The sequence below is a fragment of the Dipodomys merriami genome, unplaced genomic scaffold (genome assembly GCF_024711535.1).
Source record: "Dipodomys merriami isolate MVZ:Mamm:240054 unplaced genomic scaffold, mDipMer1.0.p SCAF_7, whole genome shotgun sequence".
NCBI lineage: Eukaryota > Metazoa > Chordata > Mammalia > Rodentia > Heteromyidae > Dipodomys > Dipodomys merriami.
The window spans coordinates 51,521,282-51,574,689 of NW_027206290.1; the positions used below are offsets into that span (position 1 = coordinate 51,521,282).

Genomic DNA, 53,408 nt, shown 5'->3' on the forward strand with positions numbered 1-53,408 from the left:
AGTATTTATTAGCATTCTCTAAATTTGAAAGTTCAAGGTCTTTGCCCATTTTTCTATTTGGTTATTTGTATTTGCTGATTTTTCATATGATTTCTCTATTTTTGATATTTTTTCTTACTTTGATTTGGGTATATGTAGTACAAATTTCTTTCTAGATGGTGGTTTTTCTTATTCTATTTATGGCACAGTGGTGAAAAGAAATTCTTAACCATAATGGAATGGATATATTGATTTTTTTTCTCTCTTCTGGTTTATACTTTTGATGTCTTACTTAGGAACTCAAGGTTATAGAGCTATTCAAAGCTAATTTCCTGTGTTCTCTTCCAAACATTTTAAAGTTTGACACTATCTTTTTCTGTCCATAATCCATCTAGCTTTTGTGCATGGCACGTTTGCTAATGGTTAGTTCAGATCTTTTGTACGTATAGTCTGCATGAAGGGCATATGGCTGTCCTTTCCCACATTCCCATATTCCTGGTTCGGATTTTAAAGTCGTATTGGTCATACAATGAGTTTGGGATCATGTAAGTAAGGAGCTCTGCCGTGAACAGAGGCATACAACAATGAAAAAACTTAGAAGGACTTACCAATGGGATGTGAATATAAATAGAAAGGTGCCAGGGTACTATGGAGCGTAGGGAACAAAGCAGTTGTCTGAAGCTAAGAGCAGTTATGCTTGCAGTGCCTGAAGGATGAGAACAAGAACAAGAACAATTTAGTCAGAGAATATCGGCTGGCCACTTTGTCAAGGGCTATATCCTCACTCACCTTCCATCCTTCCTTACCTCATGCAATAGGCACCTTACCTCATTGGTCAAACACAAGTATGAATCATAGGTCACAGGAGCCCCACTGATGGAATTCTTATTGGGTTGTGTCCTTGGGTAGAAGGTAGCATAGGGACAAATATACCAGGGTTTCTCAGAGTCACACATCAGTAGGAATATACATCTCCCTATCTGTATATGGATGTGTATATATGTAAAGATATATTATGAGAGACTGGTTCACATGATTATAGAGACTGGGAGGTACATAATCTGTCATTTGCAAACCAAAGATCCAGGAAAACACCCATTATAGAATCATAAAAATGTAATATGTGGCACTACACAGGCTGTGAAAGGGACACTTACTAACAGTAAGGAAACTAGAACACTGTGTTCAACCCTCACTGGAATTTATGAATGGGGAAATTCACACTGTTCACCCTTAGGGGCTGCGAAAACACCATAAGTGTTGATCTGAGGATAATAAATACATTTTGGTAAGTAAGTGAATTTGTAAACAGGGAAATTATGAATAGTAAAGACTGGCTGTATTTTCAGTCAGTTATTAAGATGCAGAACAGGTGTGCAAAAATTCAGCTTAATTTGATCTATTATTATTTTATTTTATTTTTTGGTGCAGTCCTAGGGTTTAAAATCAGGGCCTGGGCGCTGTCCTTAAGCTTATGTACTCTAGCTCTCTACTATTTGGGCCACAGCTTTACTTCTGGTTTTTTTGGTGGTTAATTGGACTTTCCTGCCTGGGCTGGCTTCAAACCACAATCCTCAGATTTCAGCCTCCTGAGTAGCTAGCATTACAGGTGTGAGCCACCAGAATAGCCTTTTTTATACATGGACTTTCAGGAGTCATTCCAAATCCAAACTTCAAGTCATTATATAGCACACAACTGTAGTTACAAAGATAGAAACATGTTTCATAAACAAACAAAAATGCAAACTACAAACCTGTTCCCCAAGCACATCTTTGCACTTGGAAGTTTGATGATTAGATAGAGACATGTATATATTAAAAATAAAAGTTTTGTTACACATGTTAAATTATGAGAGAATATCTTATTCCCAAAATGTCTTTGAATTATATTCATTGCATAGTAATTTGTGAAAAGGAATTAAAGGGCATGAAAGAAAGAAATCATCTATTTCTCTCAACAATTATGTTTCAAGCACAAAACCATGACTTTGATAGATCTATCTTAAGCACAGATGAGAAAGGTCTGAGTTTCAACTGAGTCGCTTGTCCACTTGCTGAAATTTAAAGTACTAAGTTAATTAAGACAGTTTCTAGGCCAGGTGTCGGTGGCTCACACCTGTAACCCTAGCTACTCCAGAGACTGAGATCTGAGGGCCACAGTTCAAAGCCAGCCGGGGCAGGAAAGTCCATGAGTCTCTTATCTCCAATTAACCACCAGAAAACCAGAAGTGGCACTGTGGCTCAAGCAGTATAGTACCGGCCTTGAGCTGAAGAGCTGAAGGACAGCACTCAAGCCCAGAGTTCAAGCCCCACGACCAACAACAACAAAAAAAGTTTCTATACATTTTCTAACTGTCTAGTGAAAAAGTTACATTAACTAATGACCCTAATATAAGTAATACATATTTTCTCATATTTAGTAATTTTACTATTTAATATTTTCCCCAAGCAGATAGTCATGTCTAATTCTTTCTTTTCTAACTTTTATCAAAATTTTAAAGAGCATTTTCTTACGAAAATATTAGATTGTTTTTTCCAAAAGCCATATTTGAGAATATTTGTAGCAACTTTAATGTGGTATGAAATGGGACTCCCTCCATAAACTAATGCTGTTTTGAAATGTATATGTATATGTATATGCATATACATATACATATATATATGACATAACTAGGGCTTGGAGGTATGGCTCAGGTGGTAGGAAGCCTGCCAATGAGTATAAAGCATCAGATAGTGAGTTCATCACAGTCTCCAATGGGGGAAACAAACAAACAAACACACAACTAATTATTTCTCTGAAATTTACTGATCAAATGCTCTTGGGTTTCAAAAGGCTGGGGTACAACTCAAATCATACCTTGCAAGTAGACGTCTTGAGTTCAAATTGCAGTATTGCTAAAAGGAAAAGTTCAAATGTACTTGGGTTTAGCAAGTCCATGAGGAAATTGAAAAGAAGCGCTATAAATAGAGCAATTAAATTCTGGTCCTAAAGGTGCACAACTTTATTCACAGGAATGAAGGATATTTGTTTTCATTACTACATTGCTTAATGATTTTGGTGAAGAGATTTCTGGAATGTCTCCATTAGTCCCCACCTTCTAAGGTAGAGCACATTGCTTTAGAAGTGGACTGCTCTATCCAGTGCCTCTGAACCACCCTGACCCTTGAAGGCAGAACTGAGGCTGGAATGTCCTGTAAGAGGGCAGCTGAAATCCTAGGCAGGACCCTCATGGCTTCAGGACCATGTGAGGCAGTTTCTCCTCAGCCTAGAGCCTCTAGTATCACAACCTGTTCAGGGTAACCAGAATGGACCAGAGTGTGGAATCACTTCTAACCTAACGTTAGTGGTGGTTATAAACTGTCTTCAAATCTATTGAGACTCTCCCATCAAGACATGGCACCCTTCCCCATAAATGAATGAGCTTTATCTCTTTGCTTCCATGTGGAAAAGTGATGCTCCATTACTTTTGAGAGCAGGTTATAAAAAAGGTGATCCTATTCGATCTAACATTCTCCTCCCCTTCTAGAAAAACATACAGAAAGCCATACCTTCTTAACACAAGGTCATTTTCTGATTCTGCCTGTCTCTCATGGGGCTTCAGCCCTGCCTTTGTGCCCTTCTCTCTGATAGGAAGGTGAACACTTAACTTTCTAGTGTAGACTCTGATATACTGATTGGTTTGGGTGTCCATGTGTCCTCTGGATTTTCTGTTAGAGAAAGGCCAGCAATCTGTTTGACCCAGGTCTTATTTCAGAGTGAAGGCCATAGCACTCACAATCTACCTTCTAAAAACATGCCTGGAATCATTTCCCTCTTTTCTTAGTAAGTTCTCAGAGCCCCTGAAAGGCAAGTTGATATGATTCAGATCAGTGTCCTCCAAAGGTCCTGGTGTTATGTGCTTGGTCCTCAGGGTTGTACTATTTGGGTAAGTTATACATAACCTTAGGAATTAGGTCCTAGTGGGAGATCTTTAGCTCATTGGAATTACATTCTTAATGGGATTGTGGAATTCACAGCCCATATACCCCCTCTGTCCCCCAACACCATACATGTCTTGGCTCAAGATGAGAACGGTTGTGTTAGTACTATGATATTCCACTCTCAAAAGAGGATCAAAGCCTTAGGGCCATCCAGTCTTATAGTGGAAACTCAAGAATTGGAACCTAAAATAATCCTTTTTTTCTTTATAAGTAAATTGCCCTAAGCATCCCATTATAGTAATACAAGGCTAACTAATTTATATGGTGAATATAATCCAGTGTTATCCATTAGGACTCTATGCAATGACAGGATTGTCCTACATCCGTATACTTCATCATGGTGAAAGGTGAAAGCTTGAGGCAGTGACCACCACGTGTTGCTTGTTTCTGTCTAGCAAAGCAACACATAGTGCTAATCAAAACACCTGGTTGATTGTGTGCCTATATAAGACCTGAAAACCCTTAGCTCGGGGCTCTCCTCCTAGGCTCCACTGTGTCGGAGTGTAGGATGAGGCCCGAGCTGCAGCCCGTTTAAATAAAACAGCTGTAGAGTCTGACTCTTGGTGGTCTTCTTGTGGGGGGTCCTGCGACCTTGGCATAACATATTAGTGGGGGCTCATCCGAGATACCCCCCAAAGACCCCTGAGACCTCAGACTCCAAAGGTAAAACAGCGCTGTCTTTGTTAATTTGTCTTGTCTTGTCGTTTGTCTGTTTTACTTTCATTTTCCCTTGTGAGGATGACTGCTCCAACTCGTAAAGGGTTGTCGAAGCGGACGGCTTGCATGACAACCCTGGAAGAACTGGGAGACATCCAGATCCTCATGTGGGGTGGGGGTCCTTGGAACTCTGCCGTGTGGGGCAGGGGGCCCTTGGAACCCCGCCGTGTGGGGCAGGGGTCCTTGGAACCCTGCCTTTGGGGTGGGGGGTCCTTGGAACTTTGCCCGGGTGAATTGTGGGGCGAGGGTCAGTTCGGTGTTAACTGAAGCCCAACTCACCCACTGTGGGTCTGCTCTTCTGCTGTGGGGCATGGGTGTCCCATTACAGGAGTCAGCGGACCAATTCGGGAGATCTCCACTTCATAAGCTTTTTTTTTAACTGTCAGGCCTGCGTGTGTCTTGTTTGTACTGTTTATTGTTTTTTGGACTGAATGACTGATGGGACTGGAAACCATGGGCACCACTCCATCTAGCCCCCTAGACTTACAAAAAGAAACTGAGAAAGAGGAAAAGAAAAGGTACCCCCTGGTTTTTCAGGGAGATAACTTGGAAGAAGAAATGTTTCCTCCCCCATACTCCTCTTCCCTGGTTCCTTTTGCAGAACCTGAGAATGATCAAGAGGAGGAGGAAGCTATAGAACCCTCAGCACCTGCCCTTAAAGTTTCTGAGGGGCCAGTCACTCGATGCTGCCGTGGGATCAACCTTCCATCTAATGCAGTTGTTTTTCCTTTATGCATCGTAGGTCCTGTGGATGCAAATAGTCAACAGCAATTCCAATACTGGCCATTTTCTACCAGTGATCTATACAATTGGCGCACCCAAAATGCCCCCTTTTCTGAGAAACCCCAGGATTTAATTCCTTTGCTTGAACCTATTCTCTTTACTCATCAGCCCACTTGGGATGACTGCAGTCAGCTTTTACAGGTCCTTTTTACCACCGAAGAGAGAGGCAGCCCTGAAACACATCCCTGGCCCCACAGGAGCGCCCATCACAGATCCTGCCCTGATCACTGCCTATTTTCCTGAGATCCAACCAACATGGGACTACAATATGGTTGAAGGTAGGGAGCGACTCCTCGTCTATCGCCAGGCTCTGTTGGCAGGTCTCAAGCCGGTGGCTCACCGACCTACTAATATGGCCAAAGTTTATGATGTTGGACAGGGAGGAAGTGAAAGACCGGCAGCATATCTTGAGCGGCTCATGGAAGCTTTTAGTCAATATACCCCGTATGATCTTGAGACCCAGGAGTTGGCTCAGATGACTATGTTTGCCTATATAAATCAATCTGCACCAGACATAAAGAGAAAGTTGCAGGCTCTAGACAAACTTGGTGAAAAGTCTATTGGGGATCTAGTAGCTGCGGGGGAAAAGGTTTACAATAAGACAGAGACAGAGGAGCAAAGACAGGAAAGGAAGGACAGAGAACATGAAATTGAGCGTGAAAAGGGAGACCAGGCCAAGGAAAAGAGGCCAGACTTGTTGGACTCGCCACTATCCCACTATCTCAGGCCGAGCATACCTGGTTCACAGACGGCAGCAGTTTCATTCCAGATGGAAAAAGGTGCATGGGTGCAGCAGCCACCACGTACACTGAGATAGTGTGGGCAGAAGCACTCCCCCAGGGAACGTCTGCACAAAGAGCACTAGTGGCACTAACAGAGCCCTACAGATCGGAAAAGGGAAGAGACTACACATTTACACAGACAGTCGGTATGCTTTTGCCACCATGCATGTCCATGGAGCCATTTACCAAGAGAGGGGGCTGCTGACAGCTGAGAGAAAGACTATTAAAAACAAGAAATTTTAAGCCTCATCCGGGCCATATGGGAACCAGCAAATATTGCCATTATGCACTGCCCTGGCCATCAAAAGGGAACTGATTGTATAACCAAAGGAAATAACTTGGCCGATCAGGCATCTAAGGAGGTGGCCCTCCAGTCCCGAGCGGAAGTACTGACTCTGGTAGACCCAGGACCATGAGCTTTGCCTCCTGAGCCTCAGTACTCCCAAGAAGACTTGGAGTAGATAAAGAAAATTCCCATGGCCTATAAACCCCCAGACAGAGAAGGAAACAAAGACTGGTGGAAAACTGGTGAGGGGAAACTTATCTTGCCACAAAGATTGGGCAAGGGGATTCTTAAGAGAATCCATCGGGTTTCTCACATGGGAACCCAAAGAATGCAGGACTTACTCCGACACTCAGAAGTAATTAGGCAAGGAAATCAACTCATTGAGGACATTGTTAAAGATTGTAAAGCTCACTAATGCCCCCAATCAACCGGTTACAAATAGAGCTCAACTCCGTGGAGATAGACCAGGTGTGTATTGGGAAGTAGACTTCACAGAAATAAAAACTGGAAAATTTGGATAGAAATATTTGCTAGTTTTTGTAGACACCTTTTCAGGATGGGTTGAAGCCTACCCAACAAAGCATGAGACCACGAACGCCGTGGCTAAGAAGGTATGGCTTCCCATCCATCATCGGGTCGGACAATGGACTGGCCTTCGTCTCAAAAGTAAGTCAGGGAATAGCCGTGGCACTGGGGACAGATTGGAAATTGCACTGTGCTTATAGACCCCAAAGTTCAGGGCAGGTAGAAAGAATGGATCGGACTCTAAAAGAGACCTTAACTAAATTGGCCTTGGAGACTGGGGCAGACTGGGGCTCCTTCCTTTTGCCTTGTTTAGAATAAGAAATTCACCCTATCAGCTTGGCTTTAATTGTTTGCTGATTTGGATGATACTGAATTTCTGTGAAAGCTTGACTATTTACAGCTGGTGCATAAGAGTATGTGGCCCAAGCTTAGAGCATTATGATTCTGCTTCTATTCCTACCCTCCATTTGTTTAAACCAGGGGACTGGGTGTTTGTTCGAAGACACAAGTTGAGATCTCTGGAACCACGGTGGAAGGGACCTTACGTGGTGCTACTGGCTACACCCACTGCCCTTAAGGTGGATGGCATTGCTGCTTGGATCTGCTGCTCCCACGCCAGACCAGCTGACCTCTTTGCCCTGGATGACTGTGGGGAAACATGGGAAGTCTCCAAGCATCCTACCCAACCACTCCGCATACACCTCAAGAAAAGAAAAATGGACTGATTGTTATTGTATACTCGTTCAAGATCAAGAGCTGTTGGAGTTTAGTTTTGGGCCAGAGCCACAAGATTGTGGCTCAGGACCGTAAGTCATGGGGTGGGGAATGAAAGGTTAAAGCTTGAGGCAGTGACCACTACGTGTTGCTTGTTTCTGTCTAGCAAAGCAACACATAGTGGTAATCAAAACACCTGGTTGATTGTGTGCCTATATAAAACCTGTAAATCCTTAGCTTGGGGCTCTCCTCCTAGGCTCCACTGTGTCGGAGTGTAGGATGAGGCCCGAGCTGCAGCCCATTTAAATAAAACAGCTGTAGAGTCTGACTCTTGGTGGTCTTCTTGTGGGGGGTCCTGCGACCTTGGCATAACAATGGTAGCCACCAGCTCTGTGTAGCTATTGAGCATTTGCAATGTTGTTACTGTGACTAAGAAATAGAGGTTATATTTTATTTAATAGTGTTGCATTTAAATGTAAAGTTGCTATTGGCCATCCTAGAGAGCGTAATGTAAGTAAATGGATCCCTGCATCTTCTCCAGGGCAGCTCCTACCTGAGTTGCTTCCATTTCATCCCTGACCCATATTAAGGGGTCATTCCTCTTATTTTCACTTCTGATCCCTCATCTCTCAATCTAGTCAGTCCTTATTTTGTAAAGTTTGGCTCTCTTCTTTGCTTCCTCCTCTTATCTTGACTCTTATCTTGACAACTGTAATCCTAGCTCCCAGGAAGCTAAGATCTGAGGATTGCTGTTCAAAGCCAGCCCTGGCAGGAAAGTTGAATTAACCACCAGAAAACTGGAAGTGGCACTGTGGCTCAAGTGGTAGAGTGCTCGCCTTGAGCTGAAGAGCTCAGGGACAGAGCCCTATGAATGACAGAAAGAAAAAGAGAGAGAGACAGAGAGAGAGAGAGAGAGAGAGAGAGAGAGAGAGAGAGAGAGAGAGAGAGAGAGAGAGAGAGAGAGAGAGAGAGAGAGAGAATGAAAAGAAAGAAAGAAAGAAAGAAAGAAAGAAAGAAAGAAAGAAAGAAAGAAAGAAAGAAAGAAAGAAAGACTTCTTTTTCTTTTCTTTTTTTAAAGGTCTACTTCCTAGATCCCATTTCAAGGAGATTCTAACACCAAGTTCTAGACTAGTGGCCTAGAGATCTGTATTTCTTGAACATCCTACAGAACTTTTGTATTGCATCAAGTTTGATAGAATTAGAACTTTTAAGTTGGTCCATTCAATCTAATCCCCAGTTTATTTTTCTTTTCAGGGTCTATGTCCAGTTTTTGCAGTTTTTCATCTCTTCTTTCCTGCATTACTGTCACCTTCAATTTCCTCCCTTCTTTCTCCAAACTTCTACAAATACAAATCAGCTTTTTAAAATGATACAAATATATACAATAATTGTTCATCAACAGTGCACAATGCCCTGAGGTTTCCTCTTTCTTGAGTGTCCTACAATGTATGGACTCTTTAATGGAGGCTTTACTAACTTTTCTTTCTAGGAGTTTGGTCCCTTTTGCCTTGTTCTCTAACAACAAGTTTCTTTTTCTTAGGGTTGTTTTGCTGATCAGTGTATTTATTAATAGTTATAAATTGTCATAAGTTCTCATTTGGCAGTGATTGTATTTGCTTCATCACTTCTGTGTTAGCATTGCCAACCACAACTGGTCTAGACATTGTATTAAAAATACAATTCCCTCTGGAAATCATTGGCACAGGACTGCCTCTATCTATGGATAGTTCTCTTAAGAGATTTGAAGTCTTCCTGGCATACAAAAATGTTGCCCTAGAAGATCCACCCTGTGGCCAGTATTATATAAGGGATAAGTCAGGTCAATGACTCACATTCATTTAATAGAATTCAGTCAATAAAAAGGGTGGATTATGTGCGATTGGCACACATGCAATTCACTTCTACTAAAAAGAGGACCAGCAGAAAGTTGCAGCTTGGGGAGATTTAGAAATGACTTTGAATTTATATTGGGGGAGATGATGCACTCTTAAACATCTTGCTCCCAGAGATTAAAAATAGCTCTTCCCACCAGCTGTTGCTCCTTATTTTGGAGAGTGGGGGAGGGCCTCACATGGTGGATGAAACTGCTCTCAGTGGCTGTATTAGATTCTGTTAGAAAAGACTCGTATTTGGTTGAGCATCCCAATCTGTTACATCCCCATCGGTCCATTGCTATGTGTCAGTCGTATGCAACAAAGATTTCTAAGGCTGCATGTTCCAGGTGATCGCTATTGTAAGCCAAGAGTCCTTTACCAACTTCCCATACTTAAAAGCCTTAGTTCACCTTAGCCCAAGACCCCTATAGAGGGCCACGCCCCCTACGCCAGAGTCTGGGGAGTCCGAGCGGAGACCCCTCCCGGCCCTGCCCAGCGGCCTTCTGGGCGTTGTAGTGGGTATCTCTCGTATCCAAATGGCCGTGATAGCCTCCCGGACTACAAATCCCAGCAGGCACCGCGCCCCGCACCTGCGCTTCCACCATCGGGAGGGCCGAGGCACTCAGAGCTTCTGGAACGGGCGGAGGAAGCCGTGGACAGCGGCAGCTGGCAAAATGGACAACGCAGGGAAGGAGCGAGAAGCGGTACAGCTGATGGCGGAGGCTGAGAAACGAGTCAAGGCCTCCCACTCCTTCCTCCGAGGGCTGTTCGGGTGAGCGCCACAGTGTGCGTGCCCAGGGGGTTCTCCGTACTCCCCCCTACCCCCCCAACCGCTGCCCTTGCACGGTCCCCAGAACACCCTCGGGGTCCCCTGAACCCTCCTAGGGGCCCTCAGGTCCCAGGGCCACCCTTGAGTCACCCAGGCTGTGTCTGAGGACCCCGTGTGTTCTCCAGAGACCTTCCTGGGCTCCCAGAGCCCCCATGGGGTCCTCTAGAACAGCCCCCGAGGCCTGCGAGCCCCCCACGTACCCTCCGAGGTCCCCAGTGTCTTCTGCATCCTTAGGGAGTGCTTGGGGTTCCCAGTCCCCACGCGCATTCCAGATCCCTCACCACACCTCTCTGGAGTGCCCCCAGCCACGGAGCCCTCGGCCTCCGTGCGACCTCCAGAAGTCCCCCTAAGCTCCCCTAGAGACTCCCAGAATGGCCCCGGGGCGCTCAGCCACTACCGTCCTCCAGAGACACCCAGGTCTCCCTCATTTCCTGCCCCCCAGCATTGGCTTTGTCAGAATCGTAAGGGTTCCACACCTGAATCTAAACCCTGCTTGTGGGGTCCCCTTGGCCTGGCGAGTAGGATTTGTGCTTTTCGTGGGGATGGAATCCACAGCGTTCCAGGAGACCCGTGTTGCTGGATGAGGGGTGCGGGGTGCTGTCCAGGGATCCAGCCTGGTGCCTGGCTGCCTACGGGGAGTGCTAGGCCACCGCCCCCATTCCCTATCCGGAGAATGGCTCTCTGGCCTTGGCCCAGGGCCCTGGCGACCAGTAGACATTTATTAAATACTCCCTGGATAAAAGGAATTCATTTCCTCAGTATTGTGTTTTTCCTCTGCCAGAGGTGGGTTTATTACCAGTGCCACCAGTTTGATTAAAGATAACGTTTTAAGTCAACATCTTCGGGGAATTTCCTGTCGTCCTTATTGTCTTTTTTTGTTTTTTAATTCGTACCTCTCAAAAAGGAGAGCCTGCACTGACAGCTTGTGCTGGCTGGGCTGTTGATTATGTGAATGATTCAGCTGTTTGTGATGAGAAAGAAAGAAATTTCGATCTTCTTTTTGAAATTGAAGGTCCTCTGTTGTCACCAAGAGCACCACATTCTTCTCAAGAAGGATACTTGGCACATACTAAACCATCGCATTGTTTGACACAATTTTATTTCTGACCAAATTCAGTTTTGTCTTAGTTCAGGAAACACAGCCAGTGAGTGAACTTTTGGTTTTGCGAAGTTCATTCTTTTGGTTACAAATTATAACATTGAAGTATTATGAGATATTTTAATGGTAAACCTTTATAGATACCTCTCCAGGAAAGGCTTATGAATAAGTTTCAAAAGGGTGTGATAGCGTGGGCTGCAAAGATGTATAAAGATAATGTGCCTGTCTTCAAGGACCTCACAGAAGGCATTTATTACAGCTGATTTCTAAACTTCTCATATGACATATGGCTCAAAGATTTGCCTTGTTTCCCATACGAAAGTTACAAGGGCCTTTGTCTAGTATTTAATGCTAATGCCAAACAGAAATTCCTCTGTCTGATTCACAAGACATTTAAAATTCATTCAAATAAATTCTAATGCCATAGCACTTAATGCCAGTAGGAGATCTTAATGTTACATTGCATTTCAAATCAGGATGTACTTCTTGGGAAAATCTTAATTGGCAGAGAGGGAAGTAACAGCTCTGGATACTTCCATTTGGTCAAGAGACATTTGGTTTTTTGAAAAGTAGGTCAAATTTAGGGACAATAATCCTGAAAGGATTCTGAGAAATCTTTACTTTTAAAGAAATATCTTTTGATTATTGCTGCCCTACATCACTGACAGGCCATATATCAGCTTTATTCACACTCCATTTGCACATAAGTCATTGTATCTAGGTCTATCCTGGATATAGGAGCTCAGTTTATTATCTTAGCTTCTAGAACTTTGGGCAAGTTAGTGTTGCTTCCCTGAGTTTGATTCTCCTCTGTTATAGTAGGATGCTAAATAGTGCGTCCAATAATTAGGGAGAGTTTAGTGAACATATATTTGTGAAACATTGAGGATATTGAGGATTATAGATGTTGGAGATGCTGCTTATCAGAAGTTAATTTGCATATTCTTTTTTTTTGGGGGGGGGGGTCTGGTCATGGGGCCTGAACTCAGCCTGGGTGCTGTCCCTCAGCTCTTCAGCTCAAGGCTAGCGCTCTACCACTTGAGCCACAGCACCACTTCCGGCTTTTTTCTTTTTGCTTATGTGGTGCTAAGGAATAAAACCCAGGGCCTCAGGCATGCAAGGCAAGCGCTGTACCACTGAGCCACCTTCCCAGCCCGAATTTGCATATTCTTAAAAAATGTCAGCTCCAATTATTTATCAATAAAGTTTGAGGGGAGAATGAATAAAGTAGCTTTTCTAGGGTTTTGTTGCCAAACACTTGATCATTGGTTTTGTAATGAAATAAATAACCTAAAAGAGTTCGTAATTTATTAAAATGCCATGTAAGCATTATTTATACTTTTGAGGACTACGTTATTTCCCATAATACTTGGCTTCTGGCAAACTTAGAGAATGAAGAATACTTAAGAGTACTGTGAGGTTTAACAATAATATATCATTTGAAGGAAAAAAACAATTTGCTGTTAATTTCAATGAGAAGACCAAGATTTTTTTTATTATTATTATCCATGTTAGATGCTTAGTATCCCTTGTCTTCGGTAGGTAGCATCACATACACCTGCCATCACCTTTCTAGGCTGGAGTACAAGTTACTCTACCCTGATCCTCTTCCAGTTATAATTCTTTAAAGTAGTGTAGTCTATACTCACATTAGACTCCTGAATTAACAACACAGAATTAACAAGATACACGTATACCTCAATATAATTGGAGCTCACATAACTTAAGAGCTGAACAGTTAATGTTTACAAGGGGATAGATGGTACTGTCTTAAGGATATGGTAGCCAATAAGAGGTGTTTGGTATATTGCAGAGGTTTTACATCACAGACATTTGTAATACCCTGACTGCAGATTAAAGCCTGTCATGGGTTTATGTTCTCCTTTTCTCATTGTTGATCTCCCACCCACGCTGGCTTTGTGGCAATACTGTATGCTCACCATTATTTCATAGTTCTTATTTGTTGTTGTTGCTTTCAGTATGATGAAAATATTCACACATATTCACAAGAAAGGGCTAGTCAATATTTCTTCAGATTGTTAGGCACAAGTTAAATGCTTTGTCTGCTTGGTAGAACAGGTGACTGTACTTTCCCACCATACCTTTCTCCCATAGCCCTTTCCCACAAAATAGCTGGAAAGTGATATAAACATTGCAGGAACAGAGGTTCTACTTCTGCTTTGTTTTTCTATGTGATTGCTGGTTAGTTAAATAGTGATGTGTTTCTCTAGCTGTAGATAAAATTAAGTCTTATTATTCTGAAGGATATACAGTCGTCCCTCACTATGTTGCATTTGCTTATCGGGGCTTCACTGTGTCATGGGTCAAAAATATGTAAATAGTTATCCCTCACTTATCAGGGCAATTATGTTCCAGAGAACCCTGTGTTAGGTGAAAATCCACGAAGTAGCAATAAGTTAACCACAATATAGCAAGGGATGACTATATGACACTGCCATTTGGTGGACTTTCACCTACCATGGGGGTCTCTGGAACATAACTCCCGTGATAGGTGAGGGATCACTGCAGTATAGTATAGTATGATATAGCATAGTATAGTAAAAACTACTTCCAAAAGCTGTGTTGTCATTTTGTTCTTTGGCATGAATGAGCTATAGAATTTTGTAGTAATTTCAGGTTTTTAATTTAGATCTTAATAAGGTTTAAAATAGTTTTGAAATTCAAAGACCTCCTTATTGTTAGCTCCATTTGTTGCTAAGATAGCAGAAACCAAGGTTAACAACCCGTACAGTGCCATCTAAGAAAGAGGTGCTTAAGAATGACAGATTATAAAGGAGGTAGAAATCTGGCTGTGGCAGTGTAAATTTAGTGAAGGGACCGATTGCCTATCTTGATATTATCATGAATCTACAACTGACTTGCTTTTTTTTTTTTTGGTCCAGCCGTGGGGCCTGAACTCTGGGCCTGGGCACTGTCCCTCAGTTCTTCAGCTCAAGGCTAGCGCTCTACCACTTGAGCCACAGCACCACTTCCGGCTTTTTTTCTTTTTGCTTATGTGGTGCTGGGGAATCAAACCCAGGACCTTAGGCATGCAAGGCAAGCGCTCTACCACTGAGCCACCTTCCCAGCCCCATGACTTGCTATTTATAAAAGCTGGAAATATTTCTTAAGCACTGTAGGCTATTATCAGAGTTCATTTTGGCTTTATTTCAGTGAAGATGAAAGTGAATAGGCTGGGCACTGTTGGTTCATGCCTGTTAAGACTGGGAAGATTATGGCTGCAGGCCAATCCAGCAGAAAATTAAAAACTTAACATTAGAAGCTGGGCATGGTGGCATATGTGCCATATTATAGGAAGCCTAAAGTAGACAAATTGTGGTACATGCAGGTACCTGTACATTACAGTAAAGATGTGTCTACATTTTGCCTAAATACCAGTAATACGTCTGTAATCCTACTACTTAGGAGGCTGAGATCTCAGGATCATATTTCAAACCTAGCCTGGGCAGAAATTCCAGAAGACTCTTATCTCCAATTAACAACCAAAACCAAAACAAACAAACAAAAAAGCCTCAAAGTAGAGCTGTGGCTTAAGTGATAGAATGCTAGCCTTGAGCAAAAAAAAACCCAAAAACTCAAGGACAGCCCCCAATCCTTATCTCAAGCTACAGAATTAACACCCAAAAAAAGGAGCAAAGGTGTAATAAGTGAAGAGGTATTCATGTTACTTTCTTCTGTGTTTTACTTAAACATTTATTTTAAACAAATGCTACAATAAACAAATATTATGCATGTTTCATGCATAGTACAAAAGTACAGAGAATACAGAGAGTTTTAGTTGGACAGTAAATTCTTCCAGTCATCCCCTACCCCAAAGTAATATATCTTGATTTTTCAGGGAGGAAACTGAGATTTGAACTCAGGACATCATACTTGCTAGGCAGGTAGTCTACCATTGAACTATCCCTTTTCCTCCCCAGGAACCTGTATGTACTATAGTTTGCCACTTTAGGCTTCCTATAAATTGACATGCTTCTAACATTGAGATGAAGTTTTGACTTTTCTGCTGTACTGGCTTGCAGCCATAATCTTCCCAGTCTTCTCAGGTAGCTAGGGTTACCTGTGCCCAGTCCAAAGAAATAGTTTTTAACTGTCTCTTTTTAGTTTTCCTAATAGTTACCATTATAATTCTAAGAAATTCTAGGACACTTCTGATTTCCTAATCATATCTGTGGGTTCTGCTGGAAATGTTGAGGAATTTGCTGGAGTTTATGTGGCCTTTTATGCAAGTAATGATAAATTAATTAAAATCTAACAGCTTAATAAGTCAACCGTGAATAGAGACAGTTATCATGGGAAGAAAGTATCTCAATTCTAATTTTACCATGTATTTTCAATGTGAGTTAGTGTTATATTTTGAAGATCTTATCAATATCTATGGAGATAAACATGATTTTTATCCTTAGAGTTATTAATGTGTTCAGCAGTAAATGGCTTCATATTGAACTATCCTTGCATTCCTGATTATACCTCTGTAGATGATGGTAATGATGATGATGATGATGATGATGATGATGATGATGATGATGATGATGATGATGATGATGATGGTGTAGTGACAATGATTAGAGACAAGCTTGCTATATGGCCCAAGGTGGCCTCAAACTCTGAATCCTTCTGTCTCAGCATCCTCAGCATTAGGATTACAGGAATGCACATATCTCTGTGCTATTTTTTTTTTTTTTTGTCAGTCGTGGGGCTTGAACTCTGGGCCTGGGCGCTGTCCCTCAGCTCTTCAGCTCAAGGCGAGCCCTCTTCCACTTGAGCTACAGCGCCACTTCTGGCTTTTTGTGGTTTATTGGAGATAGGAGTTTCACGGTCTCTCCTGCCCGGGCTGGCTTTGAACCACGATCCTCAGATCTCAGCCTCCTGAGTAGCTAGGATTACAGGCGTGAGCCACCAGCGCCCGGCTCTCTGTGCTATTTTATCTTTTAATAAGCTCTTTAGATTCTGTTCTTATATATTTCACTTAGAATTGTTTTACTTAAAATTCTTTTATGTGTATCACTTTTGTTATTTTTATGCTTTTTATTTTATTGTAAAATTAATGTACTCATTACCTGACTTATGTATAGTCTTTTATCAAGTTTTATTAACCGTGTAACAGGCATCTCTCTTGTTGTTTATTTGGGGGGGTTTTTTGGTGTGTTTTTTTTTTTTTTTTTTTTTTTTTTGTGGGCCATGGGACTTGAATTCAGGGCCTGAGTGTTGTCCCTGAGCTTCTTTTGTGCTCAAGACTACTAATTGAGCCACAGTGCCACTTCTGGCATTTTCTGAGTAGTTTATTGCAGATAAGGATGTCACACACTTTCCTGCCTAGACTGATGCCAAACCTCACTGGTCAGATCTCAGCCTCCTGAGTAGCTAGGATTATAGGTGTGAACCACTCGTGCCTGATAATAAGTATGTCTTAAATGAATATTGGAGTTTTTCCATTTAGATTGTGGTCTTTGAAAGGTTTTTATATTTTTATTTTAGGGGTTTTTTTTAGGATTAGATTTTATTGAGAAGGGATTGGAAATAGGATCTCACTATGAATGTAGCCCTGGCTGGCCTCTTGCTAGCCTTCTGTCTAAGAACTGAAATTACAAGGCATATACCATTCGGAACATATACCATCAAAGAGCTATCCAGGTTCTTTGAAAATTTGTGTTGAATCCTCTTATGGTAAAGTTTTGGAAATTTTTGGTGTGTCTTCCTTTGATAACTTTCTCTTCAGAATTTGGAGTGTTTAAATTTTCTATTTGTACTGAAGCCAGTATTTGGTAAAATTTATCTTCCTAGGAGGTTTTTAATTTCAGCCAAGTTTAAAAAATTTTGTTTGCAGAGTTGCACAAAACAGTCTTTTTTTTTTTTTTTTTTTTTTTGTCGGTTGTGGGGCTTGAACTCTGGGCCTGAGCGCTGTCCCTCAGCTCTTCAGCTCAAGGCAAGCACTCTACCACTTGAGCTACAGCGCCACTTCCGGTTTTCTGGTGGTTTATTGGAGATAGGAGTCTCACGGTCTCTCCTGCCTGGGCTGGCTTTGAACCGCGATCCTCAGATCTCAGCCTCCTGAGTAGCTAGGATTACAGGCGTGAGCCACCAGCGCCCGGCTCACAAAACAGTCTTTTATGGCCCGTACAAAATTGTTTGTTTCTGTAGTTACCTCCTTCATGGTTTGTATCTATACTTTCTCCTTTTCCCTTGATTCTTTTCATTTTCTCTAACAACCAGAATTTGGTTTATTAGTTGTTTTGCTTTCTGTTTTTACTTAATTAATCTCTGCTTTTACTTTTATTGTTTTCTTTTCACTTTCCTTTTGTTTTTCCCTCTGGCTTCTTGGGGGAGGAGTGAGTAGTTTGCTATTTCCATTTTTATTTGTATAAACCAAATATTTAAGATGATAAATTTTAAAGCTGTTTTAACGGCTCACTGTGGCTCTTGACATATAGGCAGGGATTTTATTTTAGCTCATTTTCCTTTTTTGGGGGGAAGAATCATTTGTGGGTTCCTGAGCTCTTTTTTGCTCAAGACTAGCCCTTTACCACTTTGAGCCACAGCAGCACTTCAGGTTTTCTGGTGGCTAATTGGAGATAATAGTCTTATGGGCTTTCCTTGCCCAACCTGGCTTTGAACGTCAATTCTCAGATCTCAGCCTCCTGAGTAGCTAGGATTACAGGCCTGAGTCATCACATCTGGCTTGGGCTTGTTTTCCTTTTGATCCAAGAGTTCAGGAAAATGTTCTGAAACTTCATCAGCTTCATAGGCAAAAATCTCCTTTTTATGTTTTAATTTCTACTTTTCCTTATAATCAGGGAATTTGAGATTTTCTTTGCCCATATATACTTTAGAAGAAAGTGGGTATTTTCTTAACAGGGTTTGGTAGTATTTATAAAATGTAATCACTGATTATATTGTGTCTGTATTTCTTTGTTTATCCACTTGATCTGCTTTGAACAACAAGAGGGGCCCATTAATGTCTCTTTTAACTGTGTTTCTACCTTCTGACATCTCTTGTAGTTTCTGTTTTCAAAAGGTTGCTACTGTGTTTTTGGTACATAGATATTTATACCTAGTATAATTTCATTATGAATTTTATCTTTTGTACTATAAAATATACTTGTTTAACATATTGAGTGCTTAGAGCCCAAATTCTACTTTGTCTGATTCTAGGATAGAAATCCCTTCTTACTTGTTGTTTGTGTGTCTGCTTTAGAACTGTATTATGTAAGGGGATTAAACATTTAGCCAGTGCCTGTACCTGTGTTCCACAGCCCCCTATTGAGCCTGTGGTGGCCACATGGCTAACATTGAGGAAGTACAAGTGGAAGGGACACATGCTCCCATTAGACAAAAGTGTAGTGACCCTCCCCTGCTGTTTCCATGGCTATATTCCCTCTGTAAGAAAATAAGAGGGCCTAGTGCTGGTGACACATACTATAATCCCAGCCTCTGAGGAGTCTGAGATCTCAGGACTGTAGTTTGAAGCCAGCCCAGGCCAAAAACTAATTAATTAATTAATTAAAACGTCTATGAGATGCATTATTTCTGATTAACACGCAAAATGCTGGAAGTGGGCATGTGAAAGTTGTATCAAGTCATACAACTTCAGCCTCAAGCAAAAAGAACCTGAGACCCTCAATTCAAGCCTCAGTAAGAAAGGGAAAGAGAGAAGTGGGGTGGGGGGACCGCAGGAGAAGGAAGAGGGGAGGGAAAGGAAGGGAGACTAGCCATCCCAGAGAGAGTTTCCATTTTAGAAGAGTGAACGATGACAGGTGGAGAAAGAACTAGTCTGCAGTATCAGGTAAAAATTAGCAAGAGAAACTTTTTGGAGATGTTAGGGTTATTTGTGGTGGTGACAAATTAGCATATATTGGTTTATGTATTTGCTATTCTTTAAACTATCTCTTTTTTTTTTTTTGGTCCGGTTGTGGGGCCTGAACTCTGGGCCTGGGCACTGTCCCTCAGCTCTTCAGCTCAAGGCTAGCACTCTACCACTTGAGCCATAGCACCACTTCTGGCTTTTTTCTTTTTGCTTATGTAGTGCTGAGGAATCGAACCCAGGGCCTCATGCATGGAAGGCAAGCGCTCTACCACTGACCCACCTTCCCAGCCCTAAACTATCTCTATTTTAAGCCTTTCAGAATAGATTTATTTTAGTTAATCTCTCATATTGAGTACAAAGTTGAGTTTCGTTTTGTGAAGAGACCTAAAATATTATTAATATGATAGTTTTTTTAACTGTCACACTGCTTTGCTATTTTAATTGTGTATTATGTTTTCTCTGATCAAGTTAATGACTAGGAGATAGTGCTGGTAAATAATGAGGAGATGGATTGGGGGGAAGGAAGAGCCGGGTAGAAGGAGGAGGGGAAGAGGAAGGGGAAGAGGAGAGGAAGGAGGAGGAAAGAAAAAGAAAAAGAAACAGTAAAGGCAGCAGTGGCAGCACTGCCCTGTGTGTGAGATGCACTTAAGCACTAACAATAGTGAGACTTATTTTCCAGTCCATTGATATGGCTTGAAACTTCATAAGAATATTCTGGTGATAGAATTGGATTCCTCCTCTCCCACCCCACCCCCAGTTCTGCATGTACATCTTTACAACACTGTCACTGTCACTGTAACTTTTGGAGATAATGCTACTATAATATCTTGTAATTTTAAGGCACTTTATTTCTGCCCTAGTATTTGTCACCTCTTTCAGCTGTATCTCAGGATGTGTGTGCCATTAATTCCCACATGTCTACTTTGATACCTCCCTCCTCCCACCTACAGTTTAAAATAGTCTGTATTATCATTCTAGTGTGGTGCAATGCTCCAAAGCAGTGATTATTCAGGATGGAGCAAATCAAGATTCAGATTGTTTGAGGATTCGTTGGTTTCTGATGTTTGGATGTGTTGGCATTTTGACCTCAGTGGAATATGGTAGGGTTGGGTGTGCTGTCTTGGACTTCTTCCATCCCTGAGGTTTGATTTTCTTGCTGCAGCATTCTAACCTTCCTGTGGGCAATATAATCTCTTCCTAGTGTTTTCTGGCACATATTGACATCAACAAATGTTTTTTTCTTGGTCAGGAAGAGGGATTTCACCTTGCTGCTAGCAGTGAGACAGTTTGTCCAGCTTGGGCCAAAGAGTGGTAGCAGTTCTTTTACCAGCTGGCCAGTATTTTATTTTATAGTAGAGAAAGCATTTGGCTGTTCAAGGTCTGAATTCCATAATAACCAAAAAATAGGAATTTAGCTCTATCAGCTTAGTGACATGTACTTTATTATATTACTTTATTACATAATATCACAGAATCTGATTTCTGTGTTCAAGAAACTTCTGTCTCTATTGAAAACTCTGGTTAGCAGTCATTTGAATAATTTAAATGTGAATTCTGAATATCCTTAAAACATGACGATTAACTTTTATATACAGGTAAGCATTTGGTATGATTTCTGAAATGTAATTTTTCATGAAGTTTTACAGTTGTGTTCTCTTTATAGCAAAGGAGTTTTTAGAATTTTATAAATGAGAGTACTTGTGGTGTTGTTTCAAGGAGGTGTAGTCTCTTGGTCTAGCTGGGTTTTTTTCAGTGTTTATAAAGATCACTAAAGAAGTCAGGAGTCAGCTGTACCACTCTCCTAGGCTGGGTGACAAGAATAAGCCATTGACCTCCAGATCCCATTTTCTTTTCTGTTAAATAGAGATAGTGCCTTTTATGATTGCTATACTGAAAATGGTATGACATATGGAAATACAGGAATTTTCTTATTCTTAGCTATGTCTATATCTCTGAAAATAATAGGATGAAGTACATTTTAATTAAACTAGCTTTATTTAGCAACCTTTAATAAGAATGATTGCATTGTAATTACAGTTTAAAATTCTTGGTACATTTTAGAAAAACAAGACCCATGAAAGTAGACAACTCTTGTTAGATCCAGGGAGATGTGTCTATAATCAAGAAGCTTCACATGCTAAGAATTTTCCACTGGGGAAGCCTATTTGCAAATTGTGTTGTAAAAATGTAAATTTAAAGAAGAGAAAAGGTGTATGAGAATAAGGCTCTACTTTCTTCAGCTTCCTTTTTTGGTATAGCTTCTTGCCATTCTGTCATTCACTGTAACACATAACCCCCAAAGGTTTGGGTTTTTTTTTGTTTTTGTTTTGTTTTTTGGTCGGTCATGGGGCTTGAACTCTGGGCTTGGGTGCTGTCCCTGTTCTCCTCAGCTAAAGGCAAGTGCTCTACTGCTTGAGCCAGCATCACTTCTGGTTTTCTAGTGGTTTATTGGAGATAAGAGTCTCACGGATTTTCCTGCCCTGGCTTTGAACCAGGATCCTCAGATCTCAGCCTCCTGAGTAGCTAGGATTACAGGCATGAGCCACCAGCGCCCCACTGTTTTGTTTTTTTAATGGGTGGAGGCTACAGCTCTTTAGGGACAGACAGATAATTCATTATATATATACATATATATATATATAATCCATATAAATCACCAAATTATAATTCAGTGATTTTTTTTGTATATCTCGAGCTGTGCAACTATCAGAACAATTTTACAACATCTTCACCCCAGACAGAAACAATGTCCTTTTAGCTATTATTACTCCTCCATGCTCCCTCAATACTCCTTCAGGTCTGGATATATTATTCTCCTTCTTGCTACTATAAGAGAATACCTGAGACCCGAATTTACAAAGAACAAGTTTCTTAGAATTATGGAGGCTGAAAAGTGCAAGATCAAGGCACTGGCACCTGGTATCTGAGTCTTGCTGCTGAGTCTTCACATGACAAGTCTGAAGGGAGAATGTGTATTGTCCAGTGGCAGAGGAAAGAGAGAAAATCCACTCCCACAAGTCCAAATCCCTTTCATTAGGCCCCACCTTCCAACTTTGTTGCATTATAATTAAGTTTCAACATGAGTTTTATGCTTTCTGTGCATGAATCTAGTTATAGTAATTGTCCTGATTGAGGACCTACTCTGCATCAATTAACACAGCAGCAGTTATCTATGGGTGATTTCTTTTGATCCTCATAAAAACCCAAAGTATAGATGATACCCACAATTTACATATACAAATCTGAGAGGAGAAATTAAAGGGCTCTCTGAGGGTCAAACTTTGGGCCCCACTCACACCTGGGCCTAACTTTGTGCCCAGCCTCAACTGTGCATAGCTTTCATTGACATAGAAGTTAACTGTATACCCCTTGCTGCAGCTCAGCTTTATCCAGTTCCTGGAACAGGTATTTGCACTCATTCACATTCATATTGTGTGAAGTCTCCCTGTCTCTGAGTCCTTGAGTCCATGATCTATTCTGAATTCCTCATTATGTGAACTACACATAATGAAGTCTCTCCCAGGTCTCGATTTTCCTCTTTTTTGGGGGGAGGGGGGGGATCCGGTTACGGGGCCTAAACTCTGGGCCTGGGTGCTGGTCCCTCAGCTCTTCAGCTCAAGGCTAACACTCTACCACTTGAGCCACAGCGCCACTTCCTACTGTTTTCTTTTTGCTTATGTGGTGCTGAGGAATCAAACCCAGGGCCTCATGTATGCAAAGCAAGCACTCTACCACTGAGCCACCTTCCCAGCCCCATCTATTTTCCTCTTATTCTATATTTATAATGTTGATAGACATCATAGATAAAATGCCTTTTGTAGACAGACCTTGGCTTAGAAAAGGCAATCTTGCATTAGGGAAGTCTTTAGGAAAGTCTTCAGGAAAGTCTTCAAAACCCAAGGGTTTTGTGTATGAATTGAGTGTTTGAGTGTTGCAACCCACATTTGCTCATTAATCCACTGTAACAGGAACCAATACAATAATGGAGACTGTACCTAGGAACTGAGGTTTGGGAACCAGGGGACAGGTAGCCTTCTGCTGATAACAGATCCCAGGATTCCATTAACCAAGGTTTTTATTGGTCTCAGGCAAGGAAGTAAAGTACAAACTTCAACTTGTGACAGTAGTTTATATACAAGTGGTATGTTCTGGGAAGGGGAGCCAAACAGTAAACAAGAGACAATTTGCATAAACCTAAGTCTACCCTTAGGCTCACACACAGTTTAGTGTGGAATCTGAGTCCCTAGACTGATTGACCTTTCCCGGAAAATTTAGCATTCCAAGAGTGTATTGGGAGAAGGCATTCCAAACTCCCAATCCTTTTGGGGTCTCACAGCTTGGATTTTCAGGTTCTCACAACTGAGCATTTATAGTTGTCCTTCAGTGGAATCAGCTGCCCCCTGTAGAACTTCACTGTCCTTTCCAGGACTACTTGTATTCATTTAGCAATTGGTGCCCTGTTCTGTACTGAGTAAGGGCTGCACTCTAAACACCCACCTATGTTGAGGCAAAGGCTTGCCCTGGCCAGAGCGGACATAATACTGAAGTAGAATAGTATGATACTCTACCAGATGCTCAGAGTGGACATAATACAGAAGAAGAATAGTATGACACTCTACCAGATGCTCAGAGCTGACATAATACAGAAGAAGAATAGTATGACACTCTACCAGATGCTCTGGATTCAGGCTTTGATTTTTGTTTTGTTTTTATTTTATTGTTTTGAGACAGGTTCCTACTATTTAGCTCAGGCTGGCCTTGAATTTATTATCGTTATGGGCTTGAACTCGGGGCCTGGGCTCTGTCCCTGAGTTTTTCTGCTCAAGGTTAGCATTCTACCACTTTGAGCCACAGCTCCACTTCCTGTTTTTTGGTGGTTAACTGGAGATGAGTCTCATGGTCTTTCCTGGGCTGGCTTTGAACCTCAGTTCTCAGATCTCAGCCTCCCAAGTAGTTAGGATTACAGGCATGAGCAACCAGTGTCTGGCTTTTGAATTCACTATCAATCTAAGCTAAGCTTGTATTCCTTACCCATCCTGCCTCTTTCTCTAGAAGCTTGGGGTTGCAGGCATGTATCACCAGGACTAGCCTTCAGGTTTTATTTTTAAGTCTGAACAGAGATAGTGGTAAACTCTTGAAAAACAAGGTAAAGGCATCTTTGTCCTTCAAATTCAACCTCCTTTGAGAAATAAACTTCTAATTACCTGGACTAAAAACTTAATTTTTATATATACATAAAAATAACTGATAAGGAACAGAACTCCCAACTCAGCCAGATGAATATTATAATCCCATTTCTATGGTAGCTATACTATGTGGTTGTAGTTGGTGACTTCAGATTTATATACGTCAGTTTTCTCATCTGGAATATGGAGACAGTAATAGCATTTCCCATTTGTCTGACATATAGCAAGTATTCACTAAATGTTCATTATTTTCCTGAATCAAGCCCCAGTACTACCCCAGTACTACCAAAAACCATTTATTATTATTTTGGTTTTGTTTTTGTTTGTATCAGTGCTGGGGCTTGGATCTCAAGGCCTGGGTGCTGTCCTTAAGATTATTTTGCTCAAGGCTAGTGCTCTACCACTTGAGCCCACAGTTCTACTTCTGGCTATCCTTGGTAGTGTAGTAGTGATAGTAGTCTCAAAGACTTTCCTGCCTAGGCTAGCTTCAAACTGTGATCCTTAGATCTCATTACAGTCATGAGCCACCAGCACCCAGAGGATGAAGAATATGGGTGGTTGTTGTAATAAAATATAACCTCATGTTTTAAATTTTTTTTGTAGAGGAAACACACGAATAGAAGAGGCTTGTGAAATGTACACCAGAGCTGCAAATATGTTCAAGATGGCTAAGAACTGGAGTGGTATGTACAAAGGTTTTACTTGTTTGCTTTTCTGACAGATATGTTAAAGTCAGTTTGTAGGAAGAAATAACATTTGTGTTGCCCTTAAGAATGAGAGTGGTGGCCCTGGTGACAGGTATCTTTCACTTGCAGGATGATAGAAAGGAACTGAGCAAGGGCAGTCCCTAAGGCATTAGACTCACAAGTAATAAGCTAAAATTACTTGGAATTAGGGAGAATAAGCTTTGCTTCTTACTGACGTTGTCAGATAAATACAATGCCACAAGGAATGGAAGTTGTTTTTGTTAGGTTTGCCCTGGAGAACAGCCCCTTCCCTTTCCTCTTCACCTGCCTAAAGCCAGTAATCACCTGACTGTCTATCACCTGACTGTGTGTCAGCAAAGGATCCCAGGCTCTGAGGTCTCTTCCTCATCCGCTGAGGTCATTTCCTGAACTGCCCTGGTCAAGCCATCCTGGGGCAGTGAGAGGTTTCCCAGGCTCTGAGATCACTTCCCCATCTGCTGTGGCCCCACCTCCCACCTTTCCCTATATAATCCAGCTCAACATGAATCCCCTCTTTTTCTTTTTCCTTTCCCTCTGTCTCTATGTCCCTCCATCTTGTTAAGGCCCAAAGTTTGCTCTCTTCCTACCGCCCCCCCCCCTCCCCAATAAACTCTTTTCTGCCTGAGCCATTTGGTGGTTTCCTTTCTGGCGAACCTTACAGTCTTAAAACTCAAACTACTAGGAAAACATAGAAATGCCTGATTTTCTTTAAATATCAGTTGAAAATTGCTAACCCTTCCCTACTTCTGAGATAAGAGCTTGAGAGATCATGAGAGCTGACACCCTGAGGGAATTGTCACATCAGCCCCTGCAGATTATTTTATTATTGATTATTTTATTAATTTTGAGAAAGAATCTCACTATTCAGCTCAGACCAGCCTGGAGCTCAACCATTTTTCTGCCACAACTACCCACAGCTAGGTTTACAGGTGTGCACCACCATGCCTGACTTCATTATTTATTTTCTCAGAAAATGCCTTTTTGACATTGATTTGCAAAAAAAATAATAAATGCCTCTTACCCAAAAAAGAGACTTCATGACCCAGTAAGTAAAAATGGAGACAATCTTAGACCAGAACTAGGGATGTGAATCTAGTTCTGCTCACAGCTTCCAGGTGATGGGGGGTGTCTCCCCTGACTTCTCTGTAAACTGTTTCCTCATTTGCCTTTAAGACAGACACACTTTAAACGTTATTTCAAAGGAGAAAATGCTTTCAACAGGATGAGTCTGAAAGGTCCTTCTCACTCTATACTATGGTGCAGTGGTGATGATCCTAACACCATTACAGCTCTTTATGGTTTTGAAGTTATCTTGTGATTGAGCTAATGGTTCTAATTCTTACCAGCATTCGATCAATTTTCATATAGAAGAACTTTAGCCTGAGAAGTTGGGTGACTTCCAGGGGCCATTGAGTTTAATGTATTCCTTTAAAGACGTTTCCGGGTCTGAAGATATTAAGATGGCACTTGTTGGTAATGACTGGAATGAGTGCTTAGAGTGAAAAGTAAGCCAGCAACTGGTTTGAAAAAGCTGTTGCACAAAATATACAGCTCAAGTGCTCTCCCTGGCCTACGGTAATATTGTACTTAGCAAGAAAAGGGTGGGCTCTGGGATCATAAACACAAAAGCACCAAAAATGAAATCCTAGCAGGAGGATAAGTAGGCAAGTTGTAATGAAGTGATGATGTTTTAAACATGACAAGGTGTGGGAATGAACCAAGGATAAAGCTGCATGAATAACAATGTCTAAAACCAGTACCTGAAAAAGACCCTTCTTAGCACTTTCTCGTTAAAACAAGTGGGGAAAACCATGTATCCTATGTTTCTTTGGGTCTGGCTTACTTTGCTTAATATAATTTTTTCCAACTCTTTCCATTTCCTTACCAAATCTACAAGTAAACACATTGGATAGTAAAAGACAGAAAAATATACTGGGCCATGATAAATTATACAGGACTTTAGACTTTCACACAATGAGACCAAAGGAGGATATTCTTAGGAAAGAATCACAAAGGTTCAATAGCTATGGGCATATGATTGCATAAAATGATGTTTGAAATGAAGAGGTTTTTGTTATTTTGCTTCTTGTTTTTCTTGTTCTTTTCTCCTTTGTCACTGTTTTTGATTTCTGTACCTTTTGTCTTATATGTAAAATTATCTGTTTTGGGGAAGGTTAGGAAGGGAGCAAAGAAATGGTGGGACAAAGGATGAACAAATGCAGCAGTGATACTATGTTGAAAATGAACTATACAACTTGTGGGAGAGAAAAAAAAACAGAGAAATGAGGGAGGGGTGACACTATTCAAAAAGAAATGTACTCATTACCTGACTTATGTAACTGTAACCCCTCTGTACATCACCTTTACAATAACAAATATCCATCTATCTGTCTGTCTGTCTGTCTGTCTGTCTGTCTGTCTGTCTGTCTGTGACCCTTCTAAGCACTTAGGAGTCTAAGCCAGTACCACATCCTTCTGAAGCAGAGTCCCTCAGAGCTACTCTACAGCTAGCATACCGCCAAACTGCCACTTAGAGGTTAGCTGTTGCCTTAAGTACCCAGGTTCCTGCCCATCCCTATCCTGGCATAGTCTTGGTCCCTCCTCAGGACCAGTTGTCCCTCAGATTTTCCAGTGGCCAGCAGGGTTTCTCCAGTTCCAGTTTTGAGTGTCTCTTGGTCCTATCCTGCTGCTATGAAAGCCTAGTAGTTGATGGGAACCAGAAACGCATTGCTCACCATTCTGGAAGCTAAAAACTCTATCATCAAGGTACCAGCAGATTCAGGGCTAGCTTGCTCTCTGCTTCCTCCTCACAGAACCTGAGGCAGAGAGCAAGAATGGAACCTGATAGCCTGGCTCCAGAGTTAGTACTACCTTTTGTGCAGAGTGTGGGAGCAGTTAAAGTTCAGAAACTCAACCTAAGGGAAAGGAGCTAGTGCTCCTCCCTGGGGAAGAAGATGGGAACCACAAAAAGAGCGCAGCTGAAGCTTGAACTAAATTAGATGTTATTTTTTGGGGGGTGGGGGGGATCTGGTCATGGGCCTGAACTCTGGGCCTGGGCGCTGTCCCTCAGCTCTTCAGCTCAAGGCTAGCGCTCTACCACTTGAGCCATAGCGCCACTTCTGGCTTTTTTTTTTCTGCTTATGTGGTTCTGAGGAATGGAACCCAGGGCCTCATGCATGCAAGGCAAGCACTCTACCACTGAGCCACCTTCCCAGCCCCAGATGTTATATGTTTTACAAATACATTTAAAGCAAAAGTTCAGCATAGCAGTGGGTGCCACTTCATGTTCGTGCTAGTGAGGGCTGTGAAAAAAATACTGAGAGAACAGCCTAACAAGGGAAGAGATTATTGATTTCATGATTGCCTGACCCTGTACATGATGGTGGCAGGAACATGTGGAAGAGGAGGTTCATTACCACCTAGCAGTCAGGAAGCAGAGAGAGGGAGAGAGAGAAGGTTTCCCTGATAGAGCCCCCTAGGACCAGCTTCCTCTGGTCAAAAGTTTTACTTTTGAAATTTCCATAACCTTTCAAAATAGCATCACAAGATGTGAACCAGCCCTTTAATACAAGAGTCTTTTGTGAAGATTGAAGGGGGAGTGTTACTAGATATCCAAACCATAACAACAATTAAAAACAAAAACAAAAGACCTAAGCCAGGCCCTGTTGTCTCACACCTGCAATCCTGCAGTCCTACTCAGGAGATTGAGATCTGAGGATTGTGGATTGAAGCTGTGAGGATGATGGTTCCAAGCCAGCCAGGGCAAGAAAAGTCTGTTGAGACTCATCTCCAGTTAGCCACTAAAAACAAATACCAGAGATATGGCTCAAGTGCAAGAGTGCTAGCCTTGGTAAAAAGAATCTCAGAGACAGCTCCCAGACCTTGAGCTCAAATAAAATAAAAATAAGCCTTAAGGTTTAGGAACTTTCTTTTTTTCTTTCTTTCTTTTTTAAGACAGGGTCTTACTATGTAGCTTAGGAAGATCTCTTAATTTGCTTTCCTTTCTCCTGACTCAGCCTACCAAGTATCGGAATTCTAGGTGTATCTCACCATGCTTGGCAGTTCTGTGACATTCTTAATTTTGCTTTTATCCAGTAGAGATCAGCTTCTTCAATGATGACAAATAGGTCCTGTGGATACTCAGATTTGAAAGTGTAAACAAGTATCCTTGGCTTCAGTGTTTTGCTTTCTTTTAATTATTTATAGCTGGAAACAAATTTGGATATTTGTTTTATGAATATGGGATAGAACTGGCATTGAACGGTGGATCAGAAAAGGGTGTCTAGGGCCATTGGCAAGCCCTGTGGGACTGATGGAAAAGCATATGCATTTGGCCATGTTTGCAGGAACCTCCTACTAGACTGCTCTATCTCAGGGAACGGTAAGCTTTTTAGTCAGGGCCAGTCTTCAAGCCAGACCTGTTCTTCAGGAGACTTACTCCTCTGGGTTTAACTGTGGCCTCTTCTTCAGCTGCAGGAAATGCATTTTGTCAAGCTGCCAAGCTCCACATGCAACTTCAGAGCAAACATGACTCTGCTACCAGCTTTGTGGATGCCGGAAATGCCTACAAGAAGGCAGACCCTCAAGGTAGGGCAACACCTCCCTCTCTGTGTAATTGACTAGCCAGTGTTCTCTTCAGAGTTAAGGTCGATCAATGCAGTCCTAGTAAATGAGAGTTTTGTATTTTGGTAAAATAGAGAACTTTAGGAACTTTGGGGCCTTTTAAGAAAATGCTTTATTTGATCTTGGCTGTTTAGTTGTCAACACCATTTTCTTAAGTTCAATTTTCTGTTGAATTGTAGAGAACTTTGTGTAAATTGCCTTTAATTTTATCTAAGACTTCTTATAATTATTGTTTTTTGAGACAAAGTCTTACTTTGTAGCCCAGGCTGATCTTGGGAGTTGTGGTCTTCTTGCCTCTACCTCCCAAGTTGGTATGACTGCCACACCTGGCTCCTGTATTTCAATTTTATGAAATATATTCCTGTACTAACAAGAAAATTCTAGTGTTCCCTTCTCCTAAATACTCATTGAATTTTAAGACCTACTTAGTGGGAAATGGTAACATCTACTTGTTAAAAACATGCCTTAGGCACCTAGCACTCATTTTGATCTTGCTTTGTTTTATTTTGGTGGTATTAGGGTTGGAACTCATGGCCTCACATTTGCTAGGCAGGTGCTGTCTGGCTTGATCTATGTCCCCAGTGTTTTTTGCTTTATTTCTCAGGAAAAGTCTTGCTTCCCCCAACTCCTTACCCAGACTGAGACAGTGCCATCTGCAGTCTCTGCATAGTTGGGGTCACAGGTATATGTTACCATGCCCAGCTTATTGATACAAGATCTCAACAAACTTTTGCCCAGGCTAGCCTTGAACCCGTGATCTTTCTGGTCTCTACTTTCATATAGCTGAGATTACAGGTTTAAGTCATCCTGCCTGTTCTCACTTTTAAAAAGTATTTTTCTAAAGTATTTTAAGGAGAAAAAAATAAAATTAGATGTTTAAAGTGGTAAAATTTGGAACTCTCATTGTTTTCATTAGGTAATTATACTTTGCAATTAAAAGTATTAATATCTTTTTCTCGCATTTATACATGAATACGTTTGAATCTCCTATTTTTCTTTCAATTTTTGTTTGTTTCTAGCTCATTTCGTTTAACACATAAGTCCCAATTTTTATGAATAAGTCATACAGAAATATGGTATTTCGAGGGCTTTTATATAAAGATTAATCACAGTTGTTTTTCTTTTTCCTAAAGTGATAAATGACATAGTCCATGTGAGAAGGAGATGTAGAATGGTATGGTTAGAACATGACACGGGCAGTAAAATCCCTGCCTGCAAGCCTCAGGTAGAGGTGCCAGCATTCAGGAAACAAGCAGGACAGTGGACAGCTTGGACTATACAGCAAGACCTTGTCTTAAAAAAAATCCCTGGTTTCAAAGGCCCTTCATGACTTAATAAAATGTTCCCAAGGTTATTAAAGAACCCCATAAGACTGAATGATTACAATTTCAGAAAACAAGTATGTACACATAGAAATGCATCCAAAACATAGAAAGAAAAACCAATTCCTACACTTAACCGTGTTTCTGTAGAGTTAGAGGCAAATCATGTTTACTCTGGGGTGGTTTTTTTTCCTGTATTTTTAAAGGTGTAACAGTGAATTCATGTAGTTTATATAGTTTAAGGGGAAATTGCTTTTAATTGTTATTGTTGTAGATACCTTTCTAATTCTTAAGTAAAGCTTTGCCTCATTGTGCCTCTTTCAAACCAAAAGCAATTAACTTGGAGCTGTCAGTCATAGGCCAGCAGTATAAATACCTACTTGGTGACAGGAAATTTCTTGGCTTACTGTTTCAGGAAATTAATGTGATTAATTAACATGATCATTTATTAGATATTTTTCTTCCTTTTTTTGGATACATTAGTATACCACAAGTTAGCACCTTTGAACGTGTCTGAGCTGTCTAAACAAGCATCTCTATTGATTGCAGCCACGTAAATGATAGAATCGATTGAACTGGCCTTTCTTGTTAAGCAACACCATCTTCTAAAATTAATATATATTCACATGACATTAATGAGCAATACATTTCTTCATGTATTAGCAGACATGGTGTATCAGTGTTGGTGACAATCCCCATAGTCTTGTTTTCTTTGTAACACAGTCTGCCACCTTGGATGCAGTTTTCACTTTAAGGTTAAGAGCACTGAGCCAATTAATACTCCAGCCACATTTCCTTAAATCAGCCTTTAGCTGCTAGGAACAAAGCCATGCTCATGAACTTGGACTTGTGCATGATTTGTGTTTGCTTTACTAACTGACCTGCCCATCCTCCCACCCAAATTGTACCTCATTACCCTCTAATAACAGCCAAGAAGACAGGCTCACCTGAACCCTCTTTGACTGAATGGATTTTTCATTGTTTTTCTTAAATGCCTACGCTTCAGAGGCTATCAACTGCTTAAATGCAGCCATCGACATTTACACAGACATGGTAAGATGTTGCTTTGCTTGAGTGGCTATGGGGTGGAATCCCTAACATGGCTTAGAGTCATTATGTTTGATTGTTTTTCTGTTTCAAAACTCTGCGTGGCATTCACATAGGTAAAACATATGTCTGACTCTGGATTTTTCCTCCTAGGGAAGGTTTACAATCGCAGCGAAGCACCACATCACTATTGCTGAGATCTATGAGACTGAGCTCGTGGACATCGAGAAGGTAAGTGTGGGACACAGCTCTGCAAGTGGCAAAGAAAGTGGAAGGAAGATGCCAGGGGTCTTCCCTGTCTTCATTGATTGAGTGCTTGCAGTATCATGGGGGTCTCCTGAGACTTCTGGGAGTGGCTGGCTGGGTAGGGGGGGTGCTTTGCTGGAATGAGTGTTTAAGGCAAGATAGCTGTTGAGACTTAACCAAATTCAGCCACTGTTTGTACACTAATTCATATCAGAACATTAGTATGACCAAAGTAATTTTCAGTCATGTAGTGAAGGTCTCTTGAGGCTCTGGGAAGACGGTGAAGCACCTCTGGCGGTGCTGCTTTCCCGTCTGTGTGCCAGCGAAACGCAAGTCTGTCTGCAGCCCAGATTTGCTCCAAACTCCCGGTGAAACCCACCTGCCTGCTCACCTTTCCACTGAGGTCCAACTGTCAAGGCCTTGGGGTAAGAGCTCAAGTGCCATACCCACCTCAGTCTTCCCCTTCACATGGCAGGCTACCGTGTCTTTTCCCCACGCTTCATCCAACAGGTGAGCAGTTTCTGTGGGCTGTCCCGCACACCTCAGTTCCAGCTTCACTACATCACCACAGGAGCCTCCTAACTGGTCTCCTCACTTCCGTCCCCCCTGCCCATGCCAAGCCCTTCTGTAACAGAGAAACCAGCATGAACTTTGTGAATCCTGTGAAGGTGCAGTTTCTCCATTGCTTCCAGCTCTTATTAGCACCACCTTTGCTCACAGGAGCAGAAGGAGCCATGTAATCAGCCTTTATCACCCCACTGGATTGCTCCTCCCGCCCTGTCTATGCTCCTCATGCATCTCTGTACATCAGTTTCCCTTGCTGTCCCTTGTTCCTGCCACCATGGGTTCTTTGCTGCTTTGTACACATGCCAGATGAGCTCCTGCCCCTCCACTAGAGCTGAGGATCAAACTCGGGGCCTTGCCAGGCAAGTGCTCTTCCACTGAGCTTAAATCCCCAACATCCACCCCCGAGGACCTTTGTTTGTTGTTGAGATAGACTCTCACTATGTGATCAAGGCTGCCCTAGAATTTGAAATCCTTCTGCCTCTGCCTCCCGAGTGCTGGGGTTACAGGTGTGTACCACACATCCATCTGACTCTCTGCCCACTCAGCCACCTTACATGTCCATATGGCTAGTTTCACAACCTCCAAGTCCCAGTGGCTGACTTTTCCATGTTTCTCTTCATTGTATCACCTTTCCCCTGAGGCCTATAAGGGCTGTACAGTTAAATTCATAACCCACAGGATTATTTCTCCACCACACATGAATACCTCACTCATTTTTTTCTCTCATCATGCAACATGTGTCACCTTTTATCATATGTTAGTATATACTTGCTCATTGTTCCTTGTATTTGTGTCCCTTGCCCTCTGCTGGATGTGGTGCCTGTGTCAGCAGAGAGCTTTTCCCCCATTTCTCTGATAGGTACTGAATAAGCAGACCACATCCCCATTTCATATTTGAGGCAGCGCTAAGGCTGGAGCCCCATGGTTAACATGGAAGCCCTTTTGACATGCTGACCACCGCCTTTTGTTATTCAACACAAAATGTGCTCCTACTCATCACATACCACTCAATGTTTGTCCCTGTCCCATTGCCATGTCATGCCTTGCTGAGGAAACCGTGACCCGTGCCCTGGCATGTGCCTCTGAGATAACCTGAGATAACCTCTGGGGTTATCTGTGGATCCCGAGTAAAGGTAAAGGAGCCTGGAGCTGAACTCTCAGTTGTTCTCTGGTGTGGGCCTAGTGATGGGATCCAAGAATGCCGAGTTGGTGTGTCTGGGGTCTTTGCTTGGTCAGAGTGCCTGTGATGGGCATGTACCTTTATTGAGGTTGAGTGAGTCTTTCAGAGACAAACACTGCACCAATATCTTCCTGGACTAGTTTTCTAGTTCATGACAATCAGAAGAGCACTTGGGTCCAGACCCCTCAGTGTCGTGTCATTTCTGCCACCAGAGTATAATTATCTGTAACACAATGTTTTTTCCCTTTGATTTGCCAAAGCAGCTTCTAAAATACCCCTCACACAAAAAATAAATAAATAAAATAAAATAAAATACCCCTCATGTGGGCTGGGAAGGTGGCTCAGTGGTAGAGTGCTTGCCTTGCATGCCTGAGGCCTTGGGTTCGATTCCTCAGCACCACGTAAGCAAAAAAAAAGCCGGAAGTGGCACTGTGGCTCAAGTGGTAGAGCACTAGCCTTGAGCTGAAGAGCTGAGGGACAGCGCCCAGACCCAGAGTTCAGGCTCCACAACCGGACCCAAAAAATAAAATACCCCTCATGTTTCTGCCATTCTATGCTTTGCCAGTAGGTGGCACTATTTTCACTCCTGTGGTCTGTTCTGTTAAAGTTTTAGAAAGCATGGACCTGAAGTGGCAGTACATGCCTGTAATACTAGCACTCAAAAAGTAGAGGAAGGAAGATTTGGAGTTCGAGGTCAGCCTGACTATACAGTAAAACCAGCCTCAAAAATTTTTTTCAAGCATATTACTGTATACATATACACTTGGGTTAGCTCATTATGTTTCCTTATTTTGGGCTTCGCATTATTTACAAACATCATTGCCATCTCTTTCCTTCTTCCAAAAAAATGCGAGCAGTGGTATATGAAGCTTATGTTTGAAAAATCACTTTCACCAAGATACCTTGTATCTGGTTTATTGCAAATAGATTGACTCTCTATTAATACTACCCAGAGCTTATTCCCTGATTCAGATTTAAGCTATTGGTCAGTAAAGTGTGACATTTCATGAACTCTATTTCTACTTTTAATTTCATGAGGTAAAATGGTAAACCCAGCCATATGAATCCTCTTTAGATGGTGTTTTTAAATGATCCAGGGGAGCTCTGACTCAATTTTCTTTTCAGCTGTGGAAGAGAATAATTTAAAACTGTTTACTAAAGCTAGGTTAGACATATATGACAGGCTGACGGGCTGGCCATTAGATCCTGTCTCAGAGCATTGGTTCTAAAAGCACTGGTCCCATGGAAGGGGTCTTTGAGGCTATTTCGCCTACATAGTGGACTCTTAAGCATGAAAGCATCAGAAGCAGGTAGAGCATTCGCCTGCTTGTGCATAGAAGATTTCACCTCCTGTTAAGAGTCCATTGGACATTTAACCTCTTCCAGAAGAGGTTTTATAATCATTTACTCTACAGAATGATTTTTTGTTATGTTTTGCTTTTCAAAAATTTTACTCTGTTTGATTACAATGGGAAACTATACTACATACTTCAGAGCAGGGGAACAGTTCAAAGAAGGGGTTGTTTTGTGGTGGGGAGACAGGGCCTTGTGTATGTTAATAAGTACACTCTACCACTGAGGTACATCTTAAGCCCCAAGAAGGGTTTTTTGTTGTTGTTTCTTAAGTAACCGTCAATACATTGAAAAGCATTTTTTCCTAACATTCCAACTTAATCAAAATATTGGCAGTAGGGGGCTTTTCATTTGTGGTGTTGTTCATGTTTATTCACTCAGCACCTACCCTATGCTAGGCATTATAAACTAGGCTCAGGGCTGTAGTCGTGAGCAGCAGTTCTGAAATCTGCCCTTATAGAGCCTGTGTTTCACTAGGAGAAGATGCACATTGTCAGGTAAAAATAATTTTCATATTAATTAGGATAGACTTAAGTGAACCCAATCTTTCCAAAACAGTAAACATGTTTTGTTTTGTTTTGTTTTTTATAAAAGTGTGCAAAGTTGCATGGTGTAGGTACTCCGCACTACAGAAGGCTCTTCTGCCTTCTTCCTGTGACGTCAGAGATGGTGCTGCTCTGGTGGCTATTGCTACTGTCTACGTACTGTCTACAGGCCAACCCTTATTTGCTTCTAGTCCATTCCTTGTGGCAGGAAACAAAGCCCTAAATGATAATCTGACATAGTTTCCAAGCCTTTTATTTACTGTTTTCTTGAGCCTGTTCCTAGCACCTTTAATCTGATCTTTGTATGCTGCTAGCTCTCTCTGGGGCTTATTGAGAAACTTTTGTAATTTAAAGCAGGGGCCTACCAACCTTGTATCTTTGTGCCTGCAAGCTAAGAATAGTTTTTGCATTGTTTTTTTTTTTCAGTTAGAGAAAAAGCATTTTGTGACACATAAAAATAATGTGAGGGCTGGGAAGGTGGTTCAGTGGTAGAGCGCTTGCCTTGCATGCATGAGGCCCTGGGTTCGATTCCTCAGCACCACATAAGCAATAATAATAATAATAATAATGTGAAATTGAAATGTCATTGATCAAGAATAAAGTATTCTTATATGCAGCCATACTCATTTTTGTGTTCATGGCCATACTATCGGGGACTGCACTGCCACAGAGATGATTTGACTCACAAGATCCAAGATACTTATTATCTGACCTGTTGCAGAAGTTTTCCAGATTTCTGGCGTAAATCATTTGCAGACTTACTTACCTCTTCTCATGTGGGATATAGCAGTCACTGTTTTTTCCAATTTTATGAGACCCTTATCTCTAGATGTGGCCTATTGCCTTTCATACCTGCTTGTAAACCAGCTAATTCCTTCCAGCATTCATTCCTCATAAAATGTAGCTGGAAACAGAAATCTACTCATGCAGCTCTTCTCAGCTGCTTTGCATAGTTCCAGCTCCAGCAGCTATGTGTTCTACCTTGTCCTATTGCTTGATTTCACTGAACCTCTGTGGTTTTAAGAGTAGTCAGTGCTGCAGGTCTAGCAGTGCTTCACTCCTTTCTGAAATACAATCTGGTGTAGCTGTTGTGGATTTCTAGTGGCGGGTACACTAGGATTAGGTTACATTCTGACCTTTGAGGTTATTTAGAAGGCAGGCTGAGCTTATTTAGAAATCTGTGATTTCCAATATTACACTAGAGTTGGTTATTGTCATTCTAGCTTATGGGAATTGTCAGAGATCTGAAGAATAGTATAGAGTAAGATGTGTGTGTATCCCCAGCCTGAAAATGGCTGTTTATATTCCATCAAAAAGAACTAGTCACCTGACCACCTTTACCACAGTGGAGGCTAGGAAGATGGTATAACTGGGTGTTTGCTGTAGGGAAGAAAAAAAAAACAGATTTGATTAATAGGGAGCATTCTAGCACTATAGGTTTACAGAGGTATATGCTTTCCTGTATTTACTAAATAAAGTAGGCCAAGTTGTGGAAGATGACTGCTAGAATAGGGTTGAGTTCTAGAAGAAATATATGCACATGGACTGGGAAGGTGGCTCAGTGGTAGAGTGCTTGCCTTGCATGCATGAGGCCCTGGGTTCGATTCCTCAGCACCACATAAGCAGAAAAAGCCAGAAGTGGCTCGAGTGGTAGAGCAGTGGCCTTGAGCTGAAGAGCTGAGGGACATCCAGGCCCAAAGTTCAGGCCCTATGACCGACAAAAAAATAAAGAGCTGGGCACCAGTGACTCACACTGTAATCCTAGCTACTCAGGAGGCTGAGATCTTAGGATCACAGTTCAAAGCCAGCCCAGGTAGGAAACTCCATGAGAATTTTACCTCCAATAAACCTCTAGAAAACCAGAAGTGGCTCTGTGGCTCAAGCGGTAGAGTGCTTGCCTTGAGCTGAAGAGCACAGGGAAAGCGCCCAGGCCCAGAGTTCAAGCCCCACGACCAACCAAAAAAAAAAAAAAAAAAGAAAAAGAAATAAAGAAATAGATGCACAAATGTAATGGCTTATTTTGACAGTACTGACTGAGGATTGAACTCCAAGCCTCATACTCACTAGGCAAGAGCTTTACCGTTTGATCCATGTCTCATCCTTTTGCTTTTGTTTAGTTTGTTTTTCAGATAGGGTCTTGGTCTTTGAGGGCAGCCTTAAAGGCAAACCTCCTTCCTCCATCTCCCAAATAGTTGGAATTATAGGCTTGAACAACCACACTGGGCTATAAACATAGTTTTAAATGCAGCTCTTCCAATGAATTGTTTGTGAATGAAATGTATTTATTTTCAGGCTATTGCACATTATGAACAATCTGCTGATTATTACAAAGGAGAAGAGTCTAACAGGCAAGTGTTCCTGTTTTTAATATTAATAAATGAGTTTTAGTATGGTGATAAAAGACAAGTCATCTGTTTTTGTACCAAATGCAAATATCCTCATGTACCTGGGGTCCATGCACAGTCGTCTCTTATTTTTCATGTGGGTTGTTGCTTACTCTGCTCTGGTCCTTAATTTTAGCTCAGCTAACAAGTGTCTGCTGAAGGTGGCCGCCTACGCCGCACAACTGGAGCAGTACCAGAAAGCCATTGAAATCTACGAGCAGGTGAGGGTACTGCTGTCCCCTCAGCTAGAAACCAGATGGCTCTTTCATGTTCAGTGCTTTATTTACCTTTTTTTAATTGAGAGAATACACACTTCATGTAGTTCATCCTTCTAGTGAGTAAGCTCAGTGGCCGTTATTATATTCATTAAGTCATGTCCACTACCTAATTCTACCACATTTTCATCACTCCCCACAAAAGCCCACTGCTCCATTCCCCTTTCCTTCCAGTCCCTGAAAACCAACCTGTTTTCTGTCTCTGTGGATTTTCCCATTCCTAAACCTTGAATATATGTGAAATCATGCAACATGTGTCCTGTGTGATTGGATTCTTTCATGTGACATTTTCAAGGTTCATAAGCACTGTGAATGTATCAGTACTTTGTTGCTTTTCAAATAATACCCATTGTATATTCATCATCAATTGATGACATTTAGAGCTATAAAGAATACTATTAGGAACATTTGCATTTAGATTTTTATAAGGATGTGTTTTCTGTTCTCATTATTCTATGCTTTGGGATGGAATTGTAACTGCTGGGCCTATGTGGGAAGCCCCATATTGCTGTTTTAAGGAACCATTATACTCCTGTGCTGCATCATTTAGTATTTCTACAAGTCATATACAATCCTCCAGTTTCTGTACATCCTCACCAACACTTGCTTTATTTTTTATATTAATTTTATATTAATTTGATATTAATGAGCATGAAGTGTTGTCATTGCAGTTTTGGTTTGGATTTCTCAATGATTAGTGATGTTGAACATCTTTTCATGTATTTATGGATCAGTTTCTTCTTCTTTAGAGAAATACCCATCCAAGTCCTCTGCCAATCTTTTTTTTTTTTTTGGTTGTGGGGCTTGAACTCTGGGCCTGAGCGCTATCCCTCAGCTCTTCAGCTCAAGGTGAGCGCTCTACCACTTGAGCTACAGCGCCACTTCCAGTTTTCTGGTAGGTTATTGGAAATAAGAGTTTCACGGACTTTCCTGTCCAGGCTGGCTTTGAACCTTGATCCTCAGATCTCAGCCTCCTGAGTAGCTAGGATTACAGGCGTGAGCCACCAGTGCCCGGCATCTGCCAATCTTTTAATTGGTTTTTCTCTTTTTGTTGTAGAACTGTAGACACTTTCTATATATTCTGGATATTAACCCCTATCAGATTTATTATTGGCAAATATTTTCTCTTTACATAGGTTGTCTTTTTCATGCTTTTGGTAATGAGTCCTCTCTTAGTTTCTGATTGAGTTGTTTTTCAGTGTTGAGTTTTAAGAGTGCTTTATCTTTAATATTAGTCCCTTATCAGATAAGTGATTTAGAAATATTTCCTCACATTCTTTGGGTTTCCTTTATACTCTATTATCATGTCCTTTGATTGACAAGCATTTTTAAGTTTCCTGAAGTCCAGTTTGTTTTTATCATCTGTTTTCTTTGCCTTTGGTGTGATATCCAAGAAAACGGCCAAATCAAATGTTATAAAATTCTTGCCCCATGATTTATTCTATGAGCTTTTTAGTGTTAGCTCTTAGGCTTAAGTCTTTATTACATTTTGAATTATTTTATTTATGTGCATATTAGATAAGCATACAGCTTCATTCTCCTGCATGTAGAAACCCAGTTTACCTCACTTTGTTAAATAGACTGTTTTCTGCTGAATGGTCCTGAGCTCCTTACTGAAACCCAACCTATAAGGGCTTGTTTCCAGGTTTTCTACTCCATTGGTCTGATTATCTTTGTACTCTTTGTCATTGTATCTTTATAGAAATGGTGACATCAAGAACTTTCCTACAATTTTTTTCTTTTTTCTCAAGATTGTTTGGGCTAGTCTTTATCTTAACATTTCCACACAGATTTTCGAATCAGCTTGCTAATCTCTCCAAAGAAGTCATCTTGTATTTTAATAGTACTTCTGAATGTATATTTAAAGAGTATACTAAGGATAGGGCAGTAGTCCAAGTAGATTGGTTGCCTGTCTGAAAATAGAAAAATAAAACCTATTGCAATTGTTTTAGAAAGGAGGGGATAAGAGAGAGTGATTAGAAGGAGAAAGTTGATTGAAATACAGTGTAAACATGCTTGGAAATGTCACAATGATATCTGCTCCTGACTGATTACTGTATACTAATTTTTAAAAATGAGTATATTAGGGTTTTCTAGAGAAACAGAGCCAATACGTATGTATGTGTGCATGCATGTGCACAGTGCATAGAGAAAGGAGAGGGAAAGATGATTATAAGGAGTTGACTCTCTTGGTGGAGGCTAATGAGGCCCATTGTCTTGAGTCAGCAAGCTAAGGATCAAGATCAGATGGTGTCAGTTCCAGTCCAAGTCTACGTCTAAGTCCAAAGGCAGGAGAAGACCAGTGTCTCAACTCTAGGCCAGTCAGGCATTGAATATTAATTGTTCTTTTTGTTGTTGCTGTTGGTCATGGGGCTTGAACTCTGAGCCTGGGCACTGTCACTGAGCTCTTCAGCTCAAGGTGAGCATTCTACCACTTGAGCCACAGCACCACTTTTGGTCTTCTGGTGGTTAATTGGAGATAAGAGTCTCCTGGAGGGCTGGGAAATTGGCTCAGTGGTAGAGCGCTCGCCTTGCATGCTTAACGCCCTAGATTCGATTCCTCAGCATCACATAAGCAGAAAAAAAAAAGCCGGAAGTGGCACTGTGGCTCAAGTGGTAGAGTGCTAGCCTTGAGCTGAAGAGCTGAGGGACAGCACCTAGGCCAAGAGTTCAGGCCTCACAACTGGGCCCCCCCCAAAAAAAAAAGGAATCTCATGGAGTTTCCTGCTCAGACTGGCTTTGAGCCGCAATCCTCAGATCTCAGCCTCCTGACTAGCTAGGATTACAGGTGTGAGCCACTGGCACCCAGCTGAATTGTTCTTTACTTACCCTCTGTTTTATGTAGTCAGTAGATTAAGTAGAACCATCTACTTTAGGGAGTATAATCTGTTTTATGCATTCTACTGATTCTGATGTTAATCTTATCTAGAATACATTCAGAATAAATTTTGACTAGTAACTGTCTTACAGATTTGTTCAGGGTTATTTTATGGTTCAGAATATAGTCTTTGTTGGTATGTGTTTTGAGGTACTGCTATTGTAGGGTGGTCTGGTTTGTTGTTGTGGTTGTGGTTGTACAGGTCCTGAGACTTGAAATCAGATCCTGGGCACTGTCCCTGAGCTTTTTTGCTCAAAGCTAGCACTCTACCACTTTAACCCCAGCTCCACTTCCAGCTATTTTGATGGTTAATTGGAATTAAGAATCTCCTGCCTCAACTGACTTCAGACATGATCCTCAGATCTTAGCCTCTTGAGTAGCTAGGATTATAGGCATAAGCCACCAATGCTTTGTGTTGGTCTGTTCTCTTCGGTGTTGCGTAGAGCTGTTGTGTTATAGAATATTGGGTCCTATATTCTTGCTTATTTCCTGTCTAGTCCTCACTATAAGAGCTGTATTTTGAAGTTTCCAGCTGTCATTGTAGCTTGTCCATCTTTTCTTTCATTCTGTCAGTCTTTGCTTCTCATATGTTATAGCACTAGAATGCTGCTCTTAGTCTGTTGACCTTTTTAATATTACTTAATATACCTCATGGTGTTTGATAATTGTGTTGCTTTGAAGTCTGTCTACTTAATGGTCCTTGTACTTTTCTTTTGATTAATGTTTATATATTTATATATATGTATATCTTTCCATCTTTTTTTAAGTCTGTCTGTATCATAGTTGAAGAAAACTTCCTGAGTTTCTTACAGTTGATTATATTTTAAAATCTATCTGGGGCTGGAAATGTGGCTTAGTGGTAGAGTGCTTGCCTAGCATGCATGAAGCCCTGAGTTTGATTCCTCAGTAGCACATAACAGAAAAAGCCAGAAGTGGTGCTGTGGCTCGGTGGTAGAGTGCTAACCTTGAGAAAAAGAAGCTCAGGGACAGTGTACAGTCCCTGAGCTCAAGCCCCAGGACTGGGAAAATAAATCAATAATAATAAAATCTATCCTATCAGTGTCCCTTTTAACCAGTGAATTTAGATTGTACATGAATTAAACAGAAGGAACCCACTTGTCTCTTGGAGAACAGGCAGGAGTTACACATTGCTAGAGTACAGCTAAATACTATTATAATACTGTTAATGGTTTATGTAAACACCCTCTTGAAAGTTTATTTTTCATTTAAATGTGCTAAATGTTGAATGTTGGGAGATGGGGAGATTTAACTATCTCACTAACAACCATTAGACCCTTTCCCCAAGCCCCTGGCTACCCTGAGCCAGCCAGGCAGCTGGACTGTCATCATGCTAGCACCCAAACCACACTGCCCAGCAAGTAGCTTGAACTGGACTTTCTGCCACCACAATCTTCAGAGCTATTCCTACCCAAACCAGAGGGATTCACTTCCTTGTGGCCCAAAAGAAGATCTAAGAATGATACAGACATTTGCATGAAGGGACTGCCATGCTTGGTGCAGACACCCCTTCTGGCCTTATATGCTGGTTGTGAACATCTAAAAGACACCCTCTGGTGACTGGCCCCTGGTGTTGCTGCAGCAGATCCAGTAGCCTTCTCTTGAGTGGCCCGCCTTGCCTATACTTCTGAGTCTCATCGCTTGTAGAGCAGCTGAGCCAGGAAGACGAAGAGAAGAGCGGCAGCAGCATCTGCAGGGCAGTGAGAGGCATAGGCAGGAAGGGCATTGGACCACTTGCTGGTAACACTAGAGTCAGTTTGTGTTGGCAAGAGTGGCAGCAGGGGGACTTCTGGAGCATCAGGGATCTTCAACATGTAACTTCAGGCAGGTGGTGGCTGACAGGGCCTGCATGTAGGGCGCTGCAGAGGAGAGTGGGGGAGGTTGCAGCAGCAGCAGGATGAAGAGCCTTCCTCCAAGTGAAGTAGACACAACATCAAGAGATATATAACACTTTGAACCTAGAACCAAACCCAAAGACCCAGAAGTCAAGCACTGCCCTAGGTATCAAAGGCTTTGGGCAGTCCGTTATTGCCTGCAGTCACCCATTGCTGAGGCTTGCAAACATCTATTAGGGCCTAGAATAACTGGAGGACTTTCTCCTGTCTACATACAGTTTCTGTCTGGACAAAAAAAGGGGATTCCAACTAGCTGATTTCTGATACATGTAATTACTGATGTGTTAGAGTTTAATTCTGCTGTTGTATGTTTTGCTTTCTACCTTTGCTGGATTTTTGTTTGTTTGTTTCTCTGTTTTCTTTTTCCTGGCTTCTTGAGGGGTTACTTGGCTTTATGTGGTGCTTTGGAATGTATTTCTTTGAATAGCTCTTTTCAGTGTTCGAGGATATTATGTTTACATAGCTGATGACAGACTAATGATATCACCATTTTAATCAGTTCCAGCGAAATACAGAACTGCTGACTCATTTTAAGTTCTCTAATTACCCTTCTTCAATATATAATTATCTTAAATATTTCCTGTGTATACATTTAGAACCACAACTGTCTGTGCTAGAATTTTGCTTTAACCATGGAACATAGTTTTACAAATTCAAGAGAAGGAAAGTCTGCTGTATTACATTTTTTATTTATTTTTATTTTTATTTTTTTACCAGTCATGGGGCCTGAACTCTGGGCCTCAGCTCTACCTTGTTTAGCTTACTATTTTTCCTTTGCTCCTGCTGTTCTAGGGGCTCTTCTTTTAAAATTGTTTCTTTACTATTTAGAGAACATACTTTTGTCATTGTTTAAGGGTAAGTCTCCTGGCAACACATTTTCTTCTTGTTTTTATCTGGGAGTATCTTGACTTCCTTTTCATTTCTGAAACATCCTTTCACTGGATGTAGAACTCTGGATTAATAGTTTTTTCTACATATTTTGAACATGTGCAGTCTGTAGCTTTCTTGGTCTATGATGAGCAATCTATTGATACCTAGATTTCTTTTCCCACATAGGCTAGTGTTTTTCTGAGGCTTTTCTAATGTTTTCCTTAATTATAATATGGTTCAGGGTGAATGCCTTGGCTTTTATCCTGTTGCAACCTGTAGGTTTATGTTTCCTGCCAAATTTGAGAAGTTTTTGGTGATAATTTCTTCAAGTACTTTTTAGCCTTTCTCTCTTTGACCTGTCTTTCTAGGACTCAAACACAAATGTTATACCTTGTCTTAGTTGCATGGGCACACAGTGCTCTATTTGCTTATTTATTTTGTCTTTTTTCTTTGTTGTTCAGTCTGATTTCTGTTCTTCTGCCTTGCAATTCTTTGATCCCTTCCCTTTACCAATCCATTCTGCCATTGAACTCAGCCAGTTTATGACGTTAGTTATTGTGATCTTTAGTTCTGTAATCTCCATTTTTGCTTGATATCTTCTAGGGTATTTTCCTGTGACATTTTTTTCTTTGTTGATATTTTTCTTTTTCTTTTTCTTTTTTCTTTTTCTTTTTTGGTATGGGTAACCTAACCTAGAGTTTCATTCATTGTAGGCAAATACGTCACCATTGCAAAATATAGCAGTCCTGATGCTTGCCTGCCTGCCTTCCCTCCTTTCCTTCCTTCCTTCCTTCCTTCCTTCCTTCCTTCCTTCCTTCCTTCCCTCCTTCTGTGCTTGCTTGCTTCTTTCTTCCTTCTCCCTTCTTCCTTCTTCCTTCTTTCTTCCTTTCTTCCTTTAAGACATTTTTGTAATTTCTGCTGAAGCATTTGGTTATGAGGGCTTCTTTAAAAATCTTTATAAGATTTCTAACATTTCTGTTATTTGCAAATCATCTATTGTCTCTGTATTCTGCTTCAAATCTGCCTTGTTTTTAGTATTACAAATGGTTTTCACTTGCAAATAGCATTTTCATATTATTAGAAGGCTTGATATCTTATTTAAACTTTTTATTCAGCTAGAATCCTTTGATTCCCCTCTGCCTAGGGAATGGAGTGGGGCAGTGGGAATGCTGGTAAAGTTAGAAGTTCAGGCTTCCCACTAGACCCTCATGAGCAGAGGTCGGTGGTATCTCTACTCCCTGTCAAGTCTCTGCTAACACCATGTTAGAGTAGTGATTGAAACCATTTGGTAATGGAAATCTTCACCCTTGGTAGCTTTCTGTTGCCACTCTAGCTGGGAAATGGAAAGACCTAGCATTCCCTGGGCTGGAATAGAGCTGTTAATTGTCTAAGCACTGCTCTTGCTACTCTACCCCTTTCCCGGTCCTTTGGCTAGAGAGAACAAACCTTTGCCTTATCTCTTCTGACCCATGCCCACTAGCATTCTGTGTCACTAATTCTGTATGAGGAATTTAGGAAGGATAAAGAAAACACAGTATCTTAAATTGAAACCCCTTTGTACAACTATTTCAAGATAATTTTTTAAAATGAAACTGAACAAAGTTAAAAGAACAAAGAAAACTAGGCAATAAAAGAAGGAGGAGGAGAGAAGAAGGAAGAAGAGGAAGAAGAGGGAGGGAGGAGGAAGAAGAAAGAAGGGAAGCCCAGTAGCCCCCACCATCATGTTTTCCCTGTTTCTCAGGCTCCTCATTGGTTGACCCCATCTGTTTACCTTTCACAGAGGTTTGCTTTGAATATGATGAGCAGAACTTTCCCCTGTATTTAGCAAGGAGGAGGAAAATATACCTTCTCCCTCTTCCTGGAAGCAGGTTTTCGGAATCATTTTTAACAGGCTTCCACTTGATACATGGTATTGAGTTAAAAGAATATATTCATACATAGCTGACCCAATGCAAGTGTAAGTATTTTCTAAAGGGTAATGAATGAGCGGGGAATTATTTTGCCTAATATGTTTTTCAACTTAACTCTTTTCTATACCTAGGTGGGGGCTAACACTATGGATAATCCTTTGTTGAAGTACAGTGCAAAGGATTACTTCTTCAAAGCAGCCCTGTGTCACTTCATAGTAGATGAGTTGAATGCCAAGGTAAGGAGGCCTGTGCTCATTTTCTGGTGTACATCTTAAGAACAAATATCACAAATAGATGTTTTGTCATTCTTTTTCCTCCTCCTCCTTCTCCTCCTCCTCCTCCTCCTCCTCCTCCTCCTCCTCCTCCTCCTCCTCCTCCTCCTCCTCCTCCACCCCCCCCCAACCTCTTCATGCTCAAGGCTAGCACTCTACCACTTGAGCCACAGTGCCACTTCGGGCTTTTTCTGACTAGTTTATTGGAGATAAGGGTTTCATGGACTCTTCTGCCTCAGCTGCCTTTGAACCATGATCATCAGATCTCAGCCTCCTGAGTAACTAGGATAACAGGCATGAGCTACAAGTGCCCTGCTTGTTTTGTCATTCTTGATGTCATTCATATACATGGTAGTGTCAGAACTGGAAAGATTAAAAAAAAATGTGACATGTCCCAGTTGGAATTTTGTAATAACTACAAATTTTTCCTTTAGTAGTTGCTTTAAAGATGTTAGCAAACTGGGGCTGGGAAGGTGGCTCAGTGGTAGAGCGCTTGCCTCGCATGCCTGAGGCCCTGGGTTCGATTCCTCAGCACCACATAAGCAAAAAGAAAAAAGCTGGAAGTGGCACTGTGGCTCAAGTGGTAGAGTGCTGGCCTTGAGCTGAAGAGCTGAGGGACAGCGCCCAGGCCCAGAGTTCAGGCCCGATTACCGGACCAAAAAAAAAGATGTTAGCAAACTAAGAGAGGGCAGGAAAGGTACAATAATTGTTTTGTTTTGTTTTTGTTTTGTATTGTCTCCCTACAGAGTCTTTCAGAGGGTCTCTTTGTATCCCAGGTTGGCTTTAAACATATCCTCTTGCCGGAACCTCCCAGTGCTGGGATAGACATGTAGCACTTTGTCTGGCTAGACTAATACCTTCTTCTTTGTTTTAATTTAAAAGAAAAAAAAACCTTGGCAGCATAGCTAGATTGTAGTTGGAAGACAATTTTCTGGGCACTGGAAAGCTTTGGTGTTGCCAGTGTCAAAAAAACAATAAAAAATAAAAAACTAAGTCCAAAAGAAAAAGTGTTTTAGAATGCTTTGATTTATTTGATATTTGGGAAGAGTTTGATATCAGGGAAGTTTCTCCATTTAATGGATAAATTACAGACATATGGCAATGGCTTTTTAAGAACTAAATTTTATTTGCAGTGTCATCTTCAGATGACATCTTTAGAATCTGATTCTAAAAATCAGTTTAGAAATTTCTTCTTAATTGAAATTAAATGTTCAAAAATGTGTTGATCCTGCCATTGAGTTTAGTAGCATACTTAAACACTTACAGATAGTAATATGTCTTCTGAAGTTAATAGAAAGTTGAATATTTTCATTTCCTCTTATAGTTAAATATGATGTTGTGTTCCTTCCTCAGCTCGCTCTTGAGAAGTATGAGGAAATGTTTCCAGCATTTACTGATTCAAGAGAATGTAAATTACTGAAAGTAAGTAGAATTGAACTTCAAAGAAAAATGCCTATCAGGTGACCACGCCTCAGTGGTTATACAGTGTGTTTTAATCAATGGGTCTGCCAACTGAGGGGATCCAGTCTTTGTCTGCTTGTTTGTTGTAGGTGTTCAAAGGCCAAAAGGGTCAGGGACATGAGCACCATGTTTTGAACAGGCAGTTCATAAATACTAGTATGAACAGTGGACCCTTGAGTAGGATAACGTGAATTTTCCCCAGTTTAATGAGATACTTAGCAATATCAATTAATGTGATACTAGGCTGTCTCTATGTTTAAAGAATTCACTCAGAAATAACTCTTTGGCCTTAATCAAAATATTTTTTTTCTTTTTTTTTTTAATGCTGCAGAAACTTCTAGAAGCTCATGAAGAACAGAACAGTGAAGCTTACACTGAAGCAGTAAGTTAAACTTTCTGGGATATGGTATATTTTTTTCCAAGGCTTAAGTTTCAGAAACTTCTTTCATTTTCTCATAGGGTAAATCCTAAACATTTAGTTATTCTGGCATAGCATTGTGTCATTCAGTTGTATTTTCCATTCAGGGGCATGTTTTATATATCTTACAAATCAGAGTAGTTTTTTATTAAAATGCATGAGGATTTCTGCTTCCTGCTTCCTAATTGTTCCATTATATCTTACCAGATTCAGTACATTGTAGTTTTCCATATTCCTTCCTAGTCTTATGCTGTATTGAATTTCCTCTGCCTCACTAGATGCAAATTTTAATTGTCATAACAGTTCTGAATTTTTGTTGTGCACTTTTAACTTATAAGATGATATTAAAATCACAGAAACTCATCACAACTAACATCAAAATAGTCAGCAGATCATGAAAAGCAGAAATTTTTAAAGAAGACAGGCATGAAGATAGGTCTAAATAATTTCTAATCAAGAATTTGATGGATATTGCTGTAAAATATTTCACACAGTTAGGATCACTATTGTTTCTTGTTGGAATATATTTCCTTGGAATATAATTTCTGTTCCTCTTTCCCTTATTAGGTGAAGGAATTTGACTCAATATCACGGTTGGATCAGTGGCTAACCACCATGTTGCTTCGTATCAAAAAGTCTATCCAAGGGGATGGAGAAGGAGATGGAGACTTAAAGTGAAATGTTTCTGTCCTTGTGGCATGCAGCTAATAATGTCTCTTTAGTTTTGTCTTAGGGCCACTGGATCTTTATGAGATGCCCATTTAATGGCTTAATTTTGTTGCATATGAGCCACACAACCCATGTACTGTCCAAGTGTGTGTGCACCACATCTGTGTCACTGTGAAGCAGTTGAAAGGGAGGTTTGTCAGGCTTATCAGAGTCCCCAGAGTTTTCTGAGTACTTTCAAATCATATCCTTGTTCTTCTGATACTGAAATAGCCCATGTTTAATGTTGCCACTTTTTTTTTCAATGTTCTTCCTCTTGAACTCTAAATCTTGACCCATTATTTTTCATAGATGCTTTGCAGAGACCCCGTACATTGGCATCTGGATATATTCTTTTAAGTGTGTGTGTTTAGTTCAGAGTGATTGTCAACTATGAGTGTAGAATTTCATTGGAAATTATTTTTGTTCTTCTGTGATTATTTTGATGGTGCTAGTGACAAATTTGCTTGCTTTTTGTACTATTCTCCATGTTCACGTGTACATGGAAAATTTGAGAACTGTTGGGATCCATTAGAATAACTTGCATTTTGAGGAAAACAAGCTTCCTGGCAGTATGTGCTTTTGTTGATGAATGTCAAAATGGATTACATTGATTTGTATGTAAACACACACAGGTAAGATTTGCAAGGAGCAGAACTTTCCCTTTCCTAGAGAAAGTTTCCATTTGGAGTTATAGTGGAAATCGCTTTATGTTGGCACCACAGTGTTTGGCATGTCCTGATGTAACTTTCAGTCCTTTCTAAATTGTACTGCTGTCATTAGTAACAGATAATGAAAATTTCTGTTGTGTCTGGTGGTAAGTAGCACTGAAATGTAGTCTTTACTTTTGGAAGGCTGTGGATTAGAATCTGTAGGATATTGTCATGCAGTGTCAGGTTAAAGGCTGAGTGAGGATGGTTTGAGGACTAGTAAGAAAGTCAAGTTCATCTGGGGTAAAAGGCAATAGAAGGAAAAAAAGTGAAAAGACCCTTGGAGAGCAGATGTTAGAGGTCTGTATCAGATGTGGTGAGCACTCAGTGGCCCAGTCAAGGTATAACAGTAGTATGCCGGAGACCTTGGAGAAGCAAGCATCTCAGTGATGTAGTGTAACTGGTAGGGTAAAGGGGTTAAGCCCGGGAATCTGCTAAGGATTCCATTTCCCTTCAAAGTTTTGGCCTTCTTAATTGAAAGCCAGACATCACTGAAGGTCAGTTTTTAAATGGAGCCCAATTGATCCCTCCTGACTCTTACTAAAATATCATATTTTAAAATGAGTTTTACTTACTATATTATACCACTAGCTATACATATTTGTAAAAACAAGACATTTGAAAACTAGCTAGCCAGTGTGCTGTGTCACCACTAGTTCACCAAATTTGTTTGCACTGTGATGTAATATTCAAGCCAATTGCTGGTAGCTCATGCCTATAATCCTAGCTGTTCAGGAGGCTGAGAACTAAGCATAATAGTTTGAAGCCAGCCTGGGAAGGAAAGTCCATGAGACTTTTATCTTCAGTTAAACACCAAAAAGCCACAAGTGGAGTTGTAAACTCAAATGGTAAAGCACTAGTGTTGAATAAAGAAGGTAGAGGTCAGTGCCCAGGCCCTGAGTTCAAGCCCTAGTACTGGCACACACATACACACATACACATGCTCACACACATGCATGTGCACACACACACACACACACACACACACACACACACACACACACAAATAATCTTCTGTTCTGACTATTTGAAGTAAAAACTACATGGTATCTTTTAGGTCAAGTCTGTTTGCCTTTTATCATGGTTCCCTAACAGATTTCTGTGTATCTGAAGAAGGGGAGTGGGTTTTGTTTTGTTTTTTAAGTAATATTGTTGCCATTTTGCTATGTCAGTCAGACTTCCATGCTTTTATTGAAATAAAAGCTGAGATTGGTCCTTGGGTTAAAAACTAATGGTTTTTTGGCACTTAGGAAGCAGATACACAAGGATCATTAGTACAAAGATAGCCTAGACTATATAGTAAGACCCTAGATCAAAGTACAATTTAAGTACAAAGTAAAAGTAATTATAATGGCAAGAAGATAATGAATGAGAAAAAAGCCCAGACAAAAGTATAAACTATCTCTTCCCTCCCCCTCAGCAGATGGACAGTGCTGTATTTCAAGATATCTAGGAGGTAAGCTTCAAAGATTGGTAGAATGTTATATATGAACCAAATATAATCAACATTTATATTTCTTGTACTTTAGCAAATCTGGGGTTCACAATTGAGGTCAGTTAAAATTTCTTACAGGAAAGCTTTGCTTTTTGTGGCAACATTTTTATAGCTTATGTGAATTCCTTTTTTATTTAATGATCTGAAAACAGTATTTTTGCACAATTGTGACCATGTGTGGTAGTGTCATTATAACCAAAGTATATGCACCAGCCCTTGTGATTTATTGTTTCCTCTGGTATTATACAATTAACCCCCCTAATGCAAGCCTTTGTGACTTTGGAGGACCTGGCAGCACAGCATGCCCTATGACCTGCCGCTGCCGCTGCAGTGTGAGCTACAACCAGTAGCAGGCTTCCTGCCCTGCCAAGTCCCAAGGAAACTAACCTTATAACGTTAATTCTACCTTAGCAGAATGTTTTATGTGAACTTGTACAGTAAATAAAGTGAACATTGTGAGTAATCTGTTGACTAATCTTGCCTAATTGACACAGAGCAAATGTAGCTTCCTTGAGGCTGTTCACCTGATCTTCAGTTAGTGGCATTGCAGTTCTCTAGGCATCATGCGCCGTGGGAATTTGAGGGCACTACAGTGGTCATGTAGGCAGAGATTCAGAGGAAACCCTGGTGCCTTTTGTTGCTGCAGTCTGCTGAGTGTGCATGGTAACTGCCAAATTCACTCATTTCAGCCTTGGAACCTTTTGCACTCTGCTGTCACTTGCAAGTTAGATGGAGGAGTGCCTGCTGAAAGGTGGTTGATTTGTTGGGAGGCCAGTAACTCCTAAGGCTGAAAGTAAGGAATATTAGGTGTGTGGACATTTTACTCTCTCTGGGGTCTGCCCAGGGATAGTCAATGCCCTGGGAAGCATCAAGCCATGAACCACTTGGGTTCTAGGAAGAGAACCTACATGGGGAGGTAGCACGGATATATCTTGTCAGAGCATTGATTCTGATGAAAGTATGTATTCAGACTACTTTAGAAAATTCAAACATGAATGGCAGCACAGACTATCCCAATCCAGAAATGACGGTATTTTTAGTCATTGAAGGTCTAATTACTGAACTCTTTTCAGAGAGAAATCAAACCCTGCCATTGTATGCCTTGATAAGAAGCCTATGTAGATTGCCAGAGTGTGCTGTGTTGTCCTGTGTGGCCTCTCATTCTTGTTTGCTCCTGTCCAGTTGTATGTGAACAAAGGTCCTTTGCTAGGGGAGCCCTCCTCCAGCTAGAAAATCACTTCCAATATAATGAGTACCATTGAGTATGGTTAGATAGACAAGCACTCCTTTGGTTCCCAAAAAGTGTGACAAGGAATAACATTGAACAGGTTAAAACTGAAACTTTCCTTCATTTGTTTTGGATACTTAGCAACAGCAAAATCACCAGAGGCTACATAGCACTTTGGTATATTAACAAAGTGGTTAGAACACCACCAGGCCAACTCTTCGGTGATCTTTGTTGATGTCCTGCAAGAAGCAGGATATTGATCTAGGCATCATTATTTCATGCTTGGGACCCACATGCTCAGGGTAGCCTTACATTCAGCATGACTACTTCAAAGAAACTAAAAAGGCATCTCACAAACTCCTCTGCAGTCAGTGTTTTACAAAGTTCATTGGCTTCTCTGCTCTTGCAGATAACCTTACCCTCTTGGAAAGAGCCAAAGAATATATATAGTGGACATGTCCTAGTGCCTGCTGGTATTATAGTGAAGAGAAGGGCAGGGGGCACACTTACACTTATACCTTTTAGCATGGCTCCCAGACTGCTGTGCCTGAGCTGGGCTGTTTGCCCTCTCCTGTTTTCCCCTGCTGGAGACTTCTGTGGAATCCAAGCTGGTAAATCAAACCTTGTACTGCATTCTGTAAAGACTCACAGACCTTGCTTTTACAGTTGATTATCCATGTTATTCAGCACATTATGCTTAT

The 53,408-nt window shown here is 41.1% G+C and overlaps 1 protein-coding gene across 1 annotated transcript; it reads left to right on the forward strand.

Moving 5' to 3' along the window:
* Nucleotides 1-10,240: 10,240 nt before the first annotated feature.
* On the forward strand, nt 10,241-51,942 carry Napb (NSF attachment protein beta). Its single transcript, XM_070006646.1, has 11 exons — nt 10,241-10,413; nt 25,184-25,263; nt 29,776-29,892; nt 32,257-32,303; nt 32,451-32,528; nt 38,481-38,536; nt 38,709-38,793; nt 46,550-46,654; nt 48,044-48,112; nt 48,483-48,533; nt 49,137-51,942. The coding sequence occupies exons 1-11, from the start codon at nt 10,316-10,318 to the stop codon at nt 49,245-49,247; spliced, it is 897 nt and encodes a 298-aa protein (XP_069862747.1). The 5' UTR covers nt 10,241-10,315; the 3' UTR covers nt 49,248-51,942.
* Nucleotides 51,943-53,408: the final 1,466 nt, after the last annotated feature.

What these genes read in the sequence shown, in the direction of transcription:
- Napb (XM_070006646.1), top strand. Translation starts at nt 10,316, where the DNA reads ATGGACAACGCAGGGAAGGAGCGAGAAGCGGTACAGCTGATGGCGGAG. An exon ending in TAGATGAGTTGAATGCCAAG is followed by an intron (nt 46,655 to 48,043) that starts GTAAGGAGGCCT and finishes TTCCTTCCTCAG; the next exon opens with CTCGCTCTTGAGAAGTATGA. An exon ending in GTGAAGCTTACACTGAAGCA is followed by an intron (nt 48,534 to 49,136) that starts GTAAGTTAAACT and finishes TTCCCTTATTAG; the next exon opens with GTGAAGGAATTTGACTCAAT.